At 36.9% G+C, this 60,948-nt stretch overlaps 2 protein-coding genes across 3 annotated transcripts in view; one reads left to right on the top strand and one right to left on the bottom strand.

Moving 5' to 3' along the window:
- Positions 1–2,342: 2,342 nt before the first annotated feature.
- Positions 2,343–28,787, bottom strand: slc44a1b (solute carrier family 44 member 1b). 2 transcript variants are annotated; one of them, XM_046859484.1, is made up of 16 exons: positions 28,595–28,787; positions 26,416–26,505; positions 24,522–24,664; positions 18,322–18,458; positions 14,404–14,497; positions 14,149–14,318; positions 11,836–11,925; positions 11,434–11,600; positions 10,748–10,934; positions 9,878–10,046; positions 8,606–8,762; positions 7,439–7,522; positions 5,584–5,721; positions 5,258–5,494; positions 3,939–4,046; positions 2,343–2,623 (listed from the first exon to the last, which is right to left on the bottom strand). In XM_046859484.1, exons 1-16 carry the CDS (start codon positions 28,652–28,654, stop codon positions 2,600–2,602), a joined length of 2,055 nt encoding a protein of 684 aa, XP_046715440.1. In that variant the 5' UTR covers positions 28,655–28,787; the 3' UTR covers positions 2,343–2,599. The 2 variants fall into 2 exon arrangements, with proteins under 2 accessions (XP_046715440.1, XP_046715441.1); XM_046859485.1 differs by lacking the exon at positions 28,595–28,787 and adding an exon at positions 27,181–27,631.
- A 5,030-nt stretch (positions 28,788–33,817) lies between these two features.
- abca1b (ATP-binding cassette, sub-family A (ABC1), member 1B) overlaps positions 33,818–60,948 on the top strand; it is a 30,822-nt gene continuing 3,691 nt past the window's right edge. Inside the window, exons 1-43 of the mRNA XM_046858576.1 lie at positions 33,818–34,031; positions 35,848–35,955; positions 37,070–37,163; positions 39,127–39,268; positions 39,392–39,510; positions 42,893–43,014; positions 43,834–44,025; positions 45,254–45,343; positions 47,028–47,268; positions 47,799–47,938; positions 48,066–48,182; positions 48,331–48,525; positions 49,051–49,256; positions 49,373–49,549; positions 49,639–49,861; positions 50,339–50,560; positions 51,212–51,530; positions 51,636–51,810; positions 51,908–52,039; positions 52,242–52,381; positions 52,464–52,601; positions 52,702–52,922; positions 53,576–53,651; positions 53,780–54,018; positions 54,103–54,154; positions 54,258–54,377; positions 55,259–55,407; positions 55,515–55,639; positions 56,051–56,149; positions 56,241–56,525; positions 56,613–56,751; positions 56,843–56,923; positions 57,013–57,182; positions 57,299–57,476; positions 57,559–57,674; positions 57,770–57,914; positions 58,141–58,264; positions 59,083–59,212; positions 59,312–59,432; positions 59,536–59,598; positions 59,712–59,818; positions 59,919–60,060; positions 60,852–60,948. The exon at positions 60,852–60,948 is cut by the window's right edge and continues 38 nt beyond it. Coding sequence (XP_046714532.1) covers positions 35,890–35,955; positions 37,070–37,163; positions 39,127–39,268; positions 39,392–39,510; positions 42,893–43,014; positions 43,834–44,025; positions 45,254–45,343; positions 47,028–47,268; positions 47,799–47,938; positions 48,066–48,182; positions 48,331–48,525; positions 49,051–49,256; positions 49,373–49,549; positions 49,639–49,861; positions 50,339–50,560; positions 51,212–51,530; positions 51,636–51,810; positions 51,908–52,039; positions 52,242–52,381; positions 52,464–52,601; positions 52,702–52,922; positions 53,576–53,651; positions 53,780–54,018; positions 54,103–54,154; positions 54,258–54,377; positions 55,259–55,407; positions 55,515–55,639; positions 56,051–56,149; positions 56,241–56,525; positions 56,613–56,751; positions 56,843–56,923; positions 57,013–57,182; positions 57,299–57,476; positions 57,559–57,674; positions 57,770–57,914; positions 58,141–58,264; positions 59,083–59,212; positions 59,312–59,432; positions 59,536–59,598; positions 59,712–59,818; positions 59,919–60,060; positions 60,852–60,948 — 6,229 coding nt within the window. The 5' untranslated portion in view covers positions 33,818–34,031; positions 35,848–35,889. The remainder of the gene's footprint in view (positions 34,032–35,847; positions 35,956–37,069; positions 37,164–39,126; positions 39,269–39,391; positions 39,511–42,892; positions 43,015–43,833; positions 44,026–45,253; positions 45,344–47,027; positions 47,269–47,798; positions 47,939–48,065; positions 48,183–48,330; positions 48,526–49,050; positions 49,257–49,372; positions 49,550–49,638; positions 49,862–50,338; positions 50,561–51,211; positions 51,531–51,635; positions 51,811–51,907; positions 52,040–52,241; positions 52,382–52,463; positions 52,602–52,701; positions 52,923–53,575; positions 53,652–53,779; positions 54,019–54,102; positions 54,155–54,257; positions 54,378–55,258; positions 55,408–55,514; positions 55,640–56,050; positions 56,150–56,240; positions 56,526–56,612; positions 56,752–56,842; positions 56,924–57,012; positions 57,183–57,298; positions 57,477–57,558; positions 57,675–57,769; positions 57,915–58,140; positions 58,265–59,082; positions 59,213–59,311; positions 59,433–59,535; positions 59,599–59,711; positions 59,819–59,918; positions 60,061–60,851) is intronic.

Here is a 60,948-nt window from a genome sequence, read left to right as displayed (position 1 = left end):
ATCAGTCAACATGTATAGATACATGTTCACGTATACTGTACAGAAAAATGCATACTCTGTGTCATTTTCACCTCATTCAGTCCACTCTGAATTCATCATAAAGCAGCTGTTAGTGTATTAAAAAATGTATCCACCATTTCTTATGTGTCTGATCAAAATGAGTCCAAAAGGAAATGTGAATCAGTAGATGATCAGTAAAGGATCTTTTTTTCTTTTCATTTTTACTTAACAGTGATCCACATTTCTATACACAATTTATAACAATTTACAAATGCTGTTGGATATTTAGATTTTACTGTGCTGATAAGGCTTTGGGAGAATATGTAGGCTCTTGCTGTGAAATTCATAAGCAAAAACAAGTATAATAAATAAGAAACTGACAAATGTTGTGTGTTGTGATTATTAAGTGCTATGCTCTAAAGTATAAAAAGTATTGTTCTATTTCTAGGGTCAAAAGATAATCCAGATGTGGACTTGAAGAAATATTAGCCATAGTTAGACAGGTCAATTATTTGCAGTAAAAACAGCTTATCTGTCTATCTACTGTTCTGCAATCATGTCAGTTGCTTATCCAAAACTCTGTAAGGAAACAAGATTTACAAAGTATTTTTTTTTTACATTACATTTGGCTGGATTTCTTGCAACAATTTTAGGGCTACCTGTTTATTAACAGTGAACCTACACCATATTCAAAAGTAAACAAACTTTCCTCGTGACCATGATTTAATTTGTTCCAGTTTTTTTTTAGACATCTGGTAAATTTTGGCTAAAATCCTCCGTACACTCCTTTAATAAAGAGAAAAATCTACAAAATAACTAGTAAAATCTTGACTCCTGCTATCCATGTGTCGTACTTGCCTTGTAGTTTCAGTACTGATAAGATACCGATTGTGTTATGAAACGCTTGAACTGATTTAAGGCTTGCAATTGTCTGCAGTTGAAGGTCACACTGTACTGCAAAACACTGTAACCAACCAATTAAATCCAGCAGGATGTGTTGCATGCTGAATGACTTAAGGCAAGATGCGAGTTTTTGTGTGCCTCTCCTCTCCAAGCCACTCGGTATCACAGGGATGTCTCACAAAAAAAAAAAAAAAATCTGAAATGTAGTGCAAATAGGAAGACTTGAGTTTGCAGGAGTAATAGTGGATGCTCAAACATCACACAAGTTTAAAGCACCTGGACTCTACAGATGCAGTATGGGAAAATTATAGTAGTGGATTCATGTTCTGTGACAGGTTAATACTAGAGTTGATGAGTTTAAAAAAAATAATAATAATCACATGCCTTTTTAGAATTTCTATTTTACAGAGGCTGAAAGAGGGACTACAGAAATCACCCTGTGTTCAAAGAAGACACCAGGGCTTGGGGTCCCAAACACACCACATTGTTTACTATCTGTGAGAGCCATTCATTTACAGTAGGATAATCAAAAATTAGCTTTGTGCTTGCACAGATTCAGAAGACCGGGTCCTGGACTGGTTTTCTTGAAAGGTTCGAGCACAATAATACAATAAGGTACTGTAATAAGGTTAGTGTAGAAACATGCTACAAATCAGCACTTAAAATGTGAATCTAAGCCCAGAGGTTTACATGATGCTGTAGCTAAAGACCTGCAGCTCAGTTATGTTAGGGTTAAGAAACTATGGAAAGATGATTATTAAGATCCTGGGTAATACATTTCCAGCTTCTCAGAATCTAAATACTAATATCAGTATTTTCATTTAAAATCCTTATTAACATCAGAACATAAGCTCAAATAATACTTTATATTTAGCTCTATGTAAACCTGGAAAAACCACAGAAGGTCCGATAACGCTCATCGCACAACAGCTGTCACTGGACCAAAAGATTTAAACATCTTTCATTTAGAATTTTAAATGATTAAATTTGATCCTTTAAGGAAAATGACAAAGGTAAGCAATTCCCTTCCATGTGTAGAAACAATCAGATCTTAAATCTTTTTTGGGGGGAATCAATACTTTAACAGTGAGGCACAAAACAAAACGAAACGAAACGAAACGAAACGAAACGAAACGAAACAAAACAAAACAAAACAAAACAAAACAAAACAAAACAAAACAAAACAAAACACAAAAAACTCAGCCTCTAATATTCCTCCCAAATGCACATCCATAATGTGAATGAATGCAATTAAAATATCAGTAAAAGCAAATAATGTACAGATTTTTCAGTGTTAGGACCTTAAAAAAAAATGTAAGTCCTTCATTGCTGCATGACACAAAGGTTTCTACCAAAGCTCAAGAAACCCAGTTAAGAAAAGGGAACAAAAAATCAGTTATGAAATTTTTTTACATAATAAAAACAGTGATTTCTAGACATTATTAATACTGCGTTTTACTAGATGGCAATTGTTTTTTAGTCTTATAAAAAAGGACATCACTACGAAAAATGCATCAGCCTTTTAAAATATGCAGCGCTTCAATATAAAGTGCTTCATTACATTGTTATTTCTTCTTTTTACAGTTTCTTATTAAAATATTGTATTCCCTGGAGTGAAACCATAGTAAACATGTTACACATTGGTAAAAATAAACATTTTGGAATGTCTTTAAAAAGTCCCATGGCCGGCTTTTGGTCAAGCTGAGCTTGTTCCAGGCGCCTAAGAGGAAAACAGTGATTACATTTTTATTACATTTTATTAAGAATAAAATATCTGCCATGATAAAAAATGGATAACAGCCTCACAATGTCACAAAAGGAGAGTAAGCAAAGGAGATGGTGCAGGTATGAGTATTAGATAGGACATGCTGGTACAAGCAACAGCCGGACTGTTCCGCAACTTTAGCGGTCCGGAAAGTTGGACCTCTAAAGCAGCGGTCCCCAACCTTTTTTGCGACACGGACCGGTTTAATGTCAGACAATATTTTCACGGGCTGGCCTTTAAGGTGTGGCGGATAAATACAACAAAATAAAATGATACGACCGCCATAAACACTGGCATTTTCTAAATATAATAAAAACGTGAATCCACTGTGTTGTTTTTTGTTCATTTTGCTCGCTTGGAGGTTTCAATTTAGCGGTAATATATTATGAGTTACCGGCCAGAGCAGCCCCTTTAGGAAAGTAGCGGATGGAGGTAAAACATGTGACTGAGGCATCATGACATGCATCAAGAGTGAGTCATAGAGAGATGTGGTGGAGAGAATCTGGTAATTTTCCAAAATAAAACATAGTTCGGAATCAGATAATAAAAAAAATGGAAATAATGTAAGTTATGTATTCTTTCTGTGCGGTACCAATTGACCCACAGACCTAAATCCTGATTCAATAATAAATCATGCAGAACCAATTGGCAGTGCAGTTAATGACGGCACCCATGCGGTTGGAACGTGGCTCAAAGTCAGCATTTGGGCGGAGAGTGTGGTCTAAGCTTGTAAACCCTCCCTCTCTCTTTCCTCCTGCTGACTGCAGCTCATGTTCCAGCCTGCCAGTTCCATCGCCTGCATGGTCGAGCTCAAAATCCTCTCCTCCACAAGCAACATGGTGACGATGAGGCCACAGAGAAAAAATATTATTTACACAAGGGCACTTTGGGTAAAAGACAGCCAGGAATGAATAAAAAAAAGGCAAGGAGATCAAACAGCAACAAAAAGGAGTCCATGCATAGAAAACTAGAGTCTGTTAGTGCAGAATGAAGAAAGGACAGAAGGACAATTAATGATTGTAATGGCAATGGCGAGTGTTAGTCAGCATGTGGCCATGCTGGTTGTGCTCTGAAGCAGAGTGAGCAGCAGGAAGAGTGTGAGTGTAGGCAGACACACGCAAACAAAGATGATGAAGTCTTGACTGAAGCATATGATGAGCATGTACTCAGACAGCACCCAGTCCACCAACACACAAAGCAGCAGGTAGTAAAACAGGAACTCCTGTAGGACCTCCCACTCACAGCCCAACGGAGTCGTGCCTACACTCACCATGGCCTTCATCTCAGTCAGCCCCGCTTCCATACGAGCACGAGACCGCTTGCTGCTCCGTCCACGCTCTGCTGGCGCCACCGACCTCCGGCTGTTCTCCACAAACTCCTGCACAGGGACAGAAAAATAGAAACTTTTACATATGAGCAAATAAACAAAATAAAAAAATATTACATGAAATATCTGTCAGGGATCCACCTGCCACGCCTCCCTCGAAGGCTCTCATGCTGCCGCTCACTGCTCTAATCGGCAGCACCTGTTCCTCGTTACCTTTCCCCTTTAAATGGTCCTGGGTCATGCTCCTTTTTCCTTGTCTTTGGATTATACTCGCGTTCAGGACCCACATTACGAATTATACCCGCATTTTGGATTCTACCCGCAGTACAGATTACACACGAGTTACGGTTCGTACCTTGTTTGTCTTGTTTGTGTTCTGAACTTCAATTAAGCATGATTGAGGTACTCCCACTTCCGAGGCGTGGTCACTGCCGCGACAGTATTTAATTTGTCACGAGTCAATATTAAATGATAAGAAGTCAAACTGATGGCTTCAATCCACATCTTAATGTCATCTCCAAATCACTGGCATTTGCATTTAACCAAAAATAGCAACCTTCTAAACGGAAGAGGGTGCTTTTTATTTTTACTTTTTTTTTAAATTGAGCCCTATTATTATGTGCCAAAAAACATTTTTCCTTTAGAAAATAGAACTTTATTTAACTCATACTTCAGTTCCTTAAGTACTACTAAGTACCACACGTAAGTGAGTAAATTAGTGCATTAACAACTACTCTCCCATATCAGCAAACTAATGAATATAATTATGAACAGCAGCCAGATCTATCTATCTATCTATCTATCTATCTATCTATCTATCTATCTATCTATCTATCTGTCTATCTGTCTGTCTGTCTGTCTGTCTGTCTGTCTGTCTGTCTGTCTGCCTGTCTGTCTGTCTGTCTGAGTTGCTCTTATTTAGAAAGAGGCTCTTTTAAGTGCCATTTCATTATAAGTACTGTATGTTTTTCTGCAAAGGTTTGACGTTCTTACAGAAATCTTAAGACAAATTTGCATCCAGGTTAACTTTTAGCAGTATTATTTTAGGGCTTATTTTTGAAGACCTCAGCAGAGATATTTTGCCCTGTGCACAGCTCATGTTCTGTGTGCACTATTTGGAGCAGCAACACTAAAAATAATATTATTTTTTATGAACATTCAGCACAGCTTGCATTAAAATATGGTATTCCTTTGGAGCTCGGTAAAGCAGTGTTCAGATGGAGATATCCTACGATGATAGTGGAATTAAGTAAGCAGCTCACCATAAGGGCTTTGTCCATAAAGAACTCCTTGCCAGATGTGCCGTCATTGTATTTGGTGTCGATGGCGAAGCAGAGAAACAGCACATCCACCACGATCTCAAAGATAGAAAGGAAGCAGTGGGCCACCAAAAAGGCGAATAGGCACACAATAATGAGCGGCAGCACCCACTCTGTGTAGTCCCTCTGATAGTTCAGCGCCAGAACTCCCGCAAAAGCTGTGCATGTCATGATCAGGACCTACCCACAAAAGCACATTAGGTTAGTAAAGCAAACTGAAGACACTTTTAAGGTTGTGGTGTCATTTGAAGGTCCCAGTGCCCTTTTACCTTGCCCAGGAAAAGCACAAAGTCTCCCACGGTGTTGATGGCTGCCACCCTCAGAGCGTTTTCCACCAAGATTACAAATGCATCACGTGCTGACGTGCAAAAACTGGTGCTGTTGATGGCCGTTGCTGCGTATGCGTTCTGAACACGGGGTGGACCGAAAGAGCACAAAAATATTAAACACTCCAAATCTAAAATCTAAGACGATCATACCATATGTAAGTATGAGTGTTCTTCATTTCTTTTTACAGAAAATGATTACAGTTTTTCTCCGTTGCTTTGGAGCATTTCTCAGATCAGAAATGAATTCTCTAAACTACTTGTTCAACCTCCACATCATTTAATTACTTGTACACACCATAAAAGCATTTTTTGTTGCTTTGATCAAATTGTGAATGCTTTTGTACATTCATTTACAGTTTTTCTAAGTTGCTTTGGAGCATTTATTTAATCATCTATAATATTTGCAAATCAGTAAATGCATTCTCAAAAGAATTTGTTCAAGCAGAACAACACACTGGATTTCTTGCAAAAGTCTCTACTTTTCTCAAAATCTTTAGTTAATCTCTGAAAAGTAATTATTTGTGTCAATGAACATATCATTCCCATCAGAATGACAAGTCCTTTTTTCATTGTTCACAAATAAGGTTCCAAAATGTTTAGTCATGTTGTCAGTTTGACGCTGCACAGTTTTAGTATTTCCTGATATAAACTACAGCTTGGATTACAATAATTAAAAATGCAAGTCTGAATTTTCTCTGTATGGTGTCTATGAATTTCAGCAGCACAAATGTATTTATTTGATTGCATATTTGATTTATATTGATTGCATGAGACCGGACAGGATTTACATTTTTACTGTACTGTACTAGTTTGTAAGCAAAAGAACTTGTCATTCTGATGTCAATGAGATGTTCATTGACACAAATACTTACTTTTGAGAAATGAACTAAGGATATTAAGAAAAAGTACAGGCTTTTACAAGAAATCCATGGTGTTGTGCTGTTTGTACAAATTGTTTTAAAAATGCATTTACTAAAACTTTCTTTCGGCTTCTCCCATTAGGGGTCGCCACAGCGGATCATCCGCATGTTTGATTTGGCACATTTTTACGCTGGATGCCCTTTCTAACGCAACCCTCCCCATTTATCCGGGCTTGGGACCGGCACTAAGGCTTGTGCAACCTAAATGGCTGGGGTTGGTTCCCTGACCGTGGATCAAACACGAGCCGCAGCGTTGAGAGCGCCGCATCCTAACCACTAGACCACTAGGGAACCTTGAGAATGCATTTACTGATTTGCAAATATTAAGAATGATTCAGAAAATCCTACAAAGCAAATGAGAAAAACTGTGATATGCATGAACATTATATAAAGAGACAACGCGAGACAAAATAACATTAGTACCATATACTAATACCAGTCCATTTTTAAAAAATGTCCATACTAACATTGACATTGAGAGTGAAACTCAGAAATTTGCTAGTCTGTCACATGGGATGGTTTGAGAAGTGGGATAAACTTGTGAGACTGTTTGGAGCAGTAGGTGAAAGAGCAAATGCCTCCACAAACTCTGAATTGTGCAGCAGTGGGTAGAAGGACTGAACCAAAAACAAGTCAATGTCTATACACAATGCAAATAAGATTGTATTAAATATAATTGAACTGAAACTAAGTAACGCAGATACTAGTGACAACTTTATTAACTGATATACTTAATTTTTTTTTATTTATTGATTGATTTTTAAATCTGCCCTATAATTAATTTAAATATTATTCTAACGTGTTAGAAAGCTTTAGAGTGTAGCAAAGATTCATCTAAAACACACATGTTGTTGCAGGGGTAAAAATCACAGTACCTGATTTAGATAATTGAGGCACTTCTCCAGACACCAGAGGCAACAAATACACGCCTTTAGCATACAGCGTGCACATGCGTTCTCCTAGAGAGGAAAAACAGAATTACACTTGCTTTCATCATCCATAAACGAGCATAATGTTTACTTACGGTACATTCAGTATAACAATATGGGGCACATTTTGGTGCTGTATATGGAGTGGAGTTACGGTCGCATGGTATTTATTAGTTTAGTTATGTAACAGTATTTAGACATTAAACATAATGACAGGATAAAGAATTATTCAATCATTTACACAATAGCTGAACACATGGGGTGGAATGTGAGTAAAACAGATGTCTAGTGACCTTGAACATAACCCTATTTATCAGCTTGAGTGAGGAGCAGTGTTAAGTTCAGTGCCACTGTCTGACAGTTTGATACAACCACAATATATCATGCTATAATGTATGTTTTGGATTGTAAACACACTTAAAAAAAATGGAATAGTTTTTGAGGCAATTTTTTAAACAAGCGAAAAAAAATCATTATCAGTCAACATTATGACTGTTAATCAGCAAGTTAATATTTATCAAAAAGAGATTTTAGCCCATGCACACATTAAAATTTCTTGACATTGATGTTCAGGTAAACAGTCAAAGAACATGACAAAGAAAACCAAAAAAAACCAGCATGTGTTTGGTTAAGTGTTAGTTTATAAGTTAAAGAGGGTGGAAGCAATAAGTCTTTAAGGAAAAGATTACTGAAAAAAAGAACAATTTGCCATGCAATATATAAACAATGCATTTGATTATTAGATATTTTTTTTCATTGTCACGTAATTTTAAAACACCATAATTTATATATATATATATATAGAGAGAGAGAGAGAGAGAGAGAGAGAGAGAGAGAGAGAGAGAGAGAGATAAGGAGAGAGAGCGAGAGAGAAAGTGAGAGATGATAGATGGATAGATAGATAGATAGATAGATAGATAGATAGATAGATAGATAGATAGATAGATAGATAGATAGATAGATAGATAGATAGATAGATAGTTTGTATGATGCTCACACCTGAAAGGTTGCAATATCTGAACATTCTATAAGATCTGCAGGGGTCAGAGGTGTATAATTTGGTATCTAGAATATATTCTGTAGATGGCTGATTGCAGGCTGCTGTGGACTGACCTTTCCTTTGAGCTGATTACGGATGTAAATGAGGATGAGGCGCGGGATCTTGACCAGGGTGATAATGAAGGAGCCCTTGGCCACAGTGCCCAGGTGGTAACGAATCAAACGAAAGACTGATGACAGGATGGGCGTCAAAGGGAGCTTGTTCTTGTCCCTAAAAAGAGTCAGGATGTTAGTGAATTGCAGATTAATTTATATTATATTTGTGAATCTTTTGTCCCTCTAAATATTTCTTACTCATATCATCTTAAAGAGTTTTTCCTTGCCACAGTCACCCCAGGCTTGCTCATTGGGACTAAATACACTTAAATTTCTTATACTGTATATATTTTTTTTTTTTGTCCTAAATTCTGTAAAGCTGCTTTAAGATAATGTTCATTGTGAAATGTGCCAAATATTTCAATAAAGATTCTGAATCTAAGAGCACAGCAAGGAAATTAAACATGATCCATCTCAGACTCAGATTACAGTTAAAAAAGAATTAAATAATATACAAAAGTAAATAGCATATTTTTGATCAAAACACGGTTAAATATTTTTATTGTTTAGTTTTTTTTATTACATACCTAATTGCTTTTTAGACTAACAGCATACTTTCATGATCATAATGCAAACACAAAAATAAGGTAGAACAGCATGACATTAGTGTGTGTGGTTTTTGACAGAGATATATTTGGTATTTTCATCAGCATTGATTGGTTAATGAGCATTATTGGTGCACATTATATTTTAGTGGGAAGATAACCAGCTGTCTGAGAGAAAATGCATATTTTACTTCCTCACATTTGCTTAATGGATATTTATTTTCCTGTGTGAAACTCTATGATAGTTACATCAGCTAATTAGTCATCACCACAATTTTCTCCAAAAGTCTGGAATTTAGTTGTTTTTTTTTTAAACAATTGTACACCATGTTTTATGTATGAACTCTTTAACTCTGGGAGTTCTTAATGATACTATATATACTTTCTTAAATATATTATATAATCAAATTCAAGTATATTGGGAGTATATTTTGAAATTAGCTAAAGCCTATATTTATGTACTGATGAGAGAAGTGTATAAGCTTGAAACCAGGTTGTTAAAAAATAGAACAGGATAATGTGGGTTAAAAAATACTTCTGTGCTAGAAAAGTTTTCTAAATGTCATAACTCCTGTAGTGCCACTCTGCCCACGACAGGCATGAAGGCATGTAAAAGGGCTGAAACAGAGATCTCACATGTGCAAACAAAATAAAAAGCATTAAAGTTAAAATACAAAGTAAAGACCTGGTAAAGTAGTATGTGACCACAGCTCCAGCCACTGTCATCTGCTGACAGGCCAGGATGAATTCACTTATCCAGATGAGACCCACAGCATGGTACCAGATGAGATACTGTAGTGGGCCGCTTAGTCTGAACTCAGTCAGACCTGTCTGCTCGTTCTTCTCTGGATTCCCTGTGAATAGGCAGAGGTTTATAAAAATATTTTTTAAAATTCAGACCTGTAAATCTTTTTACAATCTGTAAAAAAAGGTTTTAGTTTGTTCAGTGGAATTGGTATATACCAAAATAATAAACAACTGCTTTCAAAATCACATTTTATTTATTAAAAAAAAAAAAAAAAAAAAAAGCTGTGATGATTGTCGAACAATTTTTGTAACCCAAATGCAAAATCAAATGCCTTGTGGAAATATCAAAATGTAAATGTCAGATTCTTTAGATGCTTTAGTTACCCACAAAAGTCTATAATCATCAGGATTTGTAAAGGTTAACAAATGTTGTCTACACCCCAGGCAAGTTTGGACTAGTGTGTGCACTGTGTAATTAAATTCCACTTGCAGTCAAAAAAACCTAAAAAATGGAATGACATCTGTTCTAATGTCAGCTCTTGATAAAGCTCAACTCTGCCTCTGCAATGCCATTTCAGCTGTTGTGTAATTGTCATACAAATATGTGTTAAAATTGACTTAGATATGTGTGGTGATTCTATGCAACTCTTAATAGCAATTTAAAAAATCTAAGTATTCTACTGGTATGAATGTATACATTTAGATACAAAACCTACTATATGAAATCTGATCATTTGTGGCAAACAACTCAGAAAACCATTATGTGGTCTATTAGATAATCCTGAATAATAGTTGAAAAATTATTCACCAGTGGTTCCTAGGAAGAGCAGTACTAGGATCCAGTAAACCCAGAAAAGGAAGAGGGCGAGAAAGGTGCAGAAAGGTTGCAGAACCAGCAATGGCAGGTGAATAAAAACCTTCCCGGCGACGTGGAACAGAGCAATGGTCAATGCCACACGCTTCCGCATAAACAGCATCAGCAACAGCAGGATCACCTGGAAAAATGCCACATGGTAATTAGAGGGACACAAAGAGAACATAAATCATTAAACATTAAAGTCAGAAACTGACTTGTAACTAAGAATTTAAAGAATGCTTTGCTATTTGATGCCTGCAGAGATGCAGTGTGCATACTCTATGTAAATTATTTAGAGCCACAGTCCATTGTGCACTGGTTCTCATTTTTTTCCATCTGTCACTCTCTCTTGCTTACTGACTCTGTCTGTCTCTCTGTCTCTGTTTTTCTATCTCTCTTTTTCTCTGTCTATCCACCTCTCTTTTCCCCCATGTATACTCTGTATTTCCATTTGTGCATGTTCTATATTTAACTATCATTCTTTCTCTAACTTTCCTCTTTGTCTATCTGTTTCTCATACTTTCTCTCTCCCTTTCTGCCTGTCTCAATGTGAATCTTTCTAACTTTCTGTCTGTCTGTCTCTCACTGACTCTGTCTCTCTCTATGTTTAAATCTTTCTCTCTGTCCCTCTGACTCACCGTGAAGATAGTTGCTGAGCTGGCATAGACCAGTAGTCCTTGATTGTGGTCTTCGGAAGTCACATTTCCTTCATTTGTGTCTTTCACTTCCTTTAAATCTGTAGATTCAGTCTCGTTCATCTTAAGCCTGTGGTCTATATATAACCACCACAGAAAACTGGTGCCTCCTACAAACACACAGCACACCTTCATATTTTCACACATAGGCTCCTGAAATATCATACCAGGGCTACAACAACTCCCACAAATATAAAGAAATACCCATAGCCGATTTCAACAGACAGGAATTTGACAAGAAAACAAGTACTGCTACAAGTGTGTGTGTTTCTAAACATATACTTTCTATCTAGGAAGAGTTCCTATCAGAAAGATTGTGGTAGGAGAAAAAGAAAGCAAACTTGCCTAGTGAGCCCAGCACCACAAGAACAGTGAGAATCCACACCAGGACAGCAGAGATGTAGCGAATAATCACCATCAGGATCATGGAGAGCACTGAAAGAGAGAAAATGTTAGAGAGAAAACAAAGTGATCAGAGCGCTAATCAAAACTTGCTTTCTGGTTTCATCACTACTGAACCTACAGACCTGAAGTGAAATATGTGCATGTAACTGGACCACAATAAAGACCTCAAAAGTTAAAAGAGAAAAATGCATTTCAAGATTGCATCCCTACTGCAGACGAGAAGCATTGCAGACATTTCACAGAAAAGTATCTGATTACAAGGTGATGTGATTGGGCTTGTATCCATTTTGCTATGGCAGCTAACTACCAAAAAGCCCACTGTGTAAGATTTGTCCTCTTAGCTAGCAAGGTTTTAAATATATTTAGGCAGAGTGACTGTTTTTTACCATAGTATTTGTTCAGTTGGCATCTTATTGATATATGCTCCTTAAAGAAAGATAGCCAAGAAACAGTGATAAACATTTGCACATCACTTTGCATGAAATATATTGTTTATCTTTAAGGTGAGGTGTCAAAGTATGTTATTGGCAGAAAAACCTCATTCTGGCTAAAATCCGAATCCGTATGTTTGCCAGCATAGCAACATCCAACATGTTTGTGCAGACTAACACATCTATTTAAATCCTAATTCTACTTTACATTAAAAAGTTTTTGTCATACATCCTGCTGGACAAACCACCCACAACAAACTGAAGAGGACTCTACCATCTTTCAGCACAGTCACTAACAGCAAAAATGACACACACAAGATCTATCAATACTTGTGACAAATAGTGATTGCAATTATGAATAACATCTATAATAATGTTTGCAAATAAAAATACATGCATTCTGTAAACATGGTGATCAGTATTAAATAATAATTTCTTTACACTATTTTAGTCACTATTTTCTTTGAACTAAAGCATTTTGATGACAGGATTTAGAATTCTATCATATTATGTATTATTTATTTATTCTTTCTCTCTGTCAGTGTTGCAGTGTGTCTGGAGCCTGAGACCACTGTCTATGAGGCAGGAATGCAACCTGGATAGCATACCAGTTCAATTTTACTGAAACCAAGTCACCTATCAGCCTGTTTTTAGAAGGCAGGAGGATACTGAAGAAACCTATGAACGCCCACCGGGTTATGAGAAACTTTATATATGTAGAACTGTGAGGTTGTACTATAACATACCTTTTGTTATTGTGCGATATTTGTCATTCAAGTAACCTCTTTGTGAATTTAAAAGAGCTTTCATATGCAGTGTTTAGTCCATTCAATCTATCCCTGCTGTGCTTACCCACCCAGTGCTAGTCATTTGGGCAAGTCTTAACACAGCAATCATGCTCTGATGGGAACCAAAACAACCACTCCATATCACTCCAACACCACTTGCCTCTTTTGTTTTGGTCCCTTGCTTTAAATCTGTTGCCACACTTTCAGCTTGTGGTCTATATATAACCGATAAAGAAAGCTGGTGCCTCCTACACATAGCACAATGCTTCCAAGCCAATTCTATATCAGCTTGACTGTACCGAAAAAGATTTGTCTGTAGGCAACTTTTCTTTTAGACGTGAACTGCTGAACTGACCAAAAAGCACAATTTGGACCAAATAAAATAACTGGTTTGACAAAAATGGTTTGTGCCATGTGTTACAACAAAAAGAAAATAATAATTATTATATAATCATTTATTTAGCCAGCAACGTGTTTGTTTTGCTCTATTGACCTCAGTCATTTCTACATCTACTCACCAAATGATTTTTCCTGTCACCAAATTTCTGATCAATAAATAAAAAGGTTACTACTAGTGTTATTATAGAACTGTTGAAGTTATTATTTGTGTCAAATAATATTGATTCTTCCTGCCATTTTTGCAGTTTAAAGGGCAAAAATAAATCTAAATTGCTTTTGTGTTTGGTGCTGATAAATCACTATCACCATTTACAAACTAGGTTCCTCAAGATTCCTGAAGGATTAACTGAAAAGTTAAGGGTTATTAATTTCCCTAAAATACTTTACTGAGAAGCCTTTGTTGTAGGGTTCTACAAAGAACCCCAGTGTGTCCAAAAAGACATAGTAATCATAGAGTGTACTATTGCACTACTTAAAGGTATTATAAAGTTAAACACAAAAGAGAATTTTTATTACTCTGCACTATTTATAGAATTGTTCTCATCACTCTGCTGCATTACAATTCATATATACGTTATATGGTGCATGGTATGTTGCCTAGACCATTTGCTGAGTATCTCAGAGAAGGCAGTTACCCAGTGCTAGCAGGCAGAGCCCAGCAATGATCTCTTTACTGGCCACCACCCCAGCTATCAGCCTGTGGAGTATGGTGTTATCACTGACAAACGTCACCACCGCCTCTGCAAACTTAGAATAGCAGGAAATGTCCACGGGCGTGCAGCGGTTAAACACTGGCAGAGCTTTACTGCAGAGAAAGAGGAAAGCAAAACGCAGTGTAAGCAAGGGATAAAGCTGGGTGTGCTGTTAGACTAAGTGCTTTAGAGTCTTACCTCTGTGGAACTGGAAGTTTAGGACATTTGTCAAAGCGTTCTGGAAGGCTTGGGTACTTATGGCCAGCCAGCTCATAGGAGCAGAGCTCTGAGCCTGAAAATGGAAAAAGGTTGGAAATAAAAATGGAAAAAGACTGTGAAATAAAGTGTAAAAAAATTGAACTGAAACCTGGTTTCCCAGATAAGATCATGTTACCTTAGAAGGATCAGATAATAAATAAAACTGAAAAAATGTAAGTTATGTTTTCTTTCTGTGTGGCCCGGTACCAATTGACCGAAGGACCTGTGCCGGTCCGCGGCCCGAGGGGTTGGGGACCACTGCTCTACACAATAATGATCTTGGAAATCAAGTCCAGCAAACAGTCCTAAAAATTATCCAACCTACTTGTTCAAAAAACATATGTCAGGAAAACCCCTCTTAAAGCCAACTCAGCAATATAAGAAGGAGAATATTTAAAGTGTGTTTGAGGTAATAAGGGTTTTTCTGTCAATAGCATGTTTCATTTAGGAGTCTTTAGTCACAATGGCAATAAATCAGTCATTAAGAAGCAATACATGATGCATATTTCAATAAAGCAATTATTAAAATTTTTTGTCAGCAGGTCCTTTTGTTCACGTCTCTCGCTCATAACTACATTCTTTTCCTAATGGTTTTACTGTAGTTACTGAAGAAAGAATAATAATAGAACTTTAATCTAGCATACTAATTGGTTAAAAGCCAAAAGAAATGTTTACTGATGCAAATGAATAGTATGGTATGCATACAGAAACTACAATCCTAATTATATCCCTCTTGGTGCCAGAAGGCATGTGTCAGACAGCAAAGTGGACACACAACACCAAAGCACTGGACTGTAAACAACAGACTCCCTACAGTACAGAGAGTCAATAGAGTCTTTGTTTTCCTCAGCACACGTCTGTGTGTGTATGTATGTGTGTGTCCATATATGTGTGTGAACTCTAGGTCCAGGGTTCGCATGTGCGTGTGTTCATTTCCAAAGAGCTTGTGAATGGAGATATAGTGTGAAAGAAGGTGGCATGTCCAGGGTCACCAGTGTGCTCATGAGAAAAGGCTTTGTCTGAATTGGGAATGAATTGATATTCAACAACTTCACTGCCATGACATCATTGTGGCATCTGTAATGACAAACTGCTTTATTGTCCTCGTCCTATAACATAGCCTGTTCTGCAGGGACCACCCTATTCACTGTGGATACATTTAACATGTTCATATTAAGGCGATCACAATTAAGCATATTGGCACTGCACTCATGACCAGCTGATCAACAAGATAAGCGTTATTATAATACTTTTTTTTTTTTTGTAAATGAAGCATACTGTGTCCGATTTAACCTTCATTTAACCTTCTTTTCATTTAACTTTAATTTCATTTATTAATTCATTTAAAAAAATATTGATGTAATTGACAATATCTGCCTGGTAGCATATTCGCCTAAAAAATATTCTTTACCTCATGAAACTTAATTTTTTACTAAAAATAAAAGGTGTCCTAAAAAAATCCACTGCAGGAGCCCACAGTGGGTGCCTACAGATGGTTTATTACCAATTAACTGCTCCAATGATACATGAACACTACTTCACCAAAAATCAATAGTGGATATGTTTTTATGAATATAAATAACAGAATTCATGTTGTTTGATAGACACATACACCTACTTCACAGATGCTGCAAGGAAGATAAATCTGTGCTGTTTCAGGAACTGGCAAAGGTCAACATTAGGGCAAGCCAATCATAAATTAACTGCCATTTTATTCAATTATTTATTATTTTATTTTTATTTAACCTGGAAAATGCTGCCTGTTAGGTAATATTCCATTTTATTTAGTTATTCTACCAGGAGTAACTCACTCTTTTCTCACTCTTAAACTACTATTTTATATAATAGGTACACGCTAGTATAATTACTAAATAATTGAGTACTAATTGAGATGAGATATTAAGGAGGTAAATTGTTGATCAGATACACTGATCAGATATTTTATGCAGTACTGCCTTTCTACCACGTGGTACAGCTATTTTTTTTTAGAGTATATATGAAAAATTCTTAATGCTATTGAAAATGCAGAGACTCCCTTCAATTTAAAAATACACACATTACCTTCAACAGTAGGAAAAGCACAAAACTCACACATCTTGTGGCCATTGATCATTAGGTTTAAACATCAATTAATGGTAGAGGTTAGCTTGGTTAAAGTATTTTGGTACAAAGTGCCTCATATAAAACATTTAAGTGAAAGTGTAATATGTTTGCTATATAACATTCTTGGGCCAGAATGTTGCCTTTCAAAGTATAAGAGTTGCAAATATTTTTTCTGCAAGACTAAGTTGGATTGGACACTTTGCACTTATCCAGATCTATTCAGATAACCGATTTGCCAGTTAAGAATCGTTAATCAGTTATAACAGAGAGAGATTATGTTTGGAAACATATTTTGAATAACGTTTTTATACATAGAGTTCTTTTCTTATACTGGTAGAATGTCTATGCTTTATGAAAAACAGATTTATGAGTAAAGGTATAAGCCAATGCAATTTACTTATTACTGAGTAAAAGGGTTTACGGGGTTACAGAATGCGGAAGACTAGTAGAAATGTGATGTTTTGTGTAATCTAATATCTTATCATCATATGCCCATAATTAATTCATTAAACATAAAAATTGTTGGTAGTCAAGGTTTCTGTAATTTATTGACAAGGTTTTTCCACATCTCTAGTTAATATACATCCCTGTAATTGTCTTGTCTTGTTTCTGTTGCTTGTTTTTTATTTTTTCTGGTTCCTCCCTCTCAGTGCACAAGCAAAGAATGAAGGATGGAATGCAAGGACAGATGAATCAAGGCCAAACATACGTGCAAAATAAGATGCCCTTGCTCATTAAACTATCATTATGACTTGTTACACAGCTGTATCTTTTCTCACTGCACATCTGGAACACAGTGCAATTACAAGATGAATTAACCTGTTTATTCAAGCACATTTTAATATTTTAATATTTAACCCAAGATTTTGATTTTTTTCAATTTAATTGTTTTTATTTTATTGATTTGTAAGTTTTCAGGTTGATCCGGTGCTATATATCTTATTTGGGATTCCAGTCTAACAACACATGCAAACACACATGCAGCTATATGAAGAAAGAGCTATATGCTGTGCCACTTATTGCAATGTTGATATAATTTTTAGATTTTGTTTTGTTCTGTTTTTTTTTTTTAAGTTTTACTTTTATGAGGAGATGAAGAAATGACACCATAGGTGTATGTCATGTGCTACAATGCAAAACTACCACTAGGAAGCAGACATGATTCCTCGCTCTCAAATTATCCTATTTTCTCACCCAACAATTATTTTCAGCAGAATGACAGACATAAAGATCCTTACTTAATAGTGAGTTTAGCAATTTTCGGCTCAAGGGCTGATAGGAACAAGGAAGTCAAGAAAGTATCAATTAAAGGGACCCTAAGAGTCAGAGGTATCTTGTAAACAATAAAACACTAAAAATGCAAGAAAAGAGAACAGGAAATTATCAATAAAACAACAAAAAATGTAATATTGTTACCTCTGAACATTTAGGGAATTTATAAATAGAACACTGGATAAGGCCTACATACACATCCCTGTAAGACACCATTGGGTTTTTTTTTCACAAAAAATAAATAAATAAACAAATACATCTAATGAATAATCTCTGCTCTGCACGCACTACCGTGAGTAACTTATTTTGCAACCATTTCCATGCAGAATCCAAATCAATAGCCAACAGTCTATTAAACAGCAGGAAATGACCAATGGTATGAAAGACTTCTGAATTCTTATGCTAAATGCTACCTCTTTTCTCTGTGCTTTCTGCTGGCACCCACTGAAAGACAAAGGCATTTCGAAAACACCGTGGACTTACCATTCATCATGGCAAATCTCCGTAGATCTTCGTAAGTTTTCATCTCCTCTGTAGGACACTGTGACACACACAGTGCCATTGATTTAATCTTCCTTTGAATTATGTCTAAGTTGCATGGGTCCAGGAAGAACACATATCTGTAAAACATCAGACCGAGTGCAAACTAATTATCACAATAACATACATTGTGCTATATCAAATATTAAAAACCTATAAAATACAAATAGCATTGAGCTATTCAAACTGTTTAGCTGATGAACAAGGCAGATACCACATCAGGCCGTCAAATACAGCATTCACTATTGTGTGATAAAAATCGACAGCAGGCAGCACATATTTTCATCCCAGGAGTGCTGGATCACTCCAGGTTTTTTTGGCAGGGAGGTGAAGCAATGGCTTGTTTCTACCCATAGCTTGTTTCTAGTCAAGATCTCCATCGTGACCATGGCCTTGTCGTGGTCTTTCATAAGTGGGGGGAGTGGGCAGAGCTCCCACATAGAGCCATGAGGCCCATTGTCCTGCATATACACAGTAACAAAAGCAGCCTGTCAGATGCAGAAGACACAAACGACAGCCAAGTGGAGAAATCCAGAAAAGGACAGAAAGCTTGGAAGCAAAAACAGGGCTGTCAATGCTGTTGAAACCAACAGTTCTGATATGTACATGGCTGAGACGTGATGCCGCACACAGCCAACATCACATTCTCCCAAACCTCTCAGCTAAAAGCCTGGTAGACTTATTCCACCCAGAAATGTTAGAGATACAGCCAGGCAAGTACATCAAATGACGAAAGGTCATGTGTTAGAAAACCCTTTGTGACATAAAGAAAAAGAAGTGAAAGGTTGTTACTGGGGAAGGTGTAGTGGTGAGAGTGGATGGTTTCAAAGGCCAAATAAAATAAGTATGGAATAAAACACACTCCAGAGTGCTGTTAAAGGAATAGAATTTGAAAATGTTACTTCTCTGTTCTATTTATTTTTTACTTTAAAGTAGGACATAGCAACTTTACTATTTAGAGTTTCTTTAAATGTGGTAGAACTTCCACATGTGATTTTCTGTTCCCTGCCAGCCTTCTTCCCTTTTTTATTTCTCTTTTAAATGTCAAGTGACCAAAACATTGAAAAGCACAAAGACTTCTGTCTTGGAATGTACCGACTGTTATGTGTTCCCACTGGAGACTTATTTCATAAATGCTACAGAATCTTCAACATGTCAACGATATACATTTGTCTTTGTTAAATAACACATTATGAAAATTACTATGAAAATCAACCGCTATAGAAGTCTCTGAGAATGAGCTGTTTCTGTAGAAATGATGACCTATTACAGCATAAACTGGAATTTGCCTAGCCAACTGTACTGTCAGGGTTGCAGTTACAGGAACTTAATCTTCTGCTGAAATTAAACACTGCTGTAAAATCTGACTGGTCAGAAGCACAATTACGGTAATACTGTTCTCCGGTTGTCTGAAACATGAAAAAAAGGGAAATTTAAACATGCTTGTTGTTTCTGTAGTAAGACGTATAGGCTATATATATATATATATATATATATATATATATATATATATATATATATATATATATATATATATATTAATTGTAGCCATTGATGAGGTGAGGATTTGCAGTGTGAAACGCAGTACTCTGAGTTTCGGTTATGATTTCTGTTTTCTCCTTGAAAAGACAAAGAGAATATATGTATGTGTGTGTGTGTGTGTGTGTGTGTGTGTGTGTGTGTGTGTGGGTGAAAGAGAGAGAGAGAAATATGGCAGAGAGGGAATGACTGATTATCACAGCTATAACGTAGGTGAGAACAGTAACCAATTTTTCTGCACAACATTGAATCTAATATTTTCGGAAAATTAATAACTATTATTAGGTTTGATGCATCATTTTGTGATAAATGCAAATAAGAGAATAACAAACTATAGGGAGGGGGCAGCTGGGTTTCCTATAAGGTCACTGACCTTTTACAGACAAACAGAAGAATGAGCATTAAGAATAAAGCAAAGACCAACTAAACATCTTGATGTTATTTTCAACTTTATGTTCAATTATTATCCCAGACACCATGAGCAAAAAGAAAGAGATATCTATACAAAGATAAAGAGATAAAGAATTGAATGAATAACTAATTGGAGGTCTCTTAATGAATTCCAGTTGTCTCTGTGAAATTCTTTCAGTTATTTGAGATTACTCAACTGTGAGCTGTCATTTACTTGTCCCTCTGCTCTGCATTGGGTGAGCCCACCTGTGGCCTTAATCTCACCTAATTATCCATACTGCCAGAAACTTGCATTATAACAATTATTACTGATGAAAGGACTTTTATTTTCCTACCTATTAGTCTGTAAACAAGGCTTATATTTCGCACCTTCTTCAGGGGCACCATATACAGGTATAACATCTTTGTACCTTGTATCTGTTTCCTTCCAGAGTCCTTCGAAAAAAATTGATATGTTAAAGTTCATTGAAGGCATACTACAAGTAGCTAGCAATTACCTGTATATGAGAACAATACTTCTTAAAATCAAAGCTCTGTTATTTCAAATGGAAGTGGACAGGATTTTATATGATAAAGTGGAACTGGGCAAAATAATAATATAACATTAATATAATATTATCGACATACATAAGATACTCTTATATAGAGCGACTAAAATATACAAGTGACTAACTGAGAGTAAAAGGCTGTGTTCAAGAACCCTGTAGGGGCATATTTGCAACACATTGCTTTGAACTCATGACCTTTTCATCAGAAGTACAACATCTCAAACACTGAGCTACCACTTCCCTATTTTATATCATCTCATCTTCCCTATCTAAACTTCTCCGTCATCTACTGTTACATTGTAAAACCTCTTATCTTATAGGTTGATCTTGATGCGTATTGGGAATTGGTGAAATGCCTTCAATAATCAAGATAGTAGTTTTTATACAACCCACCCCATAGGATAAGAATACTGACTTATATCTGCTATGTGCACCAGTAAAGCACAAAAAGCACAAACAACAAACAGGATGGCCCATTGGAGTACTATCAAGGTTAGTTAATCTATCAGTCCATTCACAGTTGTTTCCAGGTATTTTGTGTTTAAGCATGATTTTTTTTTGTCTGAATCAAAACAATGGTGATATGATTATGGACAAAATATTAATTCAATTAAAGGTTATATACATCCCTACTGTTCAGAAAACTCTGCTGTACATATATACTTATACAAATACATATATATATATATATATATATATATATATATATATATATATATATATATATATATATACACACACACACACACACACACACACACACATATACTCCCTGATACCAAACTGTTCAGGTTTCAAAGTAATGAAGGAGAATTTTCTTGCCTGAGCAAGTCACTGTGTTCCGCAAATTAAATGTATCATCATAAGGGAAAACACCCAGCAACCAACATGATGACTATGACTCACAGACTTCAGGCAATTACTTATTGCAAGTGATTTGTAGCAAAGAGGAAAAGCCAGAAAACAAGTGTACTGTATACAATAAAATATAGCACCAGCTTAAAAAATAATACCTGCAGTTTCTATTACAATACGTAAAATAATTAATAGACGTAAAATAAGACCAGGAATAATGTCTGAAGAAAACCACTAGGAAATAGAAGATTTAAATGTAAATAAATTACTTCCGCATTTACATTCAATTATTCTTTTCAAAGCTGAACAAAGGCAAAAGTATTGATATTGATATGTAGCATATATTGACTTCATTGACTTGTAAGTAAATATACACTTACTACAAATGTTATATCTAAACAAAAAGGTACCCTGTTACCCTGTGCCACACAAGATTTTCAACACACTCTCAGACTAATGAAGAAGAAGGTATGAAGTAGTCATTAGAACAGAGTTGCAGAATGACCTGAAAGCAGAAGCAACATTTATACAAGAAACAGAAAGCAATGAACTGCACTGCAATCATCTCTGTTCCTACGGCCCACACAAACTTCCTCTGTTTACAAAAATAGACAAAATCAAAACCTTTTGTAATAACTTAGCTCATAATGTTTGGAGAAAGAAGGTTTGCACTTCTCTGCAAACAGTACTGGGACATTATTTGTTATCAAAGGAAGCATGAATGGAGTGATGTAGCAGGACATATTAGAGGAGAACTTAATCTCATCTGCCAAGAAACTGTATCTGTGAATTCAACAAAATAATGACCCCAAGCATGGAGCCAAAAATAACACAACAAGGCCTCGCATGCCCGAGCTAATCTCAGGACCCTTATATTGGGGAATTGGAGGTAAGTTGCCAAAAGTAATAAGCCCCTTGGCAAATCACCTAAAGATTAAATCACCTTAGAACAAGCCTAAGGAAAACTCACAATTTTGCAAAATGTAATTACCCATACACCAAATAAGCACTGACATCTTCTGCTGTGTCAAAATAATTCCACTAATAGTTTTTTAAGCATATATTTGTGTATGCTTATGAAAACACACTTCTTTCTTCATACTAAATACATTGTGTGTAAATCTGAAGTAAACATATGCCCTAGAAGTATATTTAATATAAAAAACATTCCCCTCAGTCCATTCCCTTACAAAACGCATTTCCCTCACTGCATACATCATAATTTGAACAAGTAACATATCAAATACATAGAAGCATTAAGAACGTAATATATAGCAAACTGAACAAAAAAAGGCAAGACGCTACAAATCCTGTTTTACCTCCCACATGAAGTCGCTCAGAAAATAAAAACCCACGTATTACCAAAGATTTCCTCTCCAAAAAATATTTCCTGTTCTCTTTGTGTAAGGTGTATACGTATGGCACACTGTGTAAAATGCTACACAGTGTGCCAACATTTTGGAAGAAATGAGAGATGATGCTTTGTATTCAAATCAAGTCAATCAGATGATCTTAAAAGTCTGTCTCCTGAGTAAAGCATCTACCAATTTGGAACTACCAAACAAGGTGTATTTAGGAATTATCTTCAGGAATTCAAGCCAGTAAATCTGTGGCAATTTTATCAGGTAATCCAGTCATTATACAAAAGTAGCATTTGAGATTTCATTTGCCAATTGATTTGGAAAAATGCACAGCACACTAAAAGATCCTTCAGCAGTGGATTGATTAAAGCAAAAAAAAAATTTAAATCCTTTCATGGTATAAAAAATATGACACTCGTAAACCTGAATGTCAAGGTTGATTCTGCCTTGTTTTAGTTTGTATGAGTCAGCGGTAAGCAAGACAGTATGCAAAGAATGCTTAAGCATTAAGTATAATAAATAATAAATGCATCTATCTTGGCCTTTTTGTAATTACCTAAGATTATTGATAGGGTTTATCACATGCATGAGTTTTAAGATTTAAAATTAAGCCTTATGTCAGGTGCTAGCAGATACATTCACCAGGTAAAATGAATACAATGTTAATACAACTACAAAATAAAAAACTAAAAAACAGATAAAGGGTCAAAAACTATAAACATTAAAGTAATGACTAAAAAAATAAGAACAAAAAATAAATAAATATATATATATATATATATATATATATATATATATATATATATATATATATATATATATATATATTAACCACTGCACAAGATATAAAGGCTTGAAAATGTAGACTGTAAAAGAAAACAAGGTTTAAATAAAGGTTTATATTAGAAGCAAAAACATAAAATAAGTATAATTAGATAGGCAGTTGGATATGACAGGTAAGGTGGACATTATTGTAAGCTGACAATTCTGTGAATTTCTGAAAAACTGATGTTCCCAAAGTATGGGACACATTTGATGACTTTAGTAGACTCACATTATCACTACACATGAGTGAAAGCTCCATTACTGAATGACCTTGCTTCTACTGAGCCAGAGTTGTGAAGTACTAACTGAGAGAGCTGCACACTTTATTCCAAACACAGAAAGGGCAAATGAATTTGACATGAATGCAAATGAATGAGGAAAAAACCTTTCCTGTAGTCCATTAAGCACTGTGCAGATTGTGGCTCTGGCCCCCTTTAGGGCTGTTCTGAATTATTAAAGCCTCTCCGTGGCTTTAGTAGGCCTCTGAAGTCTGAAGGTGAAGTCCCAGCTACCTGACACATGCACTGATGTGATAATCGAAAGGCACATAATTGTTCACAGATTCTGCAAAAACGCACAAGAAAGCATAAAAGCACAAACTCACTTTCTGTCTCTGTGGTCCAAGCCGCTGAGCCTGACCCCTTCGATGGCCTCATTGACCTGGCCACAAGTGTTGCCGTAACTGTCATATCCAAACACCAGGCGTGCTGCACCACCTGTCACTATAGTGTAGCCACAGATAGCACCCTAAAACAAAAGACTCATAATTACATTCAAAATAGTTTACATTAATGTAGATAAAAAAAATACATTTTATTACATTTCCAATAACAGAGCTTATGTCATTCTCTTCCAGTCTGCTTTATTATGCAAAACAGTATGGGGGGAAAAGCAGAGCCACACTTTCATCTAGGCTTTGATTGATTTTGTTTTGGTTGTATTCAATGATACATTCATCTTCTGTAGCTACTTTATCTTTAACAAATTGTGTGAGTGAATTGATTATACAATCCGGATGAGTGACCAATCCAGTACAGAGCACCATGCTTACATACATTCAAACATACTGTAGGGGCAACTTAGCAGAGCCAATCCAATTTCATGTATTGGGAGGGAGAAGGAAACCAGAGAACCCAGAGAAAGAATAATTGAACACAATATCAACCTGGGAATCGGAAAAGAGGCAGCAATGTTTCCTTTTGTTCCAACTTTCCACAACATTTTATTTTGTAATATTTAATAAACTTTGCCTCCTATTTTGTCAGCTGTCAATAAAAATGCTTGGTGCTCTAACTCTGTAAAACAAGACAGAACATAACTGATATAGTCCACCTTTCATACCTATCATACACCCAATCAGAAGTCGTCTCCATCTGCCTGTCAGTCAGGGGAGCTCTGAATTGCACATTAATTCAATCAGCAAATTCATGTACATGTGTTTTTAGGGTTTCGCTCCAGAAGAGTGAACAGTGAAAAGAGAAACTGTACTTATTGCCATTTTGAGTTTCAAAACAGCTAGCTTCAGCTAAATTCTAAAAATCAATTGCTGTACTGTACTATGTCATGGATGCTGATTATTAGACTGCAGCCTGGAAACAAACTTGGCAAAGTATGTCAATGGACTTTTCCAATTATTTATATTTTGGGAAAATACAGTTTCAGAAATGATAAACTTCACCAACTCACACAACAAATATTTCACCAACTCTGGCTTTCAAAACATACAAATCTTACCTTCTGTAACAGTCACTGCTGTATTATTCAAATATCTGCATTTATATAAATTACTAAGCAGGTCAGATCAGGTCACACAATGGCTACCAGGCAGTAAAGACATTAGGACATTAGAATTACCCCATCTGGTCTGTATATATAAACTCTATTTTTCTGTCCAAATGTCTCATTTAAATTTGCTTATTAAAATTTTTGTTCTATAATTCTTACATCCTGTAAAGCTGCTTTGAGACAATGTCCATTGTGAAATGCACTATAAAAATAAACTTGAATTACATTTAATTGTTTAGCAAACCTGCACCATGGCTTTTTGTTTTGTTTTGACGAAGAAGTTTAGAGATATTCTTGCAATGTCAAACTCAAAACAGATGTGGTGGATTCGCTTTACTTACTGCCATACAGGATTCACTAATTGTTAAGCATTAAAATGTGACTGGTCTTGCCACTCAGTAGTGTGCCTGATTACATAGAGAGAGAGAGACATCCCCTTAAGTAGCTTGCACAACCTTACACAATCAAATAAACATTTCAAATTAACATAATCATTCCCCAAGTCACTATAATATACTGTATGTTGAGATACTAAAGCAAATCCACGCTGCTAATATATTTGATATGTAACATTTAATTTCTCTGGGGTTCAAGTTACAATACCATCACAATTAAGCCCTGTGTTTATGACAGATAATAATTGGCCTTCCGAAGAGAACATCAGCAGGAGTCTTTAGGCTGTTATTATCTGAAATCTTGAATAAGCAGCTCACCATTCCACCGCAGAAGAGCATAAATAGAAGAAACCATGGGAGATCGGTGCAGCTTCGGTCCTCCAAGGGTTTCCATTCTCTTTTCACCCTCTGAAATGCACAAATGCAGTGTCATCCCAGTCAAACAGGACTGCATTCAAATAACACCTTACATCGCCTCATACAACAGTTCTGCTTGTTGAAATATCCCGAGGGTAGTCCTGCATTCATGGCATACTCAAATGTGGCAGATATTCGTTTTGAGTGCACTTGTGAATTATTTGGAATTGAACCGATAGCAAATCCCTGAACTCGTGCTTGTCGTAGGGATCATCTCAGAACACCGTTTTATCCTCATGGGTTCCTAATGGATAATGGCAAGTCGAGCTACATGGATATTTCGCGCATCAGTACACGGGGGAGAGGGTGAGGAGGGGGGGCTGCTATAATACACAACACACTGATGATATTCAGAAGAGGAGGATGACCACCAAAGCTCAAAGTGTCCAGTGCATCATGCATCGACATTGTGAGGGAGAACGGGACATCCTAATGGGATTAACTGACACGTTTTGCGACCTAGTGTCCAACAACAACAAGGCGTGAAGCGCGCGGCCGCAGCGGCACAACACAACACTATAACACCATAACACAACAGAAGGCAAGACAACAGAGTACAGCACAACACAACACAACACAACGCAACACAGGCTACATCTTTGTTAGATTTCTGTCTCTGGCTCGACAGAGGGCCGGTGTAGGCGGAGGATGGCACGCTTCTCTTACCTCTGCGCTACCGCAGCATCCCATTGCAGGTTCGAGACGCACAGAGCTCAAAGCTTCAGCGCAAGAAAACAACAATAAGCCCAACTTGCAGGCAGCCGACCGAGTGTGTTAGAGCCCGCATTAACCGCGTGCCGCGCACTAACACGACGCATCCATCAGATCCGGCACGCAAACGCGTTCCCCCGCCAACGCAGCAAACTAATCTCGCCTCTTCTGCCTCCAGGTACAGAAAGGGATTAATACTTCTGGATTAATAGCGCTGCACTTCCGGCTGGAATGAGCAGGTGTAGCCGGAACAGAAAGGCATCGTCCACTCACACCGCGAGCTGGCCGAGGATGCGGAAGCAAAGAATCCTGGGACGCACGACGAGCCCGCTCATTTCAAATCCTATGCAAAGTGCAGAGCTGAGATTTTTTTTTCCACTGATTTTTTTTTTCTTTGTTTGTATGAAGCCATTTTATTTCACATTCTAGCGGTCTTTTTGTATATGCATACAGACATAGGCTACAAAATATTATTAAATAATTAAATCCAATTGAGATATTCCCTGGACTATTGAAAAAAATAATAAATAGATAGATAGATAGATAGATAGATAGATAGATAGATAGATAGATAGATAGATAGATAGATAGATAGATAGATAGATCTTATTAAATAATGAGTGTAGTTAGCTTATTTGATTGGATTGATATTGGATACTTTACCCATGCAAAAACTTTTTTTTGTGTTTCTGTAGACCTACAAAGTTCCAATTTCCCTAGAATATATGTACATATAGACGCTACTTGTACATACTACAAACTCTTTGTCCACCTTTACTGGATAAGAGCTACAAGAAACCCCAGCACTAGATCAGCCCCAGCCCGCACGCTACCTGACGTCACATCCATCAGCACCACGGTCAGCAGCATTAATAATCTAATAGAATAATCTGATGTAGCACCGCCCATTCAGACACCTTTTTTTTTAACCAAGATGCGAACAACGTTTGTGTCGTCAAATAGATAGTAGAATTAATTGGTTACATGTCAAATTCATGTAATGGCTACTAAAACAAGCAACATATCAAAAGTCAGCATTGTTTTAGCTTTTGCTAGAGCAATGGCAGATTAGGGATAGTTAATGTTTAGTAAATAACGCTCACATAGCTCACTTGGGCAATGAATACACTCCAGACTGCACTTTGTCTTGACATCTTGTTTAACAATGGACATTTTGCGTTCAAACAAAACCGTCAGTATTTAACAATCAGCTAACAAAACATTCAAAGCTTCATTTTAGTTATCGCCTTAAATGTAGGTTATTTTCCTCCACTCATTCTGATGTTGCTTAATATTAACGTCAATAAATTGTCCAAGCATCATTGTGACTTATCTGTCTGTTCTTCAGTCATCGAAATAATAACCCCACCTTTCTCCAAGTGGACCTTGGCTGATAAGAGCTTGATGCTGATCGTCTCTGCTCGCCCATCTTCCCCCGTGTGAAGCAGCATTACGAGCTGACTCTGGCAATGGCACCAAGCTGCCAAGGCGCGATGGAGAAGGGAGCCATTGTTCTATTGTTCGCTGTTGTACCAGGGAGAGGGTGGGCATTAGTGTGTGTGTGTGTGTGTGTGTGTGTGTGTGTGTGTGCGTGCGTGCCTGACTGCCTGCCTGCCTGCCTGGCAAGAGAGATGGCGAGAGAAACAATGAGGGAGGGCGATACAGGTGGATGAATCGATCCCACCCAGTTACTACATTGTACAGTAAACAGCTGTAGTAAACAACAAATTGAAATTCGCTTTATTTATCTCTCCACTAGGCGGCAGTCTCGTGTAATGGATTAAACTAAATCTCGGCGCTGGCTTGGGTATGATTTCATGAGTCTGATGTCACCGACAAGCAACCTCACAAACATTAAACAAAGAAGCAAACATATAAATAAGTAAAATATAGGTTTAATGGGCACTCAATTTACAATATACAAAAATACTCGCAATTTAATAAACACACACAAGCACATACACCATACTACTGGTTGGATGATCCCTGCATTTCATTGTCTCTCTGTATTTTGATCAAACCTAACCTAATATTACCTAAAATTTTGCATGTAGTATACTGTAAGTAAAACGTTTTCTTGTAAATCATATTTTCTGGTGTCTCAACATGTTTTTTGTACACATGGTGTTATCATGAGAATTTGATTGATGAATCCAAATTTTGTAATGTTTCTAGATTCTTTATATGCTAATCTGTGAACAGTATTACAGTTTATTGTGTACTCATTAAGATTCGAAGTACAGATGCAGAATTTAGGTGTAGATTTTAGATGAGAAGCCCATTTTTATCTCTGCATGACATGACAAATTTAACCACGGGTTTAGGATGAAAGTTCAGGCATCATATTAGAAATGACTTTGCCAAATCTTGCATTTTGTAAAGTACACCATATAAGTTCTAGTGTTACTGATAATGACAGACTACATAGCATTGTGGTTTAGGGATGCTTATTTCTAGGCCACTCTGTATTGCTTCTTTTAGATGATATGACCTTTTACTCCAATTTGGAAGAGTCACCAAAAACATGATATGTTTTTTAAGTCAGCAATAGTTTTTTTTTTTTGTCTTATTATTTGCATATGTAAGCAAAACAATGTGTACACCCCAATTCAAATGTATGGGCATTAAAAACATCTCCCTTTCATACTGCAATAATCTCTACTCTTTTAGGAAAAGAAGGAATTTACACATTCAGCCACAAGGGCCATAGTGAGGCCAAGTGCTGATGACAAGCGAAATTGCTGTGTGTACAGGTGTATTAACATGCTGGGTTTGGACCCCTTACTGCCAGTAGATGCAATTCTTAATGCTGCAGCATATAAAGACATTATAGACAAGTGTATTGTTCAACTTTGTGGTAACAGTGGCCCACATATTGGTGTTATGTACACATCCTTTTGGCCATATAGTGTGCAATATAGTGTTATTGTTGCATGTTTCATTGTTCTCCTCTTGTTTCCAGTGTATGGATCACTCATAAAACCTTATTTGTAAACAGGCTTGAACAGTCAACTGGATTCTGCAGGTTTAGAACACTTTGCCCCACAGGACAAGCCAAGCTCAGTTGGCCATAAAGAATAATACACTAGGGAACCATGATACCACCAATGCATTCCAGGCTTACACATATTACATGCTTTTATTTGAAAAGCACAGCTCAGATCCAGGTTGCAAGGAATTTGTTAATCTATATATTAAACATTTGTTTAAGTTCACATTTATTCATATAGGGCTTTTCATAATGGACATTGTTTTAAAAAAAGCTTTACAGAAATTAAGAATTTAAGGGAATGATGTGTGTTTATCCCTGTGTTTAAGAGCTCTTTCATTTATAACCTTGTTGTCAATAATTCTATGAAATTAATGAATATTAACATTGTTAAGGTTACAGTAGCACTAATATTAGGAAGCTCTTTAAAGACAGAATGCGATAAAATTACAGCAGTTTAGAGACCCACGTGTGTATATAGATTTGTATTTATTATTTATTTACCTATATTTGAATTAATATGATGGGTCCAGCAAAGAAAGCATTCCAGTTATGTTAGCTGCCCTTGTCACACAAATGAAAGTGTGACTCACTCACTACTTTGTGGTTATGTGTGGGCCAAATTAAATCTAGAATTACATTTCTTTCCCTGTATGAAGACGTTAAAGGATGGTTTAAGTTTTAATCTTGGGGGGTGATTTTTTTCACAGTGATTCTCAATGCTTTTGCAGTTACTGATACTTTAATTGTAAAATGGATCCACTCCTACCCTCATCCAACTAAGTGAATATGTAAATGAGCACAGTAATGTTCTGCCTGATTAGTTATTGTGCGTTTTATTTCTGAACCTTCTTCAGAGAGAAAATTATAATTTGCATTAGAATTTTTTCATAGAAGAGAGTGAGAGAGAGAGAGAGAGAGAGAGAGAGAGAGAGACCAACAAACAGATCCTATGCCCCATGATTTTCCTATTATAAGATAAGGGATGCAACATTTCAGAATTATTTAAGATCATTTTATAATGTTACAAAAAGCACCATTCTTTTACTGATTTACTGGAACTGACAGCAAAAGGCTTGAGTCTGTTCTTGTCCGTGTTTTCGTTTTTTCCGTTATTTCCTCATACTTCAATGTATTTCGTCATCAGTAACACCGACTCATCACTTCCGCGAACGCGCCGTACTGAAACAACGGGACCAGCACGCGGGGTCGTGACGGCACACGACCTTTCACCGGGAATGGGGGCAGGGGTTACCTGTGGTCAGTCTATAAAGCATGCTGAATATCGTAAAAATCCCCTTACTGTTGATGCCACTGTGAACCTCAGAATAAATACGGCTATGATAAAAGGTTTTTTATATATCATTTCTAAGCACGATATGCATTTTTTAAAGAGAAAACACATAATAATTCAGTAGAAGAATCAGTCAGACACAATTATACTGAGGTTACAAGAGTCCAAGAAAACTGCATTTGGGCCTTAAATCAAACATACAGTAAATACATGGGCTATATTTCAAACCTGGATTAACAATAGGAAAATACATGAACTGGATAAAGAATATAGATTGTTTTTACACTGATTTTATATCCCTGATGTTGCGTAATTTTGCGTAATTTTCTTTGTTTTTTTTTCTTCCCATCCTATTCCCTCATGCCAGTCATATGTAAAGCATTTCACTGCATGTTGTACTCTGTATGTATGTGTATGTGACAAATAAAATTTGATTTAATTTGATTTTATTAATTTTACAGGTATAAATATCAAAGATGAAATATAATATAAAGGGAAAAGGTTCTTTAATCCGAGTGGTTGTAAGGGTAGAAAGAGTAGTCTAGCAAAGTGGGAAGTGGGAGTCCCTGCAAATACCAGGCTGACCTCATTTTGACCCTGTTATGTCCAATTTGGGATATGCGAAGAAAAACATTGGACTGTACTTTACAAATCATGTGCAATGACTACACAGGACATGCATTCTTTTAATTTTTTTTTTTAGCTTTAGTTTAGTCATGTTAAGTGTTACTGGAGTGGTGCTTAATATTATGCAATATTGTTCTCCATCTGAAAACAATTTAGCCAATATTCCCAGACAAGCATGTTAGAAATGTGAGGTTTTTGAGAGGCAACATGGTTGAGTCAGCTTAGGTGACCTTTGGTTGCTCTAATGCTATCAATAGCCTGTGATTAGGATTGTGCTGTGGTTTGACAAATGCTTTTTTCCATCATGGTGAAGCAGTGAAACATGAATCATCTAGGGTGCTTGTGTTCAAAGTGTTTTTTGGTGGGGGTTTTATTGTTGTTGTTTTGGTAGCCTATGAAAATGTCTTTTTTGAGGAGCATTAAAACAGTAGTCCCTTAAGAATAAACTTCCACAACATAGAATAGAATAATAATTTCTTTGCGTTAGGTTTGGTTAGATTAGGTTCCCTTTGTTTCTTTTTTCTTTATTGTTATTACCAGAGTACAAGTAAAGAGAGATAATTAAATGCAGTGTAATTGTAGAAGTACAATGAAAATCCCAAAGTTATTCATACATTTATTCATTATGAGTAAGCGCTTTATCCTAGCCAGGAAAAGAGGTGGATCAAGTTCTATTCCAAGAACACTGGATGTGAAAAAGAAACACATTCTGAATGGGACACAAGTCCATTGCAGAGCTGAGGATTTAACCAGGTTGCTAAATCTGTGAGGCAGCATTATCACTTGTGCTGACAGATTTGTCTTATGCTGTTTGAATGAAATAACTGGAACAAAATTTACAAACCCAAGGCCACCATTCTCAAAGATTTGGAAGGAAGGTCTCTTTAACCCATGTTCATTAAATCAGCATGGGTGCTCAGTGCATGAACAGTAACAGAGTAACGTTACGAAACGTTAACGAAAGTAATTCTGACGTCCCGCTTTCAAGATAAGTCAAACACAACATGCTAGACTTCCACAAACTAACAGGTCTAGACCTTAAGTGTGTGTTGACTGCTTAAAAACAGAGATGTTGCTGTTTGGGGAATATAGAAATGAAAATGTATAAACTAGTCAATAAATTAGTACATTTTCAGAGACCATTTTATGATGAGACTACATTCAAAATGGTATACTATAAAGCATGTCATTAGACCAGTGGAATGAAAGATCTACTGGAATAACATAAAACCAGGAATCACCAGATGTTTACTAGCTATTGTATTGGCTCATTTTGGCTTTTTTTGTTGGCTGTTTGCACACTGAAGATGCAACACACACAAAACACACAAGCCACACCCACCCACCAACACATACATACACACACACACACAGTACTTATTAGGTCCTTCCGCTGAGGTAATTATAAATCAAAATCATGATTGTTAATTATATTCATCTCTACACACAAACCTTACTCTAACCTCAACAACGAACCGGAAATGTTTGATACTTTTTTATTTATATATTTTTATTTAATTTTTTCAAAAAAAAAAGAGACATAAAAAAGCAATACATTTTCTTGTGGGAACAAGTCATATGTCCCCACAAATCAAAAATGTTATCTCCTCCCATTGCGGGATATCTGAATCCCACCGCGATATAAACATACTCGTGCAGACACACACACACACACACACATCGGCGCAGACACGCGCGCTCGCTTCTCTTTCCCCGTGACCGAAGGTAACCTCTGTGCTATAAAGCCGCTAGCGAGCGGAACAGATGCTCTTTGCCAGTGAGACGCTCACGTTAAGGACACAGAGCAAGCTTGGAGGGAAGGAGAGTTTAAACCGAGTTTACACGGAAACATAGCGAATGCACGAGTTCAGACCATCAGGTGTGTCTGGGAAAAAGGTAAAGCGCTTTCATTTTTCCCCTCTCGCATGTTTCCCATAAAGTGGTCCAATAAACGCTAGTCTTTACACTGATAACCTAATCACCTTCTGGTTGATTAACAGCTGGATGACTTTGTTATTTAAATGATTTTCAGTGAAGTACTTACTGTGTCACCCCCTAAAAAAACGAGAACTCGAGTCGTGCCTTTGTAGTGTTTTATTGTTTGGAGAAAAAGAAAGGCAGCTTCGTGGCAAATTCATACTCCCTGTTTTTAAAGAAGAAATAAACGAATTCAAGAATTTGTCGTTTATCTGACAATAATTTGTCGTTCACTACTAATTAAGAGTGGGGATTTTATTCTGAAGGCTTAAACAATGCATTAAGGCTGATACTTAATACACTATGGAATCTCTTAAAGCCACAAACTGGTTCAACTAAACTATACTGGCTTAAATGGAAATGAAAGGTGTGAAGGGATGGGATCTAAAGTTATTATCAAACTAATATCTTAAAACAGTTCGAGAAGTCATCCAAGTGTATAAATAACAGGCTTATTTCATCCATGTTAGTATGATGTATTAAAGAAGGACACATATGTTTAGGGAATGTTCATACTGGTTACCGGAAAGGGGAACATCATAGGTTTCTAAATGCCTATGGAAACCTGATGCTTTTATTTAATAAGGAATAATGCTGAGAATCACATTTTACGTACTTTATGATATTATATTTCATTTTCTTGATATATAAAGAACCACTTAACCTTTTGGTTCATCTCTTCTACTTCATATATATGAAGTTACACACACAGGTCATGTTCAGGTCATTTTGAGATGAAACTTTGTTGTGTCAGTTTTTTTTTTTTTATCTTTTTTTATTATTATTTATTTTACATTTCTCATTTTCTCTATTCTTTAATTCCTTGAAGATAATTATCAATGTATTTGTGTCTGACCAGTCAGTGGAAACAGTGGACCTGTCAATTAAGTCTTCAGTCAAGATTTATGGTTGGATTGTTTTCTGATCCGCCTTTACGCTTTGTCTATGTGACGTGTTGTGATATAATATATTAATACATTTAAAGGCGCTTTTAAGTTATACAGTATATGCATCAAATGTTTTATTTTGCTAAGGTTTACCATTTCAGTGAAAATATGTCTACAAGTAAGAAGACGAAATCAAGCACCTGGAAAATAAAATAAAAATAGTTATTTGGTTATGGCATACAGGTGTAATTGTGATAATGATGAGTCAGAAAAGGGACAACATGTTGTGGCAAGTTAAAGTCGTATCACACACCGAATATATCATAGAAGGCTACATACAATGTTATATATTTTTGTATTTCTTACAAATGCATTTAGTGTTCCAGCCTAGCCAATTCTGAGTGACTCAGTTTTGATTGCATCAGTCCAGATTTCTCTGGACTCTGAAACAAAGATGGCTAGAACTGAAAATCACACATCTTCAACACATGAATAGTTTCATTAGGACAGAATAATAGCAGCCCACTTTCTAATAGCGGTGCTTTGATCAACAGCGGTAGTTTCTGTGCAGCTACCTGCCATGACTGGGCAGAGACATGGAGCTGTGGGAATCATTCTCCACCTACAATGAGGTCCTTTATAACCGGGAATTCTGGGAATTTTGGGATGGGTGCTCCTAAAACCGGGTTGTGGGCAGGATATAACAAGACCAGGGAGGAGAGCGTTGAAGACGTGAACAGGAGGATTTTAGATAGGCTGCTGCACTTTGGCCTGGACTTTTGAGCTGCTTTGTTGGTTGCACTTGGATGCCTCTTATTTAGTCCTGTGCTTGTCTTTTGTCATTTCAGTTCAGAGCTGCAGATAGCAGCGTGAGAAGGTCCTGAGTGAAGATGTCTGTCTCCACTCAGTTGGGCCTGCTGCTATGGAAGAACTTTACTTATAGGAGACGACAAACGGTAAGCTTGGACTTAAAATTGTGTCAGTTCGACATGTGATATGTTAATGTATGTAAATAACAGGACAATTATGTACAGTAAGTGAGACAACAGTATTTTGCTTATAATATGTTAAAATATTGTGTTTTATTTATTGTAATGTAAACTTTTATATAAAACCATTTTTATGACACTAGTTTTAGTGTGGTCTCAAATAATATTGTTAACTTTTAAATTACACATGGTTTGAGACTCTTGGCATAAGACCTGCTGTAAATCTGTCATCTGGTGACAAAAAGTGCATAGTCTTGCTGACTCAAGGATCATCAGATTTTATTTACAGGAAATGTAGCAAGGATTTAGGCATAGCCGCTGCAGATGTTCATATCTCTCTGTCCTCAATGAATCTAAAAGACCTTTTTTAATCCGTTAAATTTCTAGTTCATTATTCATTGTTATTTGACATCATATTAACTAAATACTGTAAATTCTTGAGTAACTACAAGAAAACTGTGCTTCTTGAAATGCTTCTTTAATCACTTTATGATGTATATTTGATCTTTAAGTGATTACTGGCCAATTACTAGAAACATAAAGGTACAGTAAGGCACTGCTAACATGTCAGAATGTTTTAAGTAAAACAAACCACAGAGCAAAAATTTGCAAGCAGTCGAATCATTGCTCCACGTGGTTAGTATTGATCAGTATTGAATGTGCTCAGACATTACTGGACATCTGAGTGATCATTCCACATACATGCATTCTATATCTGGAAATGGATTATTGATGCATGACTGATAATGTTTTAATAATAAATGCTGTGAATAAAAGGCAGCCATGATGTCATTGATGAACAGCTACAAAGTGCTGCTGCAGCCGTTTTGTTTGTTGGATAGGTGTGCTAATCCGCTCCCTTCCTGAAAGCTCTATTTAGCAAGGGACAAGCCGTTCTCTTTAAAGAAGGGGGATGAGGGACAATGTCCACACTTACAAGAAAATGCTGATTTTTGTGTTCTCATCTCTGTTTCTCTCTCTCTCTCTCTCTCTCTCTCTCTCTCTCTCTCTCTCTCTCTCTCTCTCTCTCTCTCTCTCTCTCTCTCTCTCTCTGTTCTTTCAACACGTTTATATTACACAGTTCCAGCTGCTAATTGAGATTGTGTGGCCTCTCTTTATCTTCTTCATCTTGATTGCTGTGAGATTGAACTACCCCCCATATGAACAACATGAGTGTAAGTCGATTTTATTGTTAAATATTTATTGGCTCAATTCTTTATATGACAGCAAAAACACAAAATGATTACCACATTGGTTATTAGCAAAAAGTCATTAATCCTTAAATAAACCATGGGCAACCACATGGTAACACTTCCTTTTCTCACTAAAGGTAATGCACTCTTGACTGAATTTTGCAGTGTTTTTTATTTATTTATTTTTTGTTCCATGGATGCATTTATAATGTACCTTTATTAGTGTTTTTAAGTAATGAGGGTTTATACAGTGTCCAAAGAAAAATATATGTCAGAAACACAGATTATAAAGACAGTTATTAAAAATACGGTATTAGCGTTGGTGTATTCCTTCAATATTCCCTCAAAGGAGCAGCAGGGGTCCTTAAGGTCCAGTTATGTATTTAATGTTTTATCTTTGTGATTATATTGATCTAATTAAATTATTTAAAAAAATGTTATGCCATAAAAACTTTGTTTGATTATGTTGTTCTTTACAAAAGAAAGAACGAAAGCAAAGAAATGTTCTTGCTCTAATTGATTTTATTGTTTGTAAGTAAGCTTAACATTGCCAAGAAACGGCTCATCAGCAGTTTGAAATCAGTAATTACTCAATTTATTATGTGTTACCTGCAGTTATAACACAAGTATTACATCAAACAGTTTATTGGACCTCGCTGGTTTTCTAACCTCCTTGTCAAAGTCTGTGTAAATGATATTGCTGGGTACTCTTGACATGTTATCAGTGCCACTGGAATAAACACTTTCAAGTAATGTTAAAACACTTAGGGACCTGTAATGTACCTGAACTGGTACACTTACCTTTCCCCCCTTTTTGAATAGTGTCAGAGAACACTGAACAAGTCACTTATTGCTTATTGGGAATCTATTCATGTTTCAAGAAAGCATTTTAGCCACTATTTACAACTCACTAGCATCCTGCTGTGCATAACAGACTGCATTTGCGCCACTATTATTGATTACAGAAAAATTGCACATTTCCTATCTTACAACATAGACTTATTATGGTTCTCTAGATGTAGTGTTCTTTAGTGATTTGTTTGGCTCTGGGTTCAAGGTCACTTATTGAAGGAGGAAGCATGTATTGTGCTGTCTCTCAGTTCTGCATAATGTCCTGGCCTGGTTAAAGACAGTGGAATCGTTTTGCTGTGAATCATGCAGGATGTGCGTCCAGGCATGTTGCAACTACATAAGAAAAAAGGAGACAAGTTCCTCTTTCCAGTGGCCAGATTTGAAAAGGTGCAACAAAAAAATAAACAGCCGACAGACTCTAAAAATGCAGAGTGATACATCCAAACGCAGTTTTAAAAATGACTTTTGATGAGAAAAGATGAGAGAAAGATGAGATCTTTTGCTGGTTGAATGCATACACTGTATTTACTTTTGGTAGCCCTACAGTAACTCTTGTGATGTTATCTTATCTGCACTGTGCTGAACGAAGGGCCAGTTGGCAGTCTTAAGGTTGACTGATAGCAGACCTACTCATTTGACTTGTCACACACGTAAACTTGTTGTCCTTCATTTGGAAAATCAGCCTTAGACCAAAGGTCCTGCATTGTGCTTAGGCAATCACTCTCCCTTGAATAAAGTCTTTCTAACCTAGGTTCCTCTCTGGAAGGAGATTCAAAGGTGCTAATGTTTGCTAGCACATATCTGAGTCTGCAGATAAGATGATCACAGGGTCCACAGCTGCTATCTGAGCCATGTCCTTTTTAGAAGACTGAAAATGATAATATTTAATTTAGTTTATCTGAATAAATATTCTTTTTTAACTTTTTGTGAAAATCCTCAGAAAAAAAAGAGGATCTGGTCCAGACGAATTTTTTCTTTTCTTTTTTTTTCTCAGACTGTTTTTCTCCTTTCTGCCTTCCTTGTTGTGGGAACTATATTCTCCATAGTAGCGCATTTTATTACATCTTCCTCTTTCTCTTTTTGTTGGTCTCAGGTCATTTTCCCAACAAAGCCATGCCTTCAGCAGGCACCCTGCCATGGATCCAGGGCATTGTGTGCAATGCCAATAACCCATGCTTTCGTCACCCCACCCCTGGAGAATCCCCTGGAGTAGTCGGCAACTTTAATGATTCCATGTAAGTTTAAACCTGCATCTCTGCACATGGCAGCAGCCCAACAGTAGTAAACTAAGTTTTAGTCAACCGTTCGAGTGACAGTTTTGACAATTTTTGCCTAATGTCTGGATTTCTCATTCTCAGAATATCACGACTTTTTTCGGATGTCAAGAAAATCCTCCTGTACAGTCAAAATGACAAGAGTCTGGATAGGTTTGAAAAGTTAATCAATGCAGTAAAAGACATGCAGAACAACACTTCAGGTAAGTTGCAAGTGGGTGTGTGGAAGAACTCCTAATGTAACCTTAAGCATTAATTTCAGTGTGCTTTGTTCAGGCAAGTATTTCGTGTGAAGGTCTGATAAATGTCTAGCATTAGATATGTAAATCCATGTGTATTTTTTCATGGGCTGGAAGAGGACATTTCTATAGAGAAAAAAAATTCCATGCATAGAGGATGTGGGCGATTGGGAGTTCTGAGAGTTGAGAACTTTTGGGCGAGCCAAGGCAAGTTAGTGGCTGGGTTTGTGTGGGTGAGGATTGGAGGAAGATATACACGCACACGCACACACTTGCTATTCAATTCAGGCCTCACACGACACCTTCCCGTTTCTTCTCTTCAGTAACAACTGATAATTCTTTTACTAGTGAAATGCATCTTTGCATCAGAAATAGTTTCAATACACAACATTTTTGATAATATAACTTGATGTCCAGACACAGTTAAATCCAGATTGACATTTTGATAAGTTAAGACAATTGTGGTTTTTATGAAAAATGTATAGGTATTTTTGCTCTGAAAGCTGAATTTTGACCTACATCTATCCTGGGTGCCACAAATGTGCTAACACAGGTTAATTGCTGTATTATACTGATGGATAATATGGAGTTTTCATTATCTGTTTCTTAAGGGCATTCTTTAACTGCAGTTTGATGGCCAGACCTAAAGTTTTCATTATATCTTGTTTGTCAGGATTGAAATCAAAATTATGCCAAATTATCTACTCATTTAGCAAGAAAACTGGCAGGGTAAAAATCTATTTTATATTCCTTTTGTACTTGAATGCTGGACAGTTGTAAAAAGCATTTCACTGCATGTCATACTATGTATGAATGTGTATGTGATGAATAAAATTTGAATTTGAACAATTTACACTTACAATAGTATCAAAGCATGTGCACGGTTGTTGTGATACAGATACAGGTACATACCAGATTCTTTGCATTGATAAAGCACTGCTGTCTCAAAGATATTGGTTAAACTATATTAATATGGCCTTATCTTCTTCATAAAGTCTTTATGACTTTATGACTTTACAATTCCCTCCTATCTAAAAGCATGTTTACACTTGACAAATAAGTCACACTATTACAGCTGACTTATTTTAAATGTTTACTTTGGTGCTGAGTTTGTGGTAAAAACAGGCAAAAAATTCTATCAAAGGAATGCAGGTTAAAAAAAATTAGAAAGGCTATTTAATATAATCATAACTTCAAAAATATGCTTCTCCACCTCCATAAAATCATAGGTGCTTTGATCATGCTTTCCAGGTATTGTGGAGACCCCATGTTTACTCCTGCTGTGTTACCATTTAATTTTGGCTATAGTATTTTCTGCTCATAAACAGATACACAACTTGAAAGCCGTGTGGGTCATTGGGTTTGTGATTATTGGCTGTAGCTGCTTAGTGGGTTCTGTTCAAACTCATTCACACCAGTATCACACCTCCCGTGGTGTCTTTTTACACAACACACTGTCTAACTTACCATCTTTTTGATGGTTTTAAATGAATAGTCAAGAATTTGATTAAATTATTTTAAAAGATTTATTTTACATATAGGAATCACAGGAAATGATACAATATATTAGGTGCTGAGTGATACAGATAGCTTCATTGAGATGTGTCCAAATATTGATTATGGACTTTTCTAATCTTGTGAAACTGTGAACTGGACTCTGCTATCTTATTTAGCTGTTAGATACACAGATAATATTTACATGTGCAATAATTCAACCAATGTGCTTACTTAAAATTCTTATGGATTTACTTTTAATATGTGAGGGATTTAATTATTACATAGTAATAATAATCATACCAAAAAGGGATAAAAAAATGTGTGGATGTAGAGAGATTAAAAGATGTCAAAATAGCTGTGTACATGTGGGAATAAGCTGATTACTGGTCTATCTGGTCTATCTATTTGTCTATTGAGTTTTTTTAGTAATATAACTCAAATTTATATATATATATATATATATATATATATATATATATATATGTGTGTGTGTGTGTGTGTGTGTGTGTGTGTGTGTGTTGTCTAACCTACAGTCTTGTGCCATGTTGTTTATGTTTATTTGTTCATATTTTTGTTTACTGCATTGTATGAATTGGAGTAGCAATATCGGACTTTCAATCATTCTGATTATTAGGATCTTTTTAGAACATATTTGTCTTTAGTGATATTGTTGATCTCCTGAGCAAATGTTTTTTTCCTTATTGATACCTCAGTTCTCTTTACCACCTTGCCAGGTTTACAATTTATCCACTTTTGTCCTTAAAGTGGTTCGTATGTGAAAAGACAAAAAATTCAGTAATCTATCGCTTGCTGGAGCTTTTTGTCTCCTCCATCAGAATGGAGAGTGGATACACTTTCAGCCTTTGTTCCCCTGAGGGGCCAGACGGCAGAATGGGGGCATTCAAGTCAGACAGTCAGGCTACTACTTAGAGTAGACTTTTTAAACAAGCCTTTGGAGAGAAGGTGTGAATGGCAACATTTTCTAAGGTGTGAATCCTAGAAGTGTGACGTTAGAGGGTATTTATCATTTGGCAATGACACGTGAATAGTTTGTCCAGTCATGAGAACTGACCGTTTTTCTATATTAAATAAATTATTACGAGCTTCATTTTAGTTCACTGAGCACAAATCGAATTATTACTCTATTAATTGGTATTCGATACAATAAATAAAACGTTGAAATTAACTGTGTGAGGAAACACATTTAAACTAAGATTATAAACTGGAACATACTAGGGGGACATAAAAAATCCATAAATATATTTCCCCATTTTGTTGAAATAAATCTGTGTATGTATGTAATTGTCAGAAAAAAACAATATAGACAATAGGCAATAGGTTTTCAAAGGTTGTACACATTTTGTGTATACACTTGAAAAAAAAAAGCATTTTTAAAAATAGTTTTACATCTATTATTATTTTTATTCACTTTTTGAATTAAAATCTAAGGTCATGATTGATCCTAACATTGTAAACTATTTAAATGGACACCATGTACTGCACCATTCTAAAATTCTTGACTTCACCATGGTTCGTGGCAAACACAATGTTCCTGTGACTCGGCTGTGTACTGTTGGGCTTTACCTGCTGGGGCATGCACTTGAACTTTCAAAGGATACACGAAACCTAATCCAGAAAACAGGAGCAGGAAACAGGAACCTCACAGAGTACCTAAGCATTCAGCATGTACTTACATGTATAATGACAAAGGCTTAGGGACATGGCAGGAATGCAATTGTAAGGGGTAAATCATGGAAAAGGGATATAATTCTTTAACATTAAAAGTCTTGAATGAATCTAAATATGAGTACATATGAGTGTTAAAGCCTGTTAAATTTCTTCTTCTTAGGTTTCAAGCTTAAAGATTTCCTAAATGACAACGAGACCCTGTCTACATTCCTCATTCAAAACGCTTCCCTGACAGATAATATTGTACAGGATATTTTAAAGGCAGAAGTAAACCTGGAAAAGGTGAGTAGTCAACTAGCTTTAACAGTTTATACATAATGTTATGAACATGAACAATGAACAATTATTCCTAACACACTATCTAATAAAATTCAAATGTATGTTTTTTTTTATTTTTACGTAGTGTATTTTCAATGTTTAATGTATTTAAGATATGTGCCATATGGAACGCTGTATTACTAGGATAACTGATCTGAAATCAGCTATAGAAATTAGTTCTAATAAAAAAAAGATCAGAAAACAGTCCTTCAAATTTTTACACATTTTCTAATAAAGAATAAGCTGTTTGCCCTCACAAGCTGCCAAACGAGCTTCAACATGTCTTTGCATAGACAAAACAAATCTCAGGAACTGTACTGGATGGACAAACATCCCTCTTCCTTTAGCTGGTGTTTTGCTCCAAACTCTTTCTTAAATGTTTAATTGGGTTTAGAGCTGGTGGCTGTGAGGGACATAGTATATGAGTTACAGCAACCATTTTTTTTAATCCCTTTGTTCTGTTTATGGGGTGAAGTCTTCCTGAAGGAGACTATGCTTCTTCATAGGATAAAAGTGGTCAGTCATGGTTTTTCTTTCTAGCGAGAAAAGTGGACCCAAAACACACCAGCAACATAAATGTCCCTCACAGAGTGCCATATAATAATTTACCACCTATTCCTCACATTTAAAATGACAGTATTTCTTTCCCCTTTTATAGATTACTAATGATGTTTGTCTCTTCATATGAATCTGTCACTCAGTCACACATACTGTATTTGCTTTTCACTCCTCGCATTAGTTAGACTCACACCAGATTTTCTTTTCCCCCTTATCTGGTTTCAGGTGCTAACACAAGGATATGGAGTACATCTGAGGTCCATGTGTAACACTTCCACCTTGGAGCAATTTGTGACATTCCCAAATGAAACAGTAGCAGACCTCACTCACAAAATGATCTGCAGCTCATCCCAGCACTGGCTAAACCAAGCTGAGAAACACTTCCTGGCCAACTTGGACTTCTTCAAACCACTAAGGGTAAGGCAATTCTGTTAAAAAAAGTGTAACCAATTAAAGAAATGTCTTGGAATACAACAGCTCTTACTACAGTAGAAGTGGGAAATAACCTTGTCAACTGTTGTTTATTTGAAAGCAGAAGTATATGATCCCTGCATAGCACTACAAAAGATCATTGTTACATGGTCAAGTCAGAATCACATTGAATAATCTCTTTGGAAAACTGGGTCCTGATTATGGAGTATCATTCTAGAAAAATATTACACAGTCCTGATCAAAAGGCATTATGTTCAGTTGTTGATGTAGCTCAGAGTAGAACTATAAAGTGCTCTTTAAGCTTGTGATGTTTTGTCGCAATCAGTAGTTGCAACTATCACAGATACATCCTGACCATCAAACATCCTGATTTGGAAATGGTTTTATAGTCTGCGTAATTGCTCATTCAGGATTCCTGAAATCCTGAGCAGACATTTCCACATATTTCTGCGTATTTCCCATTTGTTTGTCTATATAAAGGAAAGAAAGTGCACTATAATGCAATTAGGGGTGAAAAATGTATCATGTTCTCTTATCAAACTTTAATATACCTCTACACATCTGACTGACCACAGATGTTTTTTTAGACACCACACTAGCTGACTCAACCATTGATGTGTACTTTGTACAGAACCAAAGAAAAAGTAGGCCAAAGACAAAGAGAGAGGTATAAAGAAAGAGAGTGGGTTGGAAAAGGGGGCAAGGCTTTTCAGAGCAGGCAGAGGACTAAACATGTTTTGGCTTGAGTTCTTTACACACCCACATTAACATGTAGCCTGGAGGTGCAGTTTGTAGATTATAGCGTGACATGGCAGCTTTAGCTTTCTTTGTCAGTTCATTCTAAAACCATGGGCGTTATATTCTTTAATGCAGTTTGCTCATCACGGAAAGGTTGAACATGACTAAGGGCTAGGATTTAGTGAAAATCATTTTCACATAAAAAGAATCAAATTAAAAAGAAATAAATGAGGGACATTTCTATGAGGGATTGAGGGATTCCTATCAAATTTTACAATATGAATGAATGGCATCACTGTTACATAACATTTATGGTTTCATTTCTTGAAGGGTCATTAAGATATTAATCTAAAATTAGATAGTATGCTGAAAACAAAATTATCATAAACTTTTGCATTTCATTCATTTTAAAATTGTGTTGATTTGGTCAGAATTGGACCAAATGCCTTACAGTATATGCTTTTTTTTCCTGCAGTCAGACACTAGACCTGAGAGAAACGACACCAGGCATGTTGTCAAAGCCACAGACAGCCTATTGGAAAGCCTGAGTTCTTTAGCCGTGGAGGTAATAACTGTTTAGTTTGTTTAGTTTAATTAAAAACCATGTCAAATACTTTGATGTTGCAATAACAAAAAGCTTGCACACACACACACACACACACACACACAGGCATGCAGTGTTGTAATATTATGGTAATATAAGTCAGCTTCTTCAGGTATTCTTCATAGACTAAACAATTTTTACTTATTTGATCATCTTGTGTGTGTTTGCCTTGGCCTGAAAAAAAAAAACAAAAAAACAGCAGACTGAAGACAATGCAATGTTTTGATCTCAGACATACAGTGTTAGTGATGTATGGATATAAAACTTCAATAGAGGCCTTTCCTGCTTTTGCTTGTGGTCCCGTATCCACAATGCACTCTTTTCCTCCATGTTTAATCCCCTTTGAAGTCAGACTTGTCTACATAGTTTACATATTCCATTCTATTTAGTGTATATTTAGTTGTCATTTTGAGGACTGATTGTTTGTTAGGATAATAGGAGTCTTTCTGTAATAATGCCCACAAGGTCAGAGCCGCTGAGGTGCAGCAGTGAAAGTGACACATTGTGTCTGTATATAACTCATGCTGTGTACCTTCAGGGACATTTGGGGGAAGAGTTGTTTCAACTCTCAGCTGGGCAGATATACAACCAGGCACAGCTGAACAAGCGCAGAGGCAAAAAGTCAAAGAAAAAACGAGTAGCTGGGAATTCCTGAACCAAGGATGCAACTGGTTAGCATTTAAAGAGTGTTCTTTTACTTGGGAATCTGTGATCTGTGGGCTTAAACAAAAGCTCCTCTGTCCTCTATTGAATACAGGACCAATGTGGCTTAAGAATTTAATTCCAGCCAAATGCAAATATCAGTTGTTTGATGACATAGATGATGCTGTTAAATAAGTGGAGTCAGGTAGGGGTTGGAATAAAATGGGCTTTTTGTTTCTTATTCTAGATTGTTTTTTTTTGTTAGACTTTTTTTTATCTACATCTGTTTGTTCAGGATGCCTATCTTGTGGAATAGTTCAACAACTGTTTTCCTGTTTCCCCTCCTTCCTGCACGCCCTGCTTTGCTGGTGCACTTTTACAAAATTACAAAATTGGAAGCATGTGACAGGTTGGCTTGCTGATGTGGCTCTTTGAGTCAAAGCTAACACTTCACACAAAGAACATCTACACCACACCTCTGTGTTCTGTGTTTTAAAGGGAATGGCCGATAGTTACTTTTCACTCCTCTGCTGTTTGCCACAACACATGACACTTTTTCTCGTTGACTCAGGAGTTTGTAAGGAAAACATATAAACAGGGACTGAGGAACTATTTGTATCGGGGCCAAAGTGTATGAGCTTCGCCTGGCATTTGTAGCTTTTTTGAAGCGGTAATTTGTTTTGTATTGAGCGGATCCTTTCAGGGTTGTGGTATCAAATGTCAGAACAAGCTTTTCGAGGTGGTGTATTTACTTGGCAAGTTCAGTTTGGCAAGCCATCAGGGCTGTCACTTCTACAGCAGCAGAAGAGATACACAAAGATTCACCTTTTAATAAAACACATAAACACAGACAAATCTCATGAACATCTTTGATTTTTTTTTATTAGCAACCCTGATATAGCTGTTTAAAATAAATTCACATGCTTTAATTCTTACACATGCTGAGTCCATTTCATTCGCTCTGGTTTCCTTCAGCCTCTGACACCCTTTAATCTTTTCTCAGTTGGCCAGCATGCGGAGCTGGAGTGACCTCCGCAATGAGATCCTCTTCCTGACCCAGAATGCCACTGGTTCACCCAGTCAGATGTACCAGGCTGTGTCAAGAATAGTGTGTGGACACCCTGAAGGTGGGGGCCTCAAAATCAAGTCTCTTAATTGGTATGAGGACAGCAACTTTAAAGCAATGTTTGGCAACTACAACAGCAGCGATGAGGAACCTGTTTCAGTCTACGACAACACAACCAGTAAGCACTCGCTCCCAATTTTGTCTAATACCTACTGTCTGTTCTGTAATTTCAGCTTGGCTTTAAAACATGCAGAACATGTTACTACAGAGGTTTGTGTAGCCAGAAATCAGTATTGAATGTCCTATTATGATTATATTGTTATAAATAATAAATGTAGAAACAGTTAAAGTTAGAGAACATCTATAAAACATGTTTGTTAACAGTATCACAGCTATAAGCAGTTATTTTCTCACTGTATTCAAAAACAGTACTGTATGACTTTCCTCATTTCTAAACTTTTCCATGGTGGAAAATGTAAGGTTACAGATTCAGCTAATTCTATTCAGAGGGGTGGCACCTGAGGCTCCTTTAGTAAACGTTAAATAATCATCTAATCACAAAAATATTCACAATATTGAAAATATTTATACAAATATACATTAATCTTGTTAAATTATATTCTAAATTTACATGAAGTGAAACATTAATTTGAATTAATTATTATCGTAATCTTAATTTGGAAATCATTGTTCATGATGCTCTTTCAGCTCCCTACTGTAACAATCTAATGAGGAACATTGAGACTAGCCCCATCTCTAGGATGATCTGGAGAGCACTGAAGCCTCTGCTCATGGGGAAGATCCTGTACACACCTCACACCCCTGCTACACAAAAGATCATCCAGGAGGTAAACACCTTTATCACTTAATGGAAGATTGAAAATGAAAGCCGTAATAGTATATTTTTCATCACCTGCAATAAAAAGTGAAGAAGGTGAAATTTTTTTTCTCTGCATACATTTCTCTGTGATTAAGGTCAACAGGACATTTCAAGAGCTTGGTATTCTTCGTGATCTGGGTGGGATGTGGGAAGAGACCAGGCCCAAGGTGTGGAACTTCATGGAGAACAGTGAAGAAGTGGACTTAGTGCGGGTATGTTGGGCATATTGTTCATTAACACCCTCCAGTGGTTTGCTCGTCAGCAGCTCATCTCTAGACACAAATTTGCATACAGTAGCCAGTTTTCATTTGTGTGTTTGTTGAGGTGTAACCAATGACTGTTTGCTTTCTTTGTTTACAGATGTTGCTACAGAACAATGTCACAGCCTATTTTTTCAGTGCCCAGCTGACTGGTACTCGGTGGAGTGTGCAGGATCTTAGCAGTTTTCTGACCAAGCATTCAGAGGACACACGGCCACCTGGGACAGCATTTACATGGAGAAATGTCTTCAATGAAACCGATCAAGCGATTATGAGCATATCCCGCTTTATGGAGGTAAGATTTATTATGTGTACATGCCTCCAAACCCCCCAACACACACACACACACACACACATTGTATGTTTATTTTACAAAAGGACATTTTTCTCTTTCACAAACATTACATACTTCAGAGCCGTTGGGTAATGTGCAGACCGCACTGACGTATGCCAAATAGAAAAGCAAGAAGTGAAAGTAAAATGCAAGAAAACTTGTGTACAACACAAAAATATTATACACTTACATTTATATAATCTTTTATCCTAAAGTCTCTAAGTAGTAGCACTGATCAGCTTCACATTTATATTTTAATGAACAGTCTGGTACTCTTTATCACTAAGCATACACTCAATTATATACCAAACATATACAGTATATAGCAGCAAAACCCAAATATAACCTGCACCTAATCTGTATGTAATCATATATACAAACTGTATATAAAGTTTAAAGTGTAAACTGTATACAAAAACTAGTTTAAAGCTAGTTACCAAGATTCTGTTGCTGTATATCTGATCTGTTGTCTGTTTTTTTTTACAGTGTGTGAATCTGGATAAACTAGAGCCTGTGAGCACAGAGGAGAAGTTAGTGAGTGAGTCTCTTGGTCTGCTAGACAACAGGAAGTTCTGGGCTGGAATTGTGTTCCCTGATATCGATCTTAACAGCACTGAGCTGCCTCCACATGTCAACTACAAAATCCGCATGGACATTGACAATGTGGAGCGCACCAACAAGATCAAGGATGCGTATGTCAATATTTGCCTATTTTAAGCTCAAACATTCAATTCCTATCCACTTTCGGTGGTAGATAATTGCTCTTATTTTCTGACATTCAATCTTTTTTTTATATTAATTGCTTTAGGTACTGGGACCCTGGCCCCAGAGCTGATCCATTTGAGGACATGCGGTACATTTGGGGCGGTTTCTCTTACCTGCAGGATGTAATAGAACAGAGCATCATCAGAGCAGTAACGGGAACTAAAGAGAAGACTGGAGTCTACATCCAGCAGATGCCTTACCCATGTTATGTTGATGACATGTAAGTTTCTTTACAAATCACTGTTGCCATTCTTATTTTGTCGACAAAATACTAACGATATGTTTTTTTTCTCTCCTACATCTCTGTAGTTTCCTGCGTGTGATAGGTCGCTCCATGCCCCTCTTCATGACCTTGGCCTGGATGTACTCTGTGGCTATTATAATAAAGAGTGTTGTCTATGAGAAGGAGGCTCGCCTCAAGGAGACCATGAGAATTATGGGATTGGATAACGGTATCCTGTGGTTTAGCTGGTTCATTAGCAGTCTTATCCCACTTCTCATGAGTGCTGGTCTGCTAGTGTTTGCACTTAAGGTATTGCCAATATATGCATTTAGCCCATATTTAATAAGATCACAAGAAAATCACATATTGTCTTTAGAAGAAAGACAAAAAACAATATTACATTTTGTTGTCATATCTATTATGTGCTGAAGAGATTTGTTAAATTTGTGAAAAGTGGTCATTGTTAATTAATTTTGCTATAATCTTTAAATATTATTGTTTACTGAGGTCTGATTACTTTACAGAGGCTCTCTGGATTATTACATATGACCTATTCCTAATTATAATACTACTCATATTTATATTGTCAAATAGATACTTATCCCAGTATGATTCTCTTTTATTACTTATAGCAATAACTAGTAAATCACACAATCAAATGATGCACATGATAATTATCATTTATCTGGAAATGCTCTGATGTTTTATTTGTGGATAAATGAACATGTAATCATAAAGAATGTAATAAAAAAATAATTCATGCAATTGTTTATGTCTTATCTGCAGATGGGGAACCTGCTTCCCTACAGTGACCCTGGTGTGGTCTTCCTCTTTTTGGGCTCCTTTGCTGTGGTCACTATTATGCAATGTTTTCTAATCAGCACAGCATTTGCTCGGGCAAACCTGGCTGCAGCGTGTGGAGGAATCATCTACTTCACCCTCTATCTGCCTTATGTGCTGTGTGTGGCCTGGGAGGAATATGTGGGTCTTCGTTCTAAAGTTATCACTGTGAGTTTACAACCACCACCACACGTTCCAACAGTGACCCTGTGGCAAAGTGCACGCTGTATACAACATGGTATCTTTTCCAGGAGCGACCTTGCTGGTTTATCTTATCTTGCTTATACTAAATGGCCCGAATTGCTTTGTTTATGTGCAGAAGAGATCAAGTACTGCTATGCCATATTTCATGTTACAGAGGCCGATTTCTGTCATTCTAGATTAAAGATATTATATGCTGTTGTCTTCAAGCTTTCCCCTTCAATCTTTTTATTTAGCATTGCATTCGAATTACAAAACAAAGTGTCTCCAGGTCCAGCCAGTTACTTCATTTCAGGCTTCATTCCAGGCATCTATTTAAATTAGTTTCTCCAGCAGCACAGCTCTGTTTCTCTAGTTTGAATGAGAGTGTTATAGAATAAAATAGACTTTATTTGTCATATATACATTACAGCATAGTGAAATTCTTTCTTCGAATATCCCAGCTTGCTCGGAGGCTGGGGTCAGAGCGCAGGATCAGGGTTAGCCTTGCTCAAACTTAGGTTGGTTAGGTTGGTTGCCAGGAAAATGGGGGCTTGCAAAGGGTTCTAGAAAGAAAAAAAAAATGCTTCTTCAAAACAGCTGTGATACCTTGAACTAACTCTAAATTTTTATACACAGAGTCTACTTTCTCCAGTGGCCTTTGGGTTTGGCTGTGAGTACTTTGCCCTGTTTGAAGAGCAGGGAGTGGGGATACAGTGGAGCAACCTAATTTCTAGCCCAATGGAAGGGGACGACTACAGCCTCACTACAGCAATTATAATGATGTACTTTGATGCCTTTCTCTACGGTGTCTTGACCTGGTACATTGAGGCTGTTTTTCCTGGTCAGTATGGTATTCCCAGACCATGGTACTTCCCATTTACCAAGTCTTACTGGTTTGGAGAAGGAGAGCAACAGCAGGCACCCACAATACATGGGAAGAAGGCAAATGCAGGAGGTAAGACCATTTGAAACATAACTTTATGAACTATAAACAGTGTGAAGTCTCAAAAAAAAAAAATAATCCAAAAAATCTCAACCTTATTCTCTTTTTCTTTTCAAGCTGTGTGTACTGAGGAAGAGCCCACTCATCTTGAACTGGGAGTGTACATTAAGAATTTGGTGAAGGTCTATCGGCATGGTAAAAAGGTTGCTGTAGACGGCCTGACACTGGGATTCTACGAGGGTCAGATTACATCATTTCTGGGGCACAATGGAGCTGGAAAAACCACCACAATGTAAGAAGCTGACAGATAAATTAAACCAATAGCATTCATAGTGTAATATGACAGACTGACAATTCATTGACAGAGTCTAATAGTACTAATATTTTAGGTCCATCCTGACTGGTTTGTTTCCACCAACATCTGGCACAGCATACATAATGGGCAAAGATATCCGATCAGAGCTAAGTGCTATCCGGCAGAGCCTGGGAGTTTGCCCTCAGCACAACGTCCTCTTTAGCATGTAAGTGCTCTTTACGCTTTAGTAACATTTTTACATTTGATTTTGCAGATTTGCAGCTGCATTTTTAAATGTGATTGGTATTAAAGTTCTTATAGATTGATGTGCCAGCCCAGCAAATGATCCATGTTTAAAGCAAATTTCTATTTCAGAATTATTAAATGCATTCTCTGAGAAATCATAATTAAATATGTGGTGTATTTAGGCTGACGGTGGAGGAACACATCTGGTTCTATGCACGACTAAAAGGCCTGTCTGAACTGACGGTGAAGGCTGAGATGGATCAGATCTTGTATGACACTGGTCTGCCACACAAACGCAAGTCCAAGACCAGTGAGCTCTCTGGTAGGTGGATGGACCTCACAATCAGAGAATTCTATCACAGACAGGTTTGACTTACATGCTAATGATGTTTGCTTTCCTATAGGTGGCATGCAGAGAAAGCTTTCAGTGGCACTTGCATTTGTTGGAGGATCAAAAGTCGTCATTCTGGATGAGCCAACTGCTGGGGTGGACCCTTATGCTCGCAGGGGCATTTGGGACCTCCTGCTGAAATATCGTGCAGGTTTGCCTCGGTCTCTAATAGTATTATAGGAATATACAATTTTCAATCAAGTTATAATGAAAAAAAGAATCCCAGAAATAAGAAGTAATTTGTGCCCTAGGTCGGACCATCATCCTTTCCACTCATCACATGGATGAAGCAGACATCCTTGGTGATCGTATTGCCATCATCTCTCATGGGAAGCTATGCTGTGTAGGCTCTTCTCTCTTCCTGAAAACTCATCTGGGAACTGGATATTACTTGACACTGGTTAAGAAGGAACCAGAAGCTTCTCTGAGCTCCAGCAGAAACTCCACCACCACAGTGTCTTATATCAAAAAGGTAAGAAGAGTTATTTTGTTGTTTATCTGTTGATATTTATACGAATAATCTTTACAAATAAGTGTTGCTTTCTTTTTCTGAATAAAGATAATTTTTGTTTATTTATTTGAAGTATTTTTCGACTAGTTTGATTTTAGTGAATGATAGTGACCCAGTCTTTAAAGCAATAATGATAGCTGGGGATTTACTTCGGTATTTTGAGCATTTTTGGCAGGCTATAGTACAAAAACAGATTGAACAGATTAGGTAATTAAAAAAACAAAACATCATACGTGCTCAAAGGTGATAGTTTTGTCCTTTATACTGTATTTGATGTAGCTAGCTACAGTTAATGTTAGTTTGAATCTAACAGATTTGCATATATGTGGACTCATCTTCTACTCAGAAAGACTTTATCCTACACAGCAATTTGGTAAAATTACAGAAAAGCAACTAAAAGGTTTTATGGTAGCATTTAATTATATCACCAGATATGCCATATTATATATGATATTGATATTGATGATATTTTGTCATAATGTAAGCACTTGCAGCCATGAAATTAAATTACACAGAAAAACCAGTACTGTACAATAAAATATTTCTATGACAAAGGACAAATCTTACATACATCACCAATAAAATTCTAAGCTTCAGTGAATTGCTGGTTTCAGGATGAAGAAGACTCAGAGAGCAGTTCAGATGCTGGTTTGGGCAGCGACCATGAGAGCGATGCTGCCACAGCTATTGGTAAGCATGTAATAAGGATTTCCAGATTGATCACCAAAATACTAACATAAATCCTTAATCATAGATTTAATCCTGGTATTAATTTAACCAGTAACCTATTGTGTATGTGGTTGTGATTGTATTTGCAGGCACCTTGTGGACAGATTCACCTGTTATTCCTGCAGACACCTCTCTAATCTCTGGGCTCATCCTCAAGCACGTCCCTAACGCACGCATGGTGGAGGATCTGGGACATGAGATCACCTGTGTTCTGCCTTATGAATCGGCTAAAGACGGCGCCTTTGTTGATCTCTTCCAAGATTTAGATGACCACCTTGCCGATTTGGGCATCTCGAGTTATGGTGTTTCAGATACTACACTTGAAGAGGTACACTATACTGTTAAGTAAAAATGTATTTGATATCCATCAGTTCTATCGCTCTATTTATTTCAATATTCATTTCTCTAAAAGATTTTTCTAAAAGTGGCAGAGGACAGTGGGGTCGATACCGAAATGATGTCAGGTAAAGATTTTCACACAATTTTTCACTGATACATCAAAACAGATTTGAAGACATAAAACATGAGAAAATTGCTCTTCTTATACACTTATATATGTCGGCGCAGATGGCACACTCCCTGTACGCAGACGCAGAAGACATGCCTTTGGAGCTGATCACCAGAGCTGCCTTAAACCCTCGACTGAGGATGACAATTTTGATGGCAATGATTCTGAAGCTGACCCTGGTACTTTTTATTTTTCTCAGCTAAACTCAAGCAAAGAATATACAACCCCAATTTCAGGAAAGTTTGGAAAAATTTGTTATAGTTTATAAGATTTGCAAATCATTGCATTGTTTTTTATTTACCGTATTTTTCAGACTATAAGCCGCTACTTTTTTCCTACGCTTTGAACCCCGTGGCTAACATTAGACCAATGAAATTTCCGAACGGAAACGGAAAAACGCACCTCACCTGTGTTCTGAGCTGCACGGCTTCGGGAGAAAAAAAGTATTTTTTTAAACGCACGACGATGCCAAAAGATAAACTCCCGAGAGAAATAGTTGTGAAAGGAAGGAGGAAGACAGTGAACAATGACTTACGTGGTCGGCTACTGTTTAGATACAAGCCGTTGTAACGCGTTGAGTCTGGGTGAAGGGAGAGCTCGCTAACTCCAGCTGCAACAGAAATCATATTAGCACAGACAGGTTTCCAAAACTCGTGCTTTTTTATTTTTCTTGGCAACAGCGTTAAGGGTTAGTCAAAGAAACTTAGAAATGAGCATCAGAAAATAATAAGGACATATTCCTTGTCTTGAACATATGCAGTAATAGCAGAAAAATGCAGTGCCAGGCTATTCCCAAAATACCGCTCTGCTCCTGAAGGAAGCGCAACATATTTCACCCGTTACGAAAATAAATAACCGTGTGTAACGAAAGACACGTTACACACGGTTATTTATGTTAAAAAAAAAAAAAAAAATTTTAATTCATAATTCATAGTTTATAGTCCAGAAATTACGATATATTTAAAAATTTTCCCAACTTTTTGAAATTCTGTTTGTAATGTTATTTTTCAAGCTATTGTTACAATCAAAAAATATTCGTGTTTGTTGTGTTGTTTCTCAGATTCCAAAGAAACAGATCACTTAAGTAGCACTGATGGTAAAGGTTCATACCAAGTCAAGGGCTGGAGCCTGAAGAGACAGCAATTTGTGGCTTTGCTGTGGAAAAGATTCCTGTATGCTCGTCGTTCCAGGAAAGGCTTTTTTGCTCAGGTATGAAATCTGTTCTAGAATCTGTTGGTCAAATAGTAAAATATATAATACAGTTTTAGAGGCAGTATTGCTGTGAGACTAATTTTTTGCTCTGTTCTTTTATGCAGATTGTTCTGCCTGCCGTATTTGTGTGCATCGCTCTGGTATTCAGTCTTATTGTTCCCCCCTTTGGAAAATACCCCAGTCTTGCCCTACAGCCATGGATGTATGAAGATCAAGTTACCTTTATCAGGTACTTAACCCTGTTGTTCACCTAATCTAGCATAAAATCCTCTATTATCAGCAAGGCTTTTTTCATAAGCATGCACCTTGAACTCATTGCTATTTCCTGCTCATGCATATATAATATACAGTAAATATGTTATATAAACAGGGCTGGTTTTTACCATATAATTACAAGAACACTGGTTGATTGTAGGTTTTGATTGCAATACTAATTTCTAAATTGATAAATAATCTTCAGCCACCTCACTAAAGTACAGTTGATCTCCCTTGCTGTCTGGATCATAATAATGTGTTGATAAAAGGGACTTAATTACAGCTAGGATCTTTACATTGTATTTACCAGGAAAAAAACATAATCAAAGAGATGGTAAACTGTCATAACATGGAGACCTCAGTAAACATTTGCTTACTTTTTCAGCAACGATGCACCTGAAGACGCCAGCACTCAAAAATTACTATCTGCACTAACAGAAGCCCCTGGCTTTGGAACACGCTGCATGCATGGAGAACCAGAACCGTGAGTAAATCATTATATCAAGTAATATAAAAAATGTATGAAGATCCATAGTTATTCAGAATTATTTTTAAATGTGCTACCATGCTTGCAGAGATTTTCTGTGCACTATGGGTGATGAGGAGTGGTCCATACCAGAGGTGGCAGAAAATTTGTGGGATGTATTCTTGAATAAAAACTGGACCATGGAAAACCCATCTCCAGAGTGTGAGTGCAGCTGTGATGGCAAAAAGAAGATGCTCCCAGAATGCCCTGCTGGTGCTGGAGGCCTTCCACCTCCACAGATAAAGATCAGTGAGAGGGACACACTTCAAAACCTGACTGGAAGAAATATTTCAGACTACTTGGTGAAGACTTATGCACAAATCATTGGCAAAAGGTAATATTTGTCTAAAAAGTTTAGACATTCTCTTTAAAACTGCTTTCTCCGAAAAATATTAATGTTGTTTCTTATGCTTTATTCAAGTTTGAAGAACAAAGTGTGGGTGAATGAGTTCAGATATGGAGGTTTTTCACTCGGTGCCAGAAGCACTCAGGTTCTCCCACCTGCTCAGGAGATTGATGACGCCATCTCTCGAGTGAGAGAAATATTCCACTTGCAGAAGGTAAGCAAAATATTTTTTAACCACAAGCCATTTTAGTCATGCGCAACAATTAGCTTAATAGTTAATATTATTGGTTTTCCTGTTTATCTAGAACTCAGGGACAGCAGCTGATCGCTTTCTTACCAGTCTCTCTGCTTTCATCAATGGCCTGGACACAAAAAATAATGTGAAGGTGGGTTATATTAGTCATCTAGATGGTCTGGTTCATAAAAATTTTTGGGCCCCTAGAATTAGTATTGATTTGTGTTTTATTATTTTCAGATTTGGTTCAATAACAAAGGCTGGCACAGCATCGGGTCCTTTATCAGTGTGATGAGCAACGGTATTTTGCGGGCCAATCTGCCTCCAGGGAAGGACCCAAACAAATATGGCATTACAGCCTACAATCATCCTCTGAATCTTACCAAAGAGCAGATCTCACAGGTTGCATTGTAAGTGATCATAGACATTTCTTGCTTATTTTAATCATTCATATATTGGAGCTTTCTGTATAGAAAAATATTTACAGAGTAAATATATAACATATTTTAAACCTATTTTCTTTCAGGGTGACAACCTCAGTGGATGTGCTGGTGTCTATCTGTGTTATTTTTGCTATGTCATTCGTCCCTGCCAGCTTTGTCGTCTTTCTAATCCAAGAACGTGTGAGCAAGGCCAAGCATATGCAATTCATCAGTGGAGTACAGCCATACCTCTACTGGCTGGCCAATTTTATCTGGGATATGGTATGCTGTTGAGCTTTTTTTAATTATTCTCTTTTAAAATATTTCTAGTTCTGAGTTTTAAACCCATTCTTCTGTATTTTAGTGCAATTACATCGTTCCAGCCACTCTGGTCATAATCATCTTCATGTGCTTCCAACAAAAAGCCTACGTGTCTTCTACCAATCTGCCAGTACTCGCCCTGTTGCTGCTCCTGTATGGGTGAGTGAACCATAAGCACATCAACGAATTTAAAATAAATGTACAAAATAAACAGGGATTTCATGATGAATTTGATTGTTCTCTCCTTTTTTCAGGTGGTCTATCACACCTCTGATGTACCCAGCCTCCTTTGTGTTCCAAATCCCCAGCACTGCATACGTTGTCCTGACCAGCGTCAACATACTGATTGGGATCAACGGCAGTGTGTCCACTTTTGTTCTGGAGTTGTTTGGTGGTGATGTAAGTCTTTTTTTCTCCAGCTTTTCAGCAACAAATCTGAAATAAGTCCATTATCTACAGTTACACTTGTGTGGAATGTATGTCAAAGGTTTATAGAGAAATCTGAACACACATTTGCAGGTTTATGCATTGATTAAACTAGCATCAATAAAAACATGCATGGTAATCAAAAACCTAATGAATGATTCTATAATCCTCGAATTCTCTAATCTTGCTCCCTCTTTAGAAAGTTGGTGGCATCAATGACATATTAAAGAATGTGCTCTTGATCTTCCCTCACTTCTGTCTGGGACGAGGACTGATTGACATGGTGAAGAATCAGGCCATGGCTGATGCTCTGGAGAGATTTGGTATGAATAAAAAAATATATTTGTTTATTTTCATTCTTTTCCTGCAACCTTCTTCCTGCAACTGAAATTGTAACTGAGTGTGGAAGAGTGCAACGAGGCACGATGTACACAGAAGAGTGCATTTCTGGTGCATGTGCTTACTAGTTATCCACGTCACACAAGAATTGCACTAGTCAGGTGTTTCCATGGTGTATTCCAGCCATTTCTTAAGTTGATTCTGTCCAGGATAAAGCAGTAAATAAATGCAGGAAAGAGAGACTCTGTACCCACTTTCAAACAAACTTTGATCACTGATTCGGACTGTAATTAATATCAACAGTCTCCTTTTATGGCTCAGGACCACAGGTTGCATAAATAGAGCTGCATTTACGCGCCTATTACTACACACCTCATCAATGTAACTACAATGAATGGACATTTGGTGGCACCCAGATGAGGATAGGTTCCCCTTTTGAGTCTGGTTCCTCTCAAGGATTTTCCCTCATACCATCTCAGAGCGAAATGCCCTACAGATTAATACATAGTAATTTGTGAGTTATGGTAAAGTGGTAGCTGAGTACGATGGACTTCAGATCGGATGGCAAGCTGCCACTTGAGGGCCTTTGAGAAGGCTCCTTAACTCTCAACTGCTCATTTGGATAAATGAGTTATAGATAGACACTCTGCCTAAGGGCATTTGCTAAATGCCATAAATGTAAATATTCTGGTTAAGCAAACGTTACAATATGCATGTTTAATGTTAGGATTCATATGTAGATGTTATATACTGTATATACACAGACTCACAATTCTAACAGTGAGGTCCTTTTTGGATATAGGAGAAAACCATTTCCGCTCCCCTTTTGAATGGGACATGGTGGGTAAGAACCTGTTTGCCATGGCAGTAGAAGGAGCAGTCTTCTTTATAATTACTGTCCTCATCCAGTATCGCTTCTTTATCAAACCCAGGTAAGCATTATTTTTATTCAGATTTCATTAAAAATCTTAGTGAAAAGTTTGTCACTCTTAAATAGTATTATTGACCATCTGATCCTGGTGGATTTGCAGAGCAGTTCGCCCTAAACTGAGTCCGATTGGAGAGGAGGATGAGGATGTGGCAAGGGAACGGCAAAGGATCATCAGTGGAGCAGGACAAGGAGACATCCTTGAGCTCAGAGAGCTCACAAAGGTCTGAGAAAGATTTTAGTTTATTTACACAAGTTTTGTACTGTTATAAGAAAACGTGAGTCATTAAATGGCATCTTAACCGCAATGTATTTTTTGCATTACAGGTGTATGAGAGGAAGAAAAAGCCTGCAGTGGATAGGCTTTGTGTAGGAATTCCTCCAGGAGAGGTGAGACACATGCAGTTCCTTCCTATTATGCAACTTTCAAACAAGCTATTCCATTAGATAAGTGTTTGTAGATAACTAAATTTACCTCTTTTCTTTTGTTTGCTCTCCATCAGTGCTTTGGTCTGCTTGGAGTGAATGGGGCTGGAAAGACAAGTACTTTTAAAATGCTGACAGGAGATTCTGCAGTCACCAGTGGAGAAGCATTCCTAGCTAGGAAGAGGTAAGTCATACATACATTTGTTGAACACTTTGTTTGTTTAATATACAAATTATAATAAAAAACAATAACCAAATGTTCCCAATCGTTTTTTTATTGTCAGTATACTCAGGGAAATAGATGAGGTACATCAGAACATGGGCTATTGCCCTCAGTTTGATGCGATCAATGACCTGCTGACAGGCAGAGAACATCTGGAGTTCTATGCCATCCTACGTGGCATTCCTGAAGTGGAAGTGTGTGAGGTGAGTGCATATTAAGACTGTAAAATATGAAGTGCTAATCTATATTGTGCAAAGCTTACAGAAGAGTCAATCTGCAATGAGGCTTCATGTTTATACCTTTTTATAATAAATAGTTAAAAAATATATATTCGAATCAGTATTAATACTCCAGCTTGTTTTCACTTGGCAGGTGATAAAGCATCATTTCTGTACTCTGTTAGAGTACAGTAGCATGTAGTAGCATGTCACAAAATACAAAGGCTGCACCTGTCAGTCTCAGTGATGGAGGCCTGTTTGTGCCTGTTTAAAAATGACATAAAAAACAGACAAGTGGAAGTGAATTGTTGAAGGAAATTAGGTATGAAAAAAATCAAAGCCAAATAAGACAAATAGATTAATTATTGTCCTCAAGTACAGTGTAAAAAACACATTTTTCTTTATCATTCTTAACTAGTTTTTTAGTACTTAGTACTTTAGTTATTAGTACTTTTATTTTCTATATCAACTCTATTGCATGATGTTTTGTACCTCTTGTGGAGTTCTGTACATTTTGTTGGTTTGCCCCCTAGTGAAGGTGACTGTCAGAGCAAGACAGATTTTGACCCTCAAGTACATTGCAAACGACAACATCTCTCTTTACCTTTCAGTTATTTGCTTCTTTTATCTTTCCTCTTGAGCACCCTAGACCTTTTGTCCCAGTTGTGTTCTGTACATCCTGCTGATTTTTGTAAATGCAACACTGCCTCCTAGTGCTGGCAGTCATACAAAAACAAACCTTTAGAAAACAAAGGGAATTTTTTTTTTTTTGCTAGGTGGCTGAGTGGGGCATCCGAAAGCTGGGCCTGATAAAATATGCTGACAAAGCAGCTGGAAGCTACAGCGGAGGCAACATGCGTAAACTCTCTACAG

This window comes from Silurus meridionalis, chromosome 10 (assembly GCF_014805685.1).
Source record: "Silurus meridionalis isolate SWU-2019-XX chromosome 10, ASM1480568v1, whole genome shotgun sequence".
NCBI lineage: Eukaryota > Metazoa > Chordata > Actinopteri > Siluriformes > Siluridae > Silurus > Silurus meridionalis.
Note: the sequence above shows the minus strand (reverse complement) of the source record. Positions and strands in the feature narration are given on the sequence as shown.

Bases quoted from the DNA above. Each gene is read 5' to 3' on its own strand.
- slc44a1b (XM_046859484.1), bottom strand. From the start codon at position 28,654: ATGGGCGAGCAGAGACGATCAGCATCAAGCTCTTATCAGCCAAGGTCC. The intron at 24,665-26,415 runs GTGAGCTGCTTA...CTTTTGTTTTAG, and splicing joins TGCTCTTCTGCGGTGGAATG to GGTGCTATCTGTGGCTACAC. The intron at 11,926-14,148 runs GTAACTGCCTTC...TCTCTCTTTCAG, and splicing joins GCTCTGCCTGCTAGCACTGG to TGCTCTCCATGATCCTGATG.